Raw genomic sequence first — 60,948 nt, forward strand, 5'->3', positions numbered from 1 at the left:
GGAACAGTATAGGGGGAAGGAAAGGGATAAGCAGGTAGTAGGCGCCTCCCCATGGGAGTAGACCCATACTTAAGGACAGGACAGGTATGGGGGAGGATCAGAGAGAGCAAGAGGGCACGCAGTAAGGATTGTGGAGACTCACCAGCAGCTTTAAAGTTAAAAAGAAGCAATGGACTGTCCTAAGAGATCCAGAGAAGTGCCAGCGAGATTTAAGGGACCGGAGCAGCAGAAGAAGAAAGCAAGGAGGGCTCCAGCAGCAGGAGATCTGAGATCGGCACCAGGAGGGCAGCATCCAGCTGTGGAACGGGCCGGCCGAGAGGAAGAAAGAGGCAGAAGACAGGACTCTAGCAGCGGGCAGCAGCGCCGAAGAGAAGCAGCAGCAGCCGGAACATACACACAGTGGGGTAGGAGCATCCCCAGGGCCGCACTCGCAGCCAGAGCGCAGCCCGTCCCCTCCTTACCCGACTCCCAGCAGCAGCGGGCACCAGCAAGAACATCCAGAAAGCAGCAGAAATATTATAAGTATCTATATTTATTGGCATTTGTATCCCTTCTTACTCTTTTACTTAATTCCATATTCGGCACCCTGCTACCATCTGATGTCACAAACTCCCAATGTCTCTGTAATCTTATGAATTCAATCTTTAATGCAGATAGAATTTTACCACATGTTTTATATTATGCTGGGTAACTTCCCCTAAGGAATAACAGCACCTAATAGAGTTTTACACCTATTACCTAACAGTACAGTTGGGATTCAGTGCTGAAGTTTTTTCAATGCAGACTTCTAGCAGTTTAAGGCCAAAAAATGAGTACTTAGGGATTTATTATTATACTCGCTGCAGCCTTTAGCAAAACAGCAGAGAATTAGGCCCAATGTTCAGGCAAGTTGCAAAGAATGTCCAACCCCCCCCCCCCATCCCCCTAATTAAATTACTGAGGGCTTGTTTACATGGCATAGCATGTAGAGATCATGATAGAGGTATCCTTTCAATACAATCCATTCATCTACTCCTCCCACTAAGCAGAACATACAATGGAGTCAGCAGGCTGCCTAGCAATGATAAACAAATGTATAATTTGTGCAATAACACATTAATATGGTTATTATTATTATAGTATTATTTATAAGGCGCCACAAGTGTTGTGCAGCGCCGTACAAACATGAAATGTATGATTACAGATGAGCGTTTGCAGAGCTGAGTTATTTCAGATCACATGTATAGGGGAATTACATAGTTTTAAGTAACATAATATAACATTGTGCAGCACTGTTATTAGGTTATGGCAAAGCATAAGTTTAGATAGGCAGAATGCAAATATGGGAACACATGGTTTTGTTTTTGAAGTTAATATAATGCAAAATAAGGCAAGAAAATTCATTATGCGGTGCAATTTCCAGTGTGCAAGGCATCATAGGGGTATAATAGACAGTATGATAAAGATGTTTATGATTGGGGGAATGATAAATGGTAACAGGTTACATTAAGCTGAAGTCAGTAATATAATATGGTGTCACATACAAATGAGTAAATTCATTGTTACATGCGTGTATGTACAATAAGAATAGTAGTACAGGAGATCAATAAGTGAATTCATTACGGTTGTGCATAAGCATTTTACTTCATATTAGACTTTTATATCTTTGGCAGATCCAAACTTACTGTTATTTCATGAAAAGCGCTGGGTTAATCGGCTGACGTATACAAAATATGTTGCTGTTAGAATTTTGTTAAGTCAATTCATGTATAAGAAGTAATGAATATAATTAGGGCACAGGGGTGGAACCATAGTTCTCACAGCAACTAAGTTTGTAAGTTAAGTTTTTAAGGGGTACATGCTTGGCCTTAGCAGGGAAGTAATACTGCTGACGCTGGGTGCAAAGTAGATGGGCCCTTTAACAGATTATACATAAAAAAAAAAAAAAAAAAAGGGGTGCACACATAACTGCACAGTACAGGTAACCGCTCAGTGCATGTTAGCTTGCTAATTAGGCGGAATGTGCTGGAAATTCGGAAAAGGAATAAGCAAAGCAGAATAATCACAGTAAAATGAAAGTCATTTTGTGTGACTTGGGTGGTAAACAGCTTAGTGAAATGTCCAATGCCAACGGGGCTTCATGGGATGTTACAAATTTCCAAATTTCTGTCACTTGTATACGGATAGAAGCAGGGTAGGAAAGGGAAAAAGGAGAATGCAGGGAGGTGGCATTATAGGATTATTGCTCAGGTTTGGGAGACTGCATGATGCAACGTATTTACACACAGAACAAACTAACATGCTTTATGTCACCTCGCAGTGCAACCCTTCTTCTTCCACATGCAGATGCCTAATGATCGGAGGAGGCGGGCAGGCTGATGACCCTGACGGACGCTGAGCTACGGCAATGCCGAAAGCGTAGTATGCGAACGGACTCTTTCTTGACAGGAATGAGTTCTAGCGTGGTGGCAAAATGATGGTATAACCAGGTTCCAATGCCCCATACATTGTATGTGCATAAAGTAGCAAGAGCCTTACATTTGCCATAGCGAAGAAAGCAACAGTGCAGCGTCGCTTACCAGTCGTTTCAAGAGGCGCTCAGAATAGTGCGCAGCTGCGGGGTACGGGCCCAATTGGGGAAGATATCGAATCAGCATTTAGGCTCCTCCCCCTTCACCCACATAGTCACGGATTCATGGGACTAAAGTTCAAGGGCAGTTATTATGTGGCTCTAGGCTTACCCATGGATGGCGCCATTTTTGAAAAATTCAGCATGTTCCTGCACTGGTGCGTTGAGGTGGGGACAGGCTGCAGGACATTTGCGCACCATCTGGATGACTTTCTAAAGGCGGCCAGGCGAACACTGACACATGCGAGCGTTTGTTAAAATCCACGTAGGTGCTGTTCCACACTTTTGGGGTTCCCATAGCAACGGAGAAAACAGAGGGGCCTATGAACAAACTGTCGTATCTGGGAATAGAAATAGATACCACCGACAGGTGGTGTAGGTTACCAGAGGACAAGATTGCTGGCATTATGAGGCAGATTGGGGAGCATGCCAGAGCAGACAAGATGACACTAAAACATCTCCAATCATTGCTGGGGTCACTGAATTTCACATGCAGGGTTATCCCAATGAGCAGAATCTTCTGCCGACCAGGGCTGGCAACAGAAATCTTGGGGCCTGGTATACTGATATATCTAGGGGGCCCAATACCCCGCCCCCTTGAGCAGAACATTGTTAGTATTATGCATATTAAACGTGTTTTTTATTGTTACAAAGGAAATAGAATTAATATTCACTAATATCGGAGGGAGGTTCCAGTCAAGTACCCAGGAATCCAGGCAGGTGCCTTTTAAACCATTGCTAGGCACTGCACTGACACAGCCATGCTTATAGCCCCCGAGTCCCTCAAAACCTTGGGGTCCCTCACAAGCTTGGGATCCGGTACATGTGATCCTCTTGACCCCCCCGTCGCCTGCGATTAAGCTGACAACAGAAATCAGAGAAGGCATGTTGATGTGGGAAACATTTCTAAGGGAATTTAATGGTATTCGCATCTCTCCGGCACCGCCCGTGGCGAGCAAGAGGCTGCAGCTGTACACCGATGCAGCAGGGTCTTGTGGTTTTGGGGCATATCTCGTGGGAGAATGGTGCGCATCCCAGTGGCCGCAGAGCTGGGTCGGAGCAGGGCTGACCAGGAACATGCTGCTGCTAGAGCTGTTCCCGATCATAGTAGTGTTGGAGTTGTGGGGTAACAGGTTAGCCAACAAGAAAATAACCTTCTGATGTGACAACATGGGGGTGGTTCAAGCAGTCAACAGGCAGAGTGCCTTCTCCCCACCAGTGATCAACCTGATAAGGCATTTGGTATTGGTTTGCCTGCGGCACAACATTAACTTTCGCGCCAAGCACGTCCCAGGGGTAGATAACATCAGAGCGGATGCCTACTCAAGGGGAAAGTTGGGAGCCTTTAGGGAAGCGGCACCACATGCGCAGCTGCAAGGTTTAACATGTCCACCTAATTTATGTAAGGTTGTCAAGATGGCGTGAACAAGCTGGTGAAAGACTCGTTAGCACCTGCGGCAGGGAGAAGCTGCAGCTCATGGCGGCAGTAAAGGGCGCATGCAAAGAGCTTGTTAAGGCAGCGATGCTCAGAGAGGCATTCGCAACAACCTTCAGGAACAGGGGTCTCCAGCGGTCTGTTTTCTTTACAGGAGGAAAATGGGGACTCCCAAAACAGGGTCCAAGGGTGAGATACGGTTTTGAAGCAGTTCAGTTCAGGAGCAGAGAAGAGCGTGCAAATGGTTACATATAGGTTCTAGATTAATAGGGCGAGGGAAGGTCACGGTGAGGTGGCGGGCTATGGTTCTAGGAACCTAGCGTTGGCGGAAGTACTGCGGGCCAGCCAAAGATTGGCGCCAGGAAACGGAGGCACCCCAGAAGAGGGGGTGCAAGATCCAAGGCCTGGCGTCGAGGGGGGCAATTGGGGGGCCCCGGGCGGGTACAGATTTCAGTTGCGAAAAGGGGCCCCCCTCCCCGGGCGGCTTGATTCAGTTACGTTGGAGGGCTGGTGGACCGCAGTGCTATCTTTGCCACCTGAGCGAGTAAGATTATATTTGTAATCTGATTAATAAATGTGACCTTTAATTCGCCAAAATAAATGACTCAGTTTGATTATTCCAGGTGAAGGGAAAAGGGAGGGGCGGTTTCAAGGGTGGGTTTCTTAGTCTGTTAGGGTTAAAAGAATGGCGGGAGCATCAGACGCTCAGAGGTTTATGTGTGTGAGAGGGGGGGTGGGGGGTTAACACTATAAAAGCCTATGGGCTTCTCTACGCATTACTGCTGTGTAAGGTATCTGACAGGATTGCCTCCCAGCATGTCCTGAGGTTGCAAAGGGGCTCCCAGGTCACAGATCCGCAGGGCCGGATTAACAATGGGCCTGATGGAGCTACAGCTCCAGGCCTACTCTCCAAATAGGCACATTTTGTAGATGAGGACTGCGGCTTTCCAACGAGCCCAGCCCTGCGTCGCTAGCCCCTCGGGAACCAGAGATACAGCTGGGCAAAGCTGGAACTTAAAAGGTGTAAAAGGGGCCAGTCCCTGCATTTTATGTTTTGAAAGGGGTATTATTTCAAATAACTGGGACCTGCAGTGCTCTGAATACAGCCAGGCAGCCCCCCGCTCTCACTGGCTTTCAATGGCTGTCACTTCTGCTCAGCGGCGGCTGTCCCCCAGTTACCTCAAGCATGTATTCCCCTTGGCAATGAGCATGTAATCCCACATGCCAATGAGCATGGAACCCCTGGCAATGAGCACGTAGGTTAGCAGCACTTATGTAGCATAATTTTTAATAGGCATTATGGTGTTTGGCATAATACATAGTGGAAATTATGGTGTGTGGCTTAACATGTAAAGGGCATTATGGTGTAAATTTGGTGCGCAATGTCCCTGTTTCTGAAGCATATTGTGAATTTTGGCTCAATCCGTTTGGTATAGTTAGTATTTTGGCTCCATCTGTGTGCCATAGTGTGAACTTTGGCTCACTCGGTGTGAATTTTGGCTCATTCCATGTGGCATAATGTGTTAGAGGCAAGTACTGTATAAGGGGGTTACTATTGTGTTACATGATTTGAATATAGGGTATATGGTGTGGTAAACTAAGGTGACCACATAAAAGGTACTGAAATGTTGTCTACAAGTTTTGGCTTTCAGTATTTTTTTATGACTGGAGTGCCGCCTCACCCTGCAAGTATCTTAGGACATTGGCGTCCTGCGGGTGTCGTAATTTGTATATACAGTATGCATTAAACTGCACCAGCACTTTTCTTAATAAATTTGGAGCCTTATGTGTGCGCCTTTCCTGCAACCGTATAGAATGGACTCACCCCTAAGGGGGTAACTCAGATTATATATATATTGCACTCTTTGTCTGGAGGGAGTGTGCATATATATAATCCGATGCTCTCAGTGCTGGCGATACATGGAAGGTAAGTATATCTGCAGCTTATATTTTCCCTCTCTTCTGTGCCAGGCCCTTGCATATGCCAACCTCTTTGCCATTTTCCACCCTATACTAAACTCTTTGCATTTTTCCTATGCAAGCTCACTGCCTTTTCCAGCACACACACACCCATACACACACACACACACACTTTATATATAATTAGTTGAAAGTATTTACACAAATAGAGACACACCCATGAGCAGACCACCCAACCAGAACACTGGCCACGCCCCCCACATTATTAGGTGCTGGCCACAACCCCTATTATTGTGAATAATAGGCCCTTGATCATTTTCAGCTCCAGGCCCATTTAGACCTTAATCTGACACTGCAGATCCTAGTTACCCCCTGCGTTGCTAATTTCATATGTGAGTATATATGCAATGAGCATTGTGGCTATGGGTGGCAGGATGTACCACCAGTGCTTAGTACATCCTGTCCCAAGATGGAAAACAGAGAGGAGTAGGGAGAGAGGGATGCTCAGGGAAAGAGAGAGGCCTTTATGGGAAAGGAGGGAATTAAAGGGAGGGTGTCAGAGAGAAAAGGGAAAGAGCAAGTGAGAAAAGGAAGGGTGCGAGCAGGAGAGAGAATATCAAGGAGAGAGAAAGAGGGAAGCAAGAGAGTGAGAGAAAGGAGGAGGGAAATGGGGAGAAAGAGAGTGTGTCAGGGACAGAAAGGGGGAGAGAGGGGTGTCCTGGAACGAGAGAGAGATAGTATGTCAGGTAGAGAGAGGAAGTAGAGGTATCAGGGAGAGGTTGTCAGGGAGAGGAAGAGACTATCAAAGAGAGGGAGATACTGTCAGAGAGAGCGAGAAAAGAAAGAGGGGAGAAAAGAAAGAGGGGAAGCGTGGGGAAAGAGGTGAGAGTGAAAAAGAGGGGTGTGGGGCGAGACAGGGAAGGCAAGGCAAGGGGGTTCACTTTGGTATTCTCACCCCCCCTCCCCACCCAGTACTAGCAGTAGGGTCTTCTGTGTCCTAGCGCTGGCTTCCGCAGCAGTGGGGATGTGTGAGAGCAAAAGAGGGATGCGGCAAGAGAGGATAGAGAGATAACAGAGAGAGGGAGGGAGTGAGAGGCAGGTGGATAGAGAGAAAGGGGTTGTGGGGGCAGAGGGGGTGAGGGGAGGAGGGCAAATGGGGAAGTGAGGCAAGGCAAGGAGGAGAGAGAGCATTAGAAAAGGGTTGACTTAGTTAGTCCCCCCCCCCCACCACCACCTCTCAGCATGTGGCTGATCTCCAGCATGTCATCCCTATCCTTCTCACCTGCATAGTCAGTCTCTGCCCTGGCGCCGGCTCCCGCATGTAGCTGGCCTCCGCTGTGGCAGTGCTGGTCCCTGATCCCCGCGCCTACCAGCTGCTGGTCTCCTCTGCACCCAGCACTGGTCCTGCAGCAGCCCTGTCTCTCCCAGCAGCCAGGGGTCTCCTCTGCGTCGGCTCCCCCAGCGGCTGGTCCCTCATCCCTGGCTCTCTCAGCAGCTGATCTCAATTGCCCCAGCGCTGGCTCCCAGATCTCCTATGTGCTGCCGTCTTGTCATCCGTGTTGGTAAGGGGGAGGGGAGCGGGGCGCGCCACTGTTACCCGAGCAAAAAACTGGCAAAAACTAAAAAGTGTGCAGGGCATTGCTTTTGGGGCCCCCCCAAGCCCCATAGCAGCTGCATCCCCTGCACCTTCTATAGTTACGCCACTGAGTTGAGTCAACCTTCTGTAACTAAAACCCGGCCGCCCGACAGCATGGCTGTGGCTGGCTCTTCTCCCTACTTGCCACGTACGGGACAGTCACAGTGTAATGACGTCGGGCAGCGTCATTCAGCCGCGGGACGGTGTGAGTTGAACGGCGGGCAGCGGGCATCTAGGAGTGACGTGGCTGCTGCCCAAATAAATGTCCTTCATGCCCAGTGCCTGGTGCTGCCCTGCTGCCAGCACCGCTGCCTGTCAAATACTTTGACAGGCGCAGGCAGCGGCAGCTGGCAGCTACAGTATGGGAGGAGGAGAGGTAGCGCCTTCAGGGGCCGGGCCTACCTGCTTTGCAGGTTGTGCTGAGCGGGTAGCGCCGGCCCTGACTGCCCCCCAGGGATTAAATTTAGCAGAAATGGGGTGGAACTGCATTCCGTTTGTTCACTTTGCCCCGCTGTCTGTCCCTGCCTACATCGCTAAAGGAGACAGCCGGACACAGCGCTGGGAAAACCGGCTATCTCAGAGCAGGTCCATCCGTCTGTGGCATGGCTATTTCAATTGATGTGCGGGCTCGTGAGCCATCCGTCTGTGGCGTGGCTATTTCAATTGATGTGCCGGCTCGTGAGCCAATTGGAGCTTGGGGCCCGGCAGCCAATAAAGAGCTATCAATGCCTGATTGGATGCCGGGCCACAAGTTCCAATTGGCTTGCGAGCTGGTGCATCATTGAAATAGCCACACAATGGATGCATAGTCCTGCTCTGAGACAGCCGGGTTTCCCACCACTCTGTCCTGCTGTCTCCTTTACTGCACAGTGCAGGGCACACAGTAGCTTACCCCTGGCACTGTGCATGTTACCCATGGCAAGGAGCATGTTACCCCTGGCACAGAGCCTGTACAGTGTGACATATTGTGTAATGGGCATTACGGTATGTGGTATAATGTGTAATGGGCATTACGGTGTGTGGCATATTGTGTAATGGGCATTACAGTATGTGGTATAATGTGTAGTGGGCATTATGGTGTGCATAGTCCCCTGTCCAACAAAGCCATGCCTTAAATTTTTCACAGGCCAACAATGTATATGTTACCACCGCCACTGCCAGCAATCAAGTTTACTTGATTGCTGGGCTCCGAATATAAGCAGCCCAGCATTTCATTCTGAATCAGGCACTAAGAACAGGAATGCACTGAATACAATGGCCCCTGCTCCAACCCTTGTAATTCAAACCCCGCCCATTATGTAAATCGCCTTTTATATGAAAGATTTTCAGCAAAGTCTTTCGCCTCCTGAAAATCTCTTGCTCTTTGAGGAAAATAGCTCAGTGTGTACGCACTACTTTGGTGAAAGATATATCTATCATAAATTTTGGCAAAGTCTTTTGAAATGAAAGTCTACTAGTGTGTATGGGCCTTTATTATACACACAGCAACTGGTAAGAGATTGTCATTAACAGATTATTATGGACACTGTGGTAAAAAGACACCAGAAATAACTGTATACAATGCACAGAGTAACTGAGTGTAATGTGGCAGCAGCAGAGTAAGCAGTGTTCCCTGCATCCGTGTGAGGAGCAGCAGCTCCCTGTGATAATGTGATTATTAGCCTGAGCATCGACGGTGTCTCAGTAGCATCGGAACTTCCTCAGTCTGCGGCAGCCCTGTAGTTTCTGTGCAAATCATTAATTTGCCTTTTCTACTATTGGTGTTGCATTGTGGCAACCACGGAACATCCACTATATGCCTGATACCGCAGATATCTTTGTGTGACTTGGCGTGTTGCGTTATGTACATATGTGCAGTATACACATAATCGCTCATTGCGACACAAAATGCAACTGATGCTGAATGAGGACCAATATACATAAATATGACAATGGATACTGCACCACCTACTGGGACCTGTGGGATCAGCAAGGGTTCTATGCCTATATAAGCACATGTAATGATTACTGCATATAAGGCGGAGACAGAGGCAGAACTCTGGGAGGCAATGGAGTCATCTGCCGCCGAGCTCCTGCTCCCAAGGGGGCACCTCTCCTCCCCTGTGAGTTTGAATAAGTTAATTGAAAGCCGTTGATATCGCTTCTGTGGCTGACTCCCCCTCCTAGCAGGACCATAAATGTCACACTCTCTTTATTCTAAACATAATATCCATAACATACATACTGTACATGCATACATATATTTATATAAGATGGTGTGTGTGTGTTTTGGGGGGCATCAATTTTTATCTTGACTCCGGGCAACTGGGACGAACTTACGCCACTGGGCTGAGCAATGGAGCACAACGATGCTGAGCAATGGAGCACAATGGAATCTGCTGGCACTGCCAGAATAAATGTTAATAATAATTAATAAGAAGCCGGTAAATAAATTGTTGGGAAGGGGTGAGGCTGGGAGTGGGACGCACCAGGAGAGGAGAGAGAACCAGGTGAGTAATGTGATTAAGGGGAGGGGGCACTAGGATCCCTCGCTATGCCCCTGCTGATGGAGACTGGGCGGCTGCTATGGGGCCCACATCTGGGGGGCGCTGTCATCCTCGTCTGTCCCATGATTCTATTTGTTTTGTTTTCTGCAGTCAGGTGGTACAATGGTGCATACCTCCCAACTGTCCCGATTATTGTAGGACCGTCCTGTTTGTTTGAGACGGTCCTGCGTTCCACCTGGGGCTGGCAGTACCCCCCTGCCTGGCACTGCAGGCACTTGTGGGGGCATGGTCTCCCATGAGGCCATGCCCACCCAGCGGGAAAATGGGGGCGTGGCCTCATGGGGGATTGGATATGTAGGCTGCATCCTCTGACCAATAGGCCATGCCCCCTGCAGTATTGAAGAAGTTTAGAGGTAAGTATTGGGTGGGGCCCTTACTTATGTCATTTAGGGCCTTATTCTGATCGGTGCGGCCAGATCCGAATATGCGGCCAGGACCGTGCGTGCGAAACCCCGCCTTCCATACGGATCGCCAACTCCGTCCGTACGCGGTATGAAGCTGGCCGAACGGACCGCACGTGTATTTTTCATGGAATACGCCTCCTCCATCTCTGGGAACCTCCCCCATCATTCGATGGTCGCAGACCATCGAATGCAGGACCGAGTGGTCCACCAGCTCCCGCAACCTCAGACCACACGGACATTTTTCCGTGCAAAAGCAGGGATCTGGGCGGGCAGCTGACATCCGGCGATGTCATATGTCCGCCCCCTACACGTGCGTCACGACTGCATTACCATACGTACGCCCAGCGTTTGCATGGGAACGCCCATGAAACGCGGGGCATATGCATATGGTAATGAGCCCAAATAGCCCTTCACGCCCCTCTCCACCCCCTGTTCAGAGTGTTCACATTTCATGTGGGATTTGGCCGTACGCTCCGCTCGCACATGCGCAGAGACGCCTCTGCACATGCGCAGACACAAAACATCGGCGGCACGAACGCACGCGGATATTACCGCACCAACCAGAATAAGGGCCTTAGTGTGTACCCAGCTTAAAGCATGGACAGCAAATAAAGGACCAGTCCTGAGCATACGAGTCTTAAGGTGCTTACACTCTGGGGCGATTATTGCCCCTCCCAGCGATGGGAGTGTGCACCGGCAATAAATCGCCGGGTGCGCGCTCCCATTTTTTGGCCGTAGTCATCGCTGGTCGCAGGAGCTTGCTCCTGCAACCAGCTGATTCCCACTGCTGGGCTCCCCCAGCAGTTTCTTTTTCATCAGCGACCATCTCTGGTCGCTGATGCAAACGGAACACCGAGCGATATATCGCTCAGCGTGAGCGATATATCGCTCTGCGATATATCAGCCAGTGTGTACCTTTAAGCTGTGTACACACGGGGAGATATATTGCTCAGCAATATATAGCTGTGTACACACAGGGGGGAGATATATTGCTCAGTGTCTCCTTTTCATCAGCGACCAGAGATGGTAACTGATGAAAGGGAACCTCTGCCGGGGAGCCGCAGAGGGAATCAGCTTCATAAGGGGGCTAAAAATGGGAGCGTGCACCCAGCGATTTATCGCCATGCACACTCTAATTGCCAGCGATTTTAGCCCATGTGTACGCACCTTTAGGGGTTAATTTACTAAGATGGGAGTTCTATTTCACATGGGAGGGGAGGGGGGGGGGGTGAAATTTAATATGGTGAGAGATTCAGAAAGTGAGAGATTTGGTAAGAAATCTCCAGTTTTTTTAAAGCAGCAATCATTTACACTGCAAAACCAGTTTGATTTTGCAGTGTAAATGATTGCCACTTTAAAAAAACTGGAGATTTCTTACCAAATCTCTCACTTTCTGAATCCCTCATCCTAGGGTTACCACCTAGTCCCTTTAATTCCGGACACATATTAATTACACAGGTTCTGTGGCTGGCTGACTTCAAGACTCCACTTCACCTGATTTTAAACTGCCGCAGAACCTGTGTAATTAACATGTGTCCGGAATTAAAGGGACTAGGTGGTAACCCTACCTCATCCTATTAAAATTGCACCAGGGATGTTGCTATGGGCAACCAATCAGAATCTAGTTCTTATTTATTCAGCACCATCTAGGAGATAATATATAGTATCTGATTGGTTGCTCATAGCAACATCCATACTTGCCTACTTTGAGGCTGCTGCAAGCAGGGGGCAGGGCTGTGTTGTGAAAGAAGGTGGGGCTTATTATTAGCATATTGTATTGGGGCGTGGTCAGTATGATTATGTAATCATGCCCCCCCACTGTACAGTGCCGGTATTACAGACGTTCTGCTATTTATCTAAGGTTACACCAGTGGGATGTTTTTAGTATTTTTTGCATTAAATTGCCCCCAAAACATTTTCTATTCCTTTTGTGATTGGGCTATATGCACAAATAGTCATTTTAAGATTTGGGAAACAAATGACTTAGTTACAAATTAACAGAGGGTGTAAATTGAAGAGGATACCAAATGGCATCCACCAATTCACTTACCTGGCGCTCCAAATAAAAAATAAAAAGTAGAAATATATATGTGTACACTGATGATTATAAGGGTGCTAGATAATCTGCACCTATTAAACAATTACCCAGCTGCTGCACGTGTTGGATGAGCTAGCCAAGCTCATAAGGTAGACAGAATATTTGGGGGGGTTTCAACACAATTGCGCTGCTGGGTACATATGAAATAATAAGAACTCCAAGTCTAGTTAGGGTATGGCCAGAAAGAAATTATACTGGACACGCTTGTAAATAATATTATTTTATAAATGTAAAAAAGATATAAGCACATATACATACATAATAACACTAAGACATGAATATAAAAACATATGGGATTAAATCCTGAGTAGTAAAGGGTGTCTCCAAGGAAAAATATGGAAGGATCCCAGTAATTGGGTTTTGCTCAGTTCAGAGAATGAATTTAACGGGGTATCCTGCAGTCATGAATTAATATTGCCAATTTAGCATGTAGGCAAACATGCACTAGATGGTAAGGCAGTTCATATGGTTAAAGTAGGGTAAATTAAGGATTTCTCTCACCCAGATGAATTGACGGTAGCGGGGAGCCAAATAGATGTATGTTTAGCTCGACCCTCACGTAGGTGTCCCTCCAAGAGGCAGGGACAGATAGCCGAATAAAACTGTAGAAATGACAGCAGTGATGTGGGCGCTCAACAGCGCTAGCAGCCGGCGTCCCCAATATGTTGATCCGGGGGACTAGTCGGGTGGCAGCGTGCGCTCGTCAGAGCTGGTAATGCGACAGCTGAAGCGGGAGTTAGCCGGTGGCCGCGTGGAAAACCAATGTCGGGTTTGCGGCAGACAATGAAGGTTAGCTGTGCGGCTGGAGACTGAGGCTGAAGGCGGGACCTTGGAGACACGTCTGGAGGTGTAGGTATTGCGTCAACGCGTTTCGTACCCTCTAAGGACGGGAACTTTTTCAAGACAAGTACTGAACCTCTATGAGGGTGCTTTATTTAAAGGGCTAACTTAATAAGGAATAATCAATATATTTAACGTATAACTTAAAAAACAAGCGCGTCCAGTATATTATAATCCAATGGTGTATAAATACATTTACACTTCACAGTACAATCTATTAAAAAATATAATGATCATATGATGATTTAATCCCATATGTTTTTATATTCATGTCTTAGTGTTATTATGTATGTATATGTGCTTATATCTTTTTTACATTTATAAAATAATATTATTTACAAGCGTGTCCAGTATCATTTCTTTCTGGCCATACCCTAACTAGACTTGGAGTTCTTATTATATCATATGTACCCAGCAGCGCAATTGTGTTGAAACCCCCCCAAATATTAGTTACAAATTACATTTGCTCCCATCCAGTACCAGGTTTTTATTCCATCCAACCAACTAGTTGGATGGTTGGAGGAAAGTTGGTCTGATGTGTGTGGCCTGCATTAGGAATGGGATGAGGCACTGCTGTCCTAGATCACTGAGAGCTGGCTGAATGAATTTATTAGGGTGTGGATTAACAGATCGGCAGTCGATAGGTCGACAGCAACCAGGTCAAAAGATCACATGTTAAAATTCAATGCAGGCTTTTTGGGTGTGTTTGATTTTTTATCCATTATAGTATGACCCAAGTTAGTAGAAACGTGGCTCGAGTTGCTCGCCACACATCGGGCAAAGTTACTAAAGGTTAATAGATGGTGACATATATAGTAAAGCAAGCAAAAGATAAAGAAACAGAAAAAAAAGTGTAGACTACAAGTGTGTTGACCATTTTTATGTTGACCTTTTGACCTTTCTGTACATGTATCTTTTGTCATATACCAAATTAAAGCTGTTGGTCTGTAGATTTGCAGAATTTTAATGGTGTTCTAATCAGTAGCATTGTTTTCAGAGTTATGTGGCAAAATGTCTGCATGCCAATTACATTGCATCACCATTGTGCTCTGGAAAATAGGAGAGTTGGGGAACTCTCCTTTCACCTGCCAGGTGACCTGGAACATGTGACCTGCTGGGTGGCTTGGAAACTGTGACGGTTATTTGCAGGGGGTTTTCACTCTTAAATCAGTAAAAAGTTTTAAAACGTTCTGTCCAACAAACCTCTACCACATCAGCTAATATGTAATAATGGTTTAAACCAGGGATGGGGGACTTTTCACCCCCCCCAGCTGTTGGTGAACTACACATCCCAGCATGTCCTGCTACAGTTTTGCTATCTGGCCATGCTAAAACTGTTGCAGGGCATGCTGGGATGTGTAGTTCAACAACAGCTGGAGGGCCAAAGGTCCCCCATACCTGGTTTAAACACATATACAAACTGCATACACTGAAGCATGCTTATGATTTATTTGCCTAATCTGTGTTATTTTGTCCCCCAGGTAGCAGCTCAGACTGACCATGACTATCCTACAGTCCTACATCAACACCACAAACTTTAGTCTCCCCAACGCATTAGAGCAGAAGCCCAATGAGACGAACATCATTCACATCGATGTGCCGAAAGGGGTCTTCCTCTTCCTGTGCCTGCTCAGCTTGTTGGAGAACATCCTTGTAGTGGTGGCCATTGCCAAGAACCACAACCTGCACTCGCCCATGTACTACTTCATCTGCTGCCTGGCTGCCTCAGACATGCTGGTGAGTATCAGCAACCTGATCGAGACCGTAATCCTGATCATGTTGAGCCACGCCGTCATACAGTACTATGAGCCAATGGTGAAGATGATGGACAACATTGTGGATACAATGATCCTCTGCTCACTGGTGACCTCCCTATCGTTCCTTGGAGCTATCGCGGTGGACCGTTATGTCACCATCTTCTATGCCCTGAGATACCACAACATCATAACTCAACGCAGGGTGGTCAGCGCCATCATTGGAATCTGGTTGGCCAGCACAGCCTGTAGCATCACCTTCATCATATTCTCCAACAGCCATGTGGTGATCTTGTGTCTCATCGGCTTCTTCATCTTCATGTTGGTCCTCATGTTGGGCCTCTACATCCACATGTTCATACTGGCCAGGCGTCATTCCCAGAGGATCTCGGCCCAGCAAAAAGGTTTGAGGAGAAGACTTTCCCCTCATCAAGCAGCAGCCAAGCTTAGGGGAGCTATCACCCTCACCATGCTACTTGGCATCTTCTTCCTTTGTTGGGGACCCTTCTTTCTTCATCTTGCCCTAATTGTGTCCTGTCCCAAGCACCCTTTCTGCCTTGAATATTTCAAGTATTTCAATATCAGCTATGTCCTCATCATATTTAACTCTATCATTGACCCTATAATCTATGCCTTTCGAAGCCAAGAGCTGAGAAAAACTCTCCGGGACATTGTGTTGTGCTCCCAGTGACGGTACAAGGGGGTTGGGGTGGACAGAAGCTACATGGACAATTGAACTTCTGGTCAAAATCCCCCCCTTCCCCCGGAAACATTCACATTTCTTGAAAGAGGTAAAAATTACTTGTGAGTAAATAACCAGGTACAACGCTGACCCATAGCTGGCCAGTGCTCCAAGCGTTGACAAGTCCGAGCCCTCAGATTACAGAGGAAGCAGCACTTATGGACGACAACGTGCATTGTTCTGTCACCGCTCACTGACTACCAGATAACTGTAAAATAACTCAAACTGCTGACGTATGACGGAGAAGAGTCCGCTATCAATAAAATGGGTGTGGCTTATTGAAATACTGCGCAGTGCATGGATCGTAGTGTGTATGCGCGAGGAGTCTCTGCGATGAAAGCCAGTGTCTTTTTTTTGCGCTGGACTACGCAGGTTATTGGCATTGATATGATAGAGCATTGATATGCGGCCGGTGCGTGGGGGTGGCACGGACGTTTAATAGGAGTTTCAGGAAAAAGGCAGGTCTGGACAGCGTCAGAAGTCCGCCCCAATCAGCCTGTTTCATCGCAGCCGCCGAGTAAGTCCTGGCCTACTCAGTCATTGCACATACTGGTGAATGATTCCATGGTGAGTGTGCTGTGAATGGATTTCTACATTTTCACAGGGCTGAGTTATAATCGCAGTTCATTCACAGGCTTGCACAGGGGCGCATTTTTCAATCTGGCGGGCGGTGGATATGTGTTCCCAGGCCAGGAATTGGGTCTAAATCAGGGCCGTTGTCTGTGAGCCGTCCGGATACCCAATAAAAGTGCGCTCAGTATGGTTCAATGTGACTATATATGGGCTGGTGGTGATCTGAATGTGAAGGGGATACTCAGACAATTCCCCATCAATAATGGTAACGTAATAGAGTCTTAGCACAATGTAATGCTGTAAATAAACACTTCACAAATAAAAATGCAAGAGTTCTTGAAATAAATGAAACCATCCGATTGTCCCTATTGCCAGGGTGATCTGTAATATACAATACCTAATATACCTGGAATAATCACTGTGATAAGGGTGCATTTTAACAGAGCTTTCAATACTCAAAGTTTCTTCAATTACTTTTATGGCAGAGACAAATGTACTGCAGGCACCACGAGCTGACAGCAAGAGCTGCGGGGCCAGTAAGGAGTGGGACGCAGAGTGACACACCTAGGGGTGGAGCTTCTGGCACTAGGGGTCAGAGCACTTCCCAGAGCACTTTCAGGACACTGCACAGGCTGGCCTGGAAAGGAGCTAAAGCGGATCCTGAATCAGGCCTAATCTCAGACTCATGAAATATATTCTAATAATAATAATAATAATAATAATATATATATATATATATATATCTATATATATATATATCTAGATATATATAGATATATATATTGATATATATATAGTAACATAGTAATTAAGGTTGAAAAAATAAGTTAGTCCATCCAGGGCTGGTTCTAAGGGGTTCGGCGCCCTCCTACAAACTATACATTTGCACCCACCCAAGCTTTACAAAGGGACAGTGCACACCAAAAGAAAAACATATTGGGCCAAATGTAATAGGGTGAGAGATTCAGAAAGTGAGAGATTTTGGGAGAGTTTTCCCATGTTTTTTAAAGCAGCAATCAAATACACTGCAAAACCAGGTTTAAAAAACATGGGAAAACTCTCTCAAAATCTCTCACTTTCTGAAACTCTCACCCTATTACATTTGGCCCGTGATCTCACAAGGAAGAGGAATGGCCACACAATAGTACTCCCATTACAAATTACACCACACAGTGTACAAAGCACAATAGTATTCACCTTACACAGCTGTAACTAGCCATTTTGGTGCCATGAGTTAAAAAACAGGGAAAGTTCGCGCTGTAGGAGCACACAAAAATTTAGGAGTGTGGCTTCATGGGGAAGGGGTGTGGTCACATAAAAATACCAATTACACCGTAATCCCCATAACACATTATGCTTCACACCTCAATGCCCATTACACATTATACCACACACAGTAATGCAAATTATACATTATCGAGATGGGAAGCGGTCATCTATTAGAATGAACTTAGGTCTACAGTCATTAGGTCGACCCCACTAGGTCGGCTGGCAGGAAGGTCGACCTGACTTAAGGTCGACATGGGCCAAGGTCGACATGACTTAAGGTCGAATTTGCATAAAGGTCGACATGAGGAAGGTCGACTGGTCATAAGGTCGACATGGGGTTTTTCACTGTTTTTTGAGCCGACATGTGCCGACAGGCGGTATTTCATGCCCTACCATCCACTAGGGCGTGGTGGGAGAATAAAATAGTGTGCCGAGCGCAGCGAGGCACCGTGCCCGAAGCATCGCGAGCGAAGCGAGCGATGCGAGGGTCCGATTCTCATTGCCAACTGTGTCCATGTCGACTGTGTCGACATTCGGCTAAAAAAACCCAGTGAAAAACCCATGTCGACCTTATGACCAGTCGACCTTCCTCATGTCGACCTTTATGCAAATTCGACCTTAAGTCATGTCGACCTTGGCCCATTCCCAATGTGTGAGTTCAAAAAGAAAACACGTTTATTACGTAACACACTCTGCAATGGTTACAAATAAGAAATCTCAGTGGAAATGTCTGCAAACACATTGTGAAGTGAAAAGGTGATAAAATGTGAAAACAAAACAATTGCTTTATATAAATTGCAATAAAAATATACACAAATGAATGAATATCTATCACAATATACATTATTGCCTGTGGGTTCTCACTTAGGGGCCCATTTATCAAACTATATTTGTGGCTAAATCCCCGAAAACGCACGTTTTCGGGGTTTAGCCGCAAATACTAAGTATCTCCTAAATGTATCATAGGGGGACCGCAGCAGGGATCCCCCGGGAGCACCGCCGGCCGCATCCCCCATAGGTTTCTATAGGGGATGCGAAGCTGCCCGCTGTATCAACATCGGGCAGCCCGGCATCGCACCCCTGGGCTATAGCCATTCTGGGATGGCGATAGCCCCTTTAGGGCAGTGCGGTAAGAGGGGTCGGCGGGGGTCAGCGCATAACCGCGCATGCGCTGACCCCCCGGCTTCCGGCTTAGCACTTCGCAGGGACAGGATCCTTTCGGAGCCCTGTCCCTGCAGTGCCAGGGATGATACATCCCAGTGATCTGATCGCATTTTACAATCCGATACTGGGCGGTAATATTCCGCCCAGATCGCATTGTAAATGCGATCATGATAAATGTGCCCCTGAGTGAGTAGGCAGTGTGGTAGTTGCCGCACAGGGGCTGGTGGGGTAGTGGCACATTAGGGGAAGGGGAAAGTCTGATCTGCTGGTAACACAGGCTGGTGGTGCGGGGGGCTGGCTTCCCATCCCGCCCACAGTGCACCTCTAACACCTGTGTAATGTGGTCTGTCCGTTCCCTCCTTCGGTCCCATGCTGTTGTCTATCTCGCCGCGGCTATGGTTGGCGCCTGGACCGCACAACCTGCCGGACTCCACAGAGCATGCAATGGACGAGACTTCCGGGAGTCGATATCGCGGACGGGAGGAGACTAGATGGCTGTGTTAGTAGGGGCTAGACCACATTACACAGGTTAGAAGTGCACCATGGGCGGGACAGGACGCCAGCCCCCGCACCACCAGCCTGTGTTACCAGCAGATTAGACTTTCCCCTACTGTGCCACTACCCCACCAGCCCCTGTGTGGCAACTACCACACTGCCTACTCACTCAGTGAGAACCCACAGGCAACAGTGTATATTGCGATACATATTGATTCATTTGTGTATATTTTCATTGCAATTTATATACAGCAATTGTTTTGTTTTCGCATTTTATCACCTTTTCACTTCACAATGTGCTAGCAGACATTTCCACTGAGATTTGATATTTGTAACCATTGCAGAGTGCATTATGTAATAAATGTGGAAGTTTGTATTCCTAAGAGAAAGGGGACAACCCAATCTCCTAAGAGCCCCGGCGCTAATTAATAAAAAAGTATACAATTAATATGAAAAACTCTTTATAAGTAAATTTATAAAAATGGTGTTCTGATTGGCTGCTGCAGAAGTGAGAAGTCTGCCAGACTTCAAGGGATGGAAGAAAAACCAGTTTTTCTTCACACAACAATTGTATGTAGGAGGATACACACTGCGCTGTCAATCAGAACTGTGGTTGAGAAGTAATTTTTAATAATATGGTATGATAAAATGAAAATATAAGGCACACCAAGCACAATGAGGACACGCTGTGAGTGAATATAAAAACTTTTTTTATATATATAGACAAAGATTAATATAAGAATGAGGTGGGTAATAAACTAAAATTGGAGTATAGTTAACATTTATACACATACATATGGAAACACAAATAATATACTAAGATTAGAGGTGGGTAATCAACTAAAATTGGAGTATAATGGGCACAATTACATATGTTAATACACAATAAAATGCTTATATCTGGACCAGTATATTGAGGATAAAAATAGCAGACTTGGTCAATTTCATATACCACAGTAAGGCATCCCAGCGGGAATAGTGAAGTAATGTTGAATAATAAAATTGGAAATGTCCCCTCAGAGGATTGCCGTTTTTGGAGTATACACAATAGAAAGCCTTTAGCAGCAAAAGGGTTATAAAGCCAAGTTGACCTGAATTAGCGTGTAAGCTAACACGCACAAGAGTTCATGCAGGTGCTGGCAGGCAGGACAAAAAGCAGGCGTCTGTGTGTTAGTATAGCGTAGCAGGCACAGTTAGTGGTAAACCCAAACAGCAGGAGTTGCAAGTTGCGCTTTAGATTGCGGGTATAAGAACACTCACTGCGTCTTGAGGATAGAGGTAGTGCATCAGCGGGCTGCTTGTAGATAGCGTGCCGAAGAGATGCACACTAGTAGCCGATTCCTGTGTAGGATTGTGCGCCAGGCTACGTGTTTGAAGATAACAGCGAAGCGTCCAGCCGGGTGTAGTCGCGGCAAGGGATCCTGGGACTGAGGATGAGGGCGGAAGTCCGTCACAAGTCTGCTGTGTAAACTGGCGGAAGTGGGGCAACGCGTTTCGTCTCCCAAACAACTGGAGACTTTATGTAATAAACGTGTTTTCTTTTTGAACTCACACATTGGGATATCTCATTTTTCTCATACACACATTGAGCACAGGCCTCATAACCCCCCTATCTCGATTTTACTACTTAGAGGGTGGCCCCCTCTTTTGAGGACCAACAGCTTGTGTTGTTACCATCATTACCATTGGGATTAGCGCCACCCCCCTTTTTTTCAAATTATACATTATGCCACACATCATGATGCCCCTTACACAATATGCAGCACACCATAATGCCCATTACAAATTATGCCATACACCGTAATTCCCCTTACAAAATATGCCATGCACCATAATGCCCAAATTACATTGACACACATTATGCTACACATAATGCCCCGAGTACTCCTGTATATGCCCACATTTGAAGGGCTGCTTATTCATAACACCCACACTAGTTGCCAAAAGTAGTTGCTCTCCTTATACGTAGTGCTCACACCAGTTGCCGACATTAGTAGCACTGTGTAACCATATGCCCACACCAGTTGCCGACATTAGTAGCACTGTGTAACCATATGCCCACACCAGTTGCCGACATTAGTAGCACTGTGTAACCATATGCTTACACCTGTTGCTGACATTAGTAGCACTGTGTAACCATATGCCCACACTAGTTGCTGACATTAGTAGCACTGTGTAACCATATGCCCACACCAGTTGCCAACAGCAGTAACACTGCCTATACATGTGCCCACACCAGCTGCAGACAGCAGTAGCGATGCCTATAGACATACTCACACCAGTTGCCGACATTAGTAGCACTGCCTATACACATGCCCACATCAGTTGCCGACAGTAATAGTGCTGCCTATACACGTGCCCACACCAGTTGGTGACATTAGTAGCTCTGCCTATACATGTGCCCACACCAGTTACCGACATTAGTAGCGCTGCCTATACATAATGCCCACACCAGTTGCCGACAGTAGTAGCGCTGCCTATACATAACGCCCACACCAGTTGCCGACATTAGTAGTGCTGCCTATACATATGCCCACACAAGTTGCTGACATTAGTAGAGCTGCCTATACACGTGCCCACACTAGTTGCTGACAGTAGTAGCACTGCCTATACATGTGCCCACACCAGTTGCAGACATTAGCAGCGCTGCCTATACATGTGCCCACACCAGTTGCCGACATTAGTAGCGCTGCTTATACATAATGCCCACACCAGTTGCCAACAGTAGTAGCACTGGTTATACACGTGCGCACACCAGTTGCCAATAGTAGTATTGCTGCCTATACACGTGCCCACACCAGTTGCCGACATTAGTAGCGCTGTCTACACACATGCTCACACCAGTTACCGACATTAGTAGCGCTGACTATACACGTGCCCACACCAGTTGCTGACATTAGTAGCGCTGCCTATACACGTGCCCACATCAGTTGCCGACATTAGTAGCACTACCTATACACATGCCCACCTCAGTTGCCAACATTAGTAGTGCTGCCTATACATGTGCCCACACCAGTTGCCGATATTAGTAGCACTGCCTATACACGTGCCCACACTAGTTGCCGACATTAGTAGCGCTGCCTATACATAATGCCCACACCAGTTGCCGACATTAGAGCGCTGCCTATACATAACGCCTACACCAGTTGCCGACAGTAGTAGCGTTGCCTACACATAATGCCCACACTAATTGCTGACAGTAGTAGCACTGCCTATACATAATGCCCACACCAGTTGTGAACAGCAGTAGCGCTGCCTATACATAACGCCCACACCAGTTGCCGAAAGTATTATCGCTGCCTATACATGTGCCCACACCAGTTGCAGACATTAGTAGCGCTGTCTACACACATGCTCACACTAGTTGCCGACATTAGTAGTGCTGCTAATACATGTGCCCACACCAGTTGATGACATTAGTAGTGTTGCCTATACACATGCTCACACCAGTTGCCGACAGTATTATAGCTGTCTATACAACTGCTCATACCAGTTGCCGACATTAGTAGTGCTGCCTATACACGTGGCCACACAAGTTGCCGACATTATTAGCGCTGCCTATACACATGCCCACATCAGTTGCCGACATAGTACACTCACACTTTAGTCTCCTGGCAGCTCATCCTCTCCTGTGTCTTCAGTCTTGCTCCCTCATAGACCCGCCTCCTCTGCATGTGTAGCCCCACCCCATCCACCCATGTAGCCCCACCCCTTTTCATCCGTACTGCTGACCTGATGTTTAGGAGCCTGGAGGGAGCTCTGTGCCTCTGGCTCTGCTGCATGTCATGCAGTGTGACAGGCACAGCAGCAGCCGGCAGCCACAGAGACAGCAGGGGATGCAGAGCAGGGACAGCGCCTCTCCTGCCTGGCGCCTACCTGTTTTGTATCCTCTGCTGAGCGGGTAGCGCCGGCTCTGAGTCCATCGAGTTCAACCTATCTGACTTGTAACTACTAACTTGAGTAAGTCATATCTATAGGATACCCTTAGTGCAGTGGTTCCCAAACTGTGTGCCTAGGCACCCTGGAGTGCCTTGGGTTGGTGGACCAGGATCAATTCATATTATTTATTGGCAATATACCAGGCAAAACTAGTGCTTGTGGCTGCCAATCATAATATATGTGGACAAACAGAAGCAAATCCTCTCACCAGATAACTGTGACATATAAACACAATGCACTTAAATTAATATTATTTTTTTCAGAATTTCTCAATAAGAAGCATTTAGCCTAGGGGTGCCTTTAAAATATTTTGATGCTCTAGGATGCCGTGATTCAAAAAAGTTTGGGAACCCCTGCCTTAGTGGCCAAAAATGTATCCAGTTTTTATTTAAATTCATTAACAGTAGTTGCTATAACCACCCCCACCGGCAATGAGTTCCAGAATTTTACTGCTCTAATGGTGAAGAATCCTCTTCTTAATTCAGTATGGAATCGCTTTTCCTCGTGCCCCAGTACATGCCCGCGTGTCCTAAGTATAGGCCTGTTAGTGAACAAATCATCTCCCAGTTCCATATGATTCCCAATCCTGTATTGGAATCATTTCACCTCTCAACCTCCGTTTCTCCAGTGAAAACATGTTCAGTCTGGTTAACCTATCACTTGTATTCTAGTGATTGGAGACCTTTTACTAGCTTACTTGCCCTTCTCTGTACCTGTTCCAATTAATTTATGTCTGTCTTAAGGTGTGGTGCCCAGAACTGATCACAGTGGGGGACATTTAATAGAATACGTTTTTTTTCCACACTTTCAAAATCACCCATTATCGCACTTTTTAATATAGCATATTTGCCGCAAATTCGCATATTTAATGAGGTGCGTATTCCGGGAAGAAAAGTGCGATTAAGTGCTATAATGTGCGAATTTTAGGCATGAAAATGTGCGAATTTTAGGCATGAAAATGTGGGGTCCCCCCTCCTGAGCATAACCAGCCCCAGGCTCATTGAACCAGAACTGGTTCCCAAAATACAGGGACAAAAAGCATAGGGGTCCCCCGTATTTCTGAAACCAGCCCCGGACTCTTGGACGGTCCTGGTTCCAAAAATACTGGGGACAAAAAATCTGGGGTCCCCCGTATTTTGAAACCAGCATCGGGCTCCAACAGTCCGCGATGTCATGCCACAGCCCCAATGAAGGGGTCCCCTCCAGGCTTCACCCATCCAGGGCTGAAGTCCGGGGCTGTCATCTGCATCCCTGGCCAGTGGGGTTAAATCTCACATACGTAACATTGCTTTATGCAGGAGAACTACATGTGCCAGCACACCTCCCCCGCATGCTGGGACTTGGAGAACCACAAGTATACCAATAGCGTCTTTGGCTTATGCGTCTCCATGGAGACGCATAGCTCAGCCAATCAGGGCTGAGCTATGCATCTCCATGGAGACGCACGCATAGGCCAATCAAGCTCTCAGCCTCTGCAGCGCTGAGACAGCGCTACAGAGGCTGTTAGCTGTGCCGGAGAAAGCTGTCTCATTCCACTGTCTGTGTGGGGTGAGCTGGCTGTGGAGCAGGGAGCCAGCGCTGGATCCTGGAATGGTAAGTATATTAGTGTAAAAGTGAGGTGTGTGTATGTGTGTGAAATAAAGTTATATTTCTGTGTGTGTGTGTTTTCTTTTAACATTCTTTTTTACAGGTGGACTACAAGTCCCAGCGGACCCATTATTGCCCCGCATGCTGGGACTTGTGGTTCTCCAAGTCCCAGCATGCGGGGGAGGTCTGCTGGCACTTGTAGTTCTCCTGCATAAAGCAATGTTACGTATGTGAAATTTAACCCCATCAGGCCGGCGTCCACTGGCCAGGGACGCCAGTCACAGCCCCGGCTTCAGCCCTGGACGGGTGAAGCCTGGGGGGGGCTTTATTGGGGGGGTCCCCACCCCTCCAGATACACCGTCCAAGGCTGACCAGCCACGGTGCTCATGTTTAGGCCGGGGGACCTTATATAAAAAGTGTCCCCCGGCTGTGGCATGACACCGCGGACTGTTGGAGCCCGGTGCTGGTTTCAAAATACGGGGGACCCCCAGATTTTTTGTCCACCGTTTTCTTGGAACCAGGACCGGTCCAGGAGTCCGGGGCTGGTTTCAGAAATACGGAAGACCCCTATGCTTTTTGTCCCCCCGTATTTTTGGAACCAGGTCCAGCTCGGGGCTGGTTATGCTCAGGAGGGGGGACCCTCAATGGGAAAACACCTGGATGCGAGTTCCAGCGCGACTAAAAACCGCACTTTCAGAAAGTGTGATTTCGCTGCAAAATCGCCATTTTTTCGCATCTCATTAAAAATGTGAATTTGGGAAAAAAGGCGATTTCGGCGATAAAATCGCAAAAATCAAATTTTCGCATCTCATTAAATCATTAAACCAGTATTCCAAGAGTGGTCTCACCAATGCCTTGTAAAGAGGCACTATCACATTGGCATCCCTTGAATCTATTCCCTTTAAATGCATGACAATGTCCTGTTTGCTTTTGCTGCTGCACCTGAGCTATTACTTAATTTTTCATCTATGATGACCCCCAGTCCTTCTCTACAGCAGATTTTCCTATAATAACTCCATTTAGCCTATAAGTAGATTGTTCATCTTTGTTCCCATAATGAATTACTTTACATTTATCAAAGTTAAGCGGCATTTTACACCTTTCCTGTTTAATTAAGTCACTTTGTAGTGTATCCACATCCTCTGCTGAGTTCATTTCCTTACTCAATTTCGTGTCGTCTGCAAATATTACAATTTTACTCACTATGTCACTTCCTATATCATTAATATCATCGCTGGAAGTGACAGGACAATGTATCTATAACTGGGACACAGCAGTAAGCACATTCAGGACATGCACACAGATGATATATATGGTGGTCTCACACACACACGCCATACCTCCCAACTTTCACGGCGCCGGACACGGGACATAGATCATGCGCGCCGCAGGTGCGCCGAAATTTTCGGGGGATGTGGCCTAATTTCGGGGGCGTGGCCTATACTCGCAACTCTCGCGTGAGGCCACGCCCCCATTTTGACACTATGGGGGCATGACCCAGAGGCTCTGTGAGCCTCTAGCCATGCCCCCAGCCCCCAGCCTGCGGAATAGACGCTGTGCGCATGCGCACAGCGTTTATTCCCCGCTGCTTAGCAGCCGACAGGGGGGACTCCCAACAGCCCCCCCACACCGCGGGACACTGCCGTCCGCGGGTGGGACAGCGGGACAGGCCCTAATAATCGGGACCGTCCCGCTAAAATCACAGGATGTGACAGGATAATGTATCTATAACTGTGACACAGCACTAAGCACATTCAGGACATGCACACAGATGATAAATATGGTGGTCACACACACACAGCGCTGCCACACTGACAGTGACAGGACAATGCATCTTGGATGAGCAGCAACAGCAATAAGGGGAATAATTAGGAGGAGTGGTCCTTGGCTTTGTCTGTGTTACACAGCAACATGAGTCATCCTTCTACCTCCCATCCCCCACACCCCTTCCCAAATATGTGATTCATCTGTCCCCACCCCCCATACATCCCATGGGATGTCCCAGAACCTCAGTGTCACAAGCAGGCTCGTGCCTTCTCCTCACATCTCTGTCCCCCCTGCCTCACACCCCTGGGTGCTTTGTCTGCTGCAGGGTGCGGCACATCACAAGGGGAGCGTCATCTAACAGGGACCTTTCATATCCCAATATAACCCCTTTGAAATAAATGAGTTCTATTCAGTAATAATACAGATTAGTAATGATGCTGAGTACACACTATATACTGAGCCCATGTCTGCTGCGTGGTGACTCCTCTGTATGGAGAGGTGACAGATATTTCTCATCATACAGTTATCACGTTAATATACAATGGTCGCAGTAATGGGGTGATGCTCATCTCAGTAGTGTGCTCTCCCTGCCTTTCTATACGAGCCTGATTCAGACCTGTTTGCTAGGTAGCGTATATTCACTCCAAATGCCCAGACACGCCTGCATTTACCCTGACACTCCCAGAAAGCATCCGGTTACCACCTCCAATCACCGGCTTCCTGTCAGTCACCTTGTGTACGGCCAACGATAAAAAAAAAAGTAGCAGTTTTTTACAGTATGGCCGTACACATGCCCAGTCCATCAATAATCACCTGCCGTACAATGAGGTCTAACTAACCCCAAATATCCCAGCAAATTGCTGCTGCTGCATGTAAGACAGAGTGTGTGCGTGCATGTGTGTTCAGTGTATGTTTATATATATATATATATATATATATATATATATATATATACACAATCCAGTAGACCGGCACCCTACTTCGTATGCTGCTGCCGCGGTGCTAGGAAGACAACTAATACAACATCTCCAACGTCCTGCACCCACGGTCTGTTCATGAAATAATCATACCACACAGGCTCTTAGGAATGATATATATATGTGTGTGTGTGTGTAATGTAATATAAATATATATATACACACAATATATACACAATATATATATATATATACATATATATGAAAAAAGAATGGAGGAGGCGCACTTGTAAGCAATACGTAAAACACACTTTACTAAGGTATAAAAGCTCACATACACAGGGGTTTTAAAAGATGATTGATTCAGTCACCAGCGTCCATACGTTAGTATATACGGGAATCCGGTTCAGTGGCTTAGCGGCGTGATAGCAGCACAGCAATGTGTCTCCGTGACTCATGATCAGACCAGCCGGTGCAACGTCACTAGGAACACGCCCTCAACTTCATCCATCGGACGATATATATATATATATATTAGCGAAGCCTGCTCGGAGCAAATCTGTGAAAGCTAGTCTGCTATCTTGTGTTTGCCTCTGTGTTTCTGTATGTGTGAAAGAGACTCTGGGACTCGGTAAGCTGTGATCTTCGCAGCATACTGAGTCAGCTAGAATTAGACCCATAGTATATAAAGCCTGCATTTGTCCCTGCAACAAGGCCCAGCAATCATTTCAGTTGTTGGAGCATGATATATCTTATCTTAGAAGAGACGTCAGACAGCTATTCATCGGCTGCATACAGAGCACCTACAAGGACATATACAGCACATGACGCAGGTGTTATATCCTGTAGCAGCGCACTGCCGGATACAGATATGTGCAGGCCCTGGCACTATAAACAAATGATCTAACATGTGCTCCCTCTGTGCCATCGTATGCCCACCAATGGGCTGGGCGAGAAACTGCTGCAGCGTCTGTCTGCCCAGAGTTATCAGAGCACTGGGCATTAGGCATGCACAGCACTGCTCCATGATAAACACTGGGCAGAGAGTGCCAGGGGAGATTGTGTTGCCTGCCACTGCCAGCCTATAATCCGCAGCTTTCATCTGGAACAGTAACAGAGGAATGACACTGATGGGTTCCGCACATTTCCTGTGCACCAAGTCTAACTCCAATGTTAACCATACATAGGATAAAACAATGGCAGCTGCAGTACCATCTGTCTACCAATCTTTGTATGTGATTGTCATGCGGTTTGTGCTAAGGCAAAAGGAAAGCTATAACAGATTGTGTCTATTAGCGTTAATTTATATAGCGCCAGCACATACCGAAGCACTGTAATTAGGGTTCATGTGGTCCAGTGTGTACTCACTATTGCACACTGCGTGAGTCGTTCATCATGTCTTCAGGTCGGTCGTGCATGAAGCTCACTCTGATAACATCGGCATGGACGCATGGACTGATGGGAGGGTCAGGGAAATAACATAGCCATCATAATAGATCATTAGTAATAATCCTGCTAACAATACTAATTAGCATGCCCCGTTCTGGGCTATTCCCAATGCATTGCTAAGTCTCTTTTACTATTCACTTTTCTTATTTTTTGCTATATATATTATATATATATATATATATATATATATATATATATAAAATATATATATATATACGCATCAGTCGTTGTCAGTAATAGTTATACAATACATGGAAATGTACCGTGAGGAACTGGAAGATACAGCATGGCAATCTCTTGAGGGCTGCATCCTAGGACACCCCCGACCACACACACACACACACACGCACACACACAGAGTTGGCGGTGTCTCTGGGCCGGTCACTGCTGTTGCCATTGTTATCTTACCTGCACCAGAGGGGGCTGGTTATATGTTACAGGGGTAATAACCACATATTGGGCATCATAGGCGTGCGCACATTGAGCATTAGGGGTGCACAGGCACCCCCTAATGCTGTGCCCACCCAACCTTATGAACACCTCCCTGCCGCTAGCACATGGGTCCTCAAACTGCGGCCCTCCAGATGTTATGAAACTACAAATCCCAGCATGCCTTGCCACAGTTTTAATACTCCCTTATAGCAAAACTGTGGCAAGGCATGCTGGGCTTTGTAGTTTCACAACATCTGGAGGGCCGCAGTTTGAGGACCCATGCGCTAGCAATACAAAAGACTTTTGCTTTTTAGAACTGTATTCCATTAAAGGAAGCACCCATCAATCAATTATGTGTTTTACATTGTTACTTGTACTAGATCATTGTCATGTCACTACATTCCTGCATCATCCATATGTTTTTGAGACTTTTTGTATCTACTGTTACACAGCGTAATTAGATTAAAACTGAAATAGGCATGAGATTATGGTTTGGCTGAGAGACTTTTTATATTGTAGAGAGTCCCAATAGATGATGGTAGACACGCTTCATTGGTGGTGTAGACACACCTAATGGGCCCAATAGGTTATACTACACACACCCCTTAGATGGTGCGGATTCGGTATGAAATCCCGGCGGTTAAAATCCCAACAGGGTTGAAATTCCGAATGTTTCATAATACCGACAAGGACAAAATCCCGACAAGGACAAAATCCCGACATTTAAAATCCCGACAGGGTCAAAATACCGACATATAGGGTGACATTCTTTGGGCTGAGAGAAAAGCGCATATATTTTTCGCACTCCACATCGCCGCTCTTCGCACTTTCAGAAATCGCATTTTTTAGTCATAATTCGCATATTTAATGGGATGCGCATTAGAGGCTAAAAAGTGCGATTGAGTGCGATAATGGGCGAATTTTCGGCATGAAAATGTGCGAATTTGACCTTATGTGCGATTTTGGGTTTGTATTAAAAAAAAAAATTGCGTGGGGTCCCCCCTCCTGAGCATAACCAGCCCTGGGCTCATTGAGCCAGACCTGGTTCCAAAAATACGGGGGACAAAAAGTGTAGGGGTCCCCCGTATTTCTGAAACCAGCCCCGGACTCTTATGGGGGGACAAAAAATCTGGGGGTCTCCCATATTTTGAAACCGGCACCGGGCTCCAACAGCCCGCCGTACCATGAGCACCGTGGCTGGTCATCCTTGGACGGGGTACATGGAGGAGTGGGGACCCCCCCAATAAAGGGGTCCCCCCCCCACCAAGGCTTCACCCGTCCAGGGTTGAAGCCCGGGGCTGTCACCGGCGTCCCTGGCCAGTGGACGCCGGCCTGATGGTGTAAAATCTTTCAATCCTAACATTGCTTTATACAGGAGAACTACAAGTCCCAGCAGACCTCCCCCGCAGGCTGGGACTTGGAGAACCACAAGTCCCAGCATGCGGGGCATTAATGGGCCCGCTGGGACTTGTAGTCCACCTGTAAAAAGAATGTTAAAAGAAAACACACACATAGAAAAGTAAAACTTCATTACACACACACACACACACACCTCACTTTTACAACCACATACTCACCGATCCAGGATCCAGCGCTGGTCTCTCTTCTGCTGCAGAGCCGGCTACCCCCGCACTGACAGCGGGGACAACCGGCTGTCTCCGATGCAGCTAACAGCTTCTGTCGCATTGTCCCAGCGTTGTTGTAAAAGTGAGGTGTGTGTGTGTGTGTAATGAAGTTTTACTTTTCTATGTGTGTGTTTTCTTTTAACATTCTTTTTACAGGTGGACTACATTAATGCCCCGCATGCTGGGACTTGTGGATCTCCAAGTCCCAGCCTGCGGGGGAGGTCTGCTGGGACTTGTAGTTCTCCTGTATAATGCAATGTTAGGATTGAAAGATTTTACACCATCAGGCCGGCGTCCACTGGCCAGGGACGCCGATGACAGCCCCGGGCTTCAGCCCTGGACGGGTGAAGCCTTGGGGGGGACCCCTTTATTGTGGGGTCCCCACTCCTCCAGGTACCCCGTCCAAGGCTGACCAGCCACGGTGCTCATGGTACGGCCGGTTGACCTTATGTAAAAAGTGTCCCCCGGCTGTGGCATGACACTGCGGGCTGTTGGAGCCCGGTGCTGGTTTCAAAATACGGGGGACCCCTACACTTTTTGTCCCCCGTATTTTTGGAACCAGGTCCGGCTCAATGAGCCCGGGGCTGGTTATGCTCAGGAGGGGGGACCCCACGCAATTTTTTGCTAAAAAAAAAACTAATTTTTTACCGCAGAACCATGCACAGATCTCAATGATCTGTGCAGGGTTTTGGCCAACTCGCATATCAGAACCTGGTCTGAAAAAATGGTGATTATTAGACACCTTAAAAGTGCGATTTGCGAAATCCCATTCCATTAAATAAGCGAATTGTATACTTTTCTATTGGAAAACATCTGGATGTGATAAAAGTGCGAATTTTTACCGCACTTTCAGTACGCATGACTTATCGCAAAAAATATGCGATTTAGGGACCTTTTCGCATCAGATTAAATATGCGATTTCACGGAAAAATGCGAATTAGACGTTTTTTGGAGTAAAAATCGCCAAAAAACACAACTCTCATTCCATAGAATGTCACCCATAGAATGTACAGGTGAAACAGTCAACATGACTTTCCGTTGACAGGTCGCGAGGTCGACATGGGTGTTTTCAGTTTTTTTGACCCAAATGTCGACACAGTCGACATGGACACAGTTGGAGGTGAACCGCAGCCCCTCGCATAGCTCGCAATGCTTCGGGCACGGTGCCTCACACTAGATATAGTAACTGATATCACTCAGAAGGGTATCCCGCGCATCATTAATGACCCCCTCCCTCATCTGAATATGTAGACGAGGGGGTACTCCGTCCTTAGCGATGGCCATGCCCCCGCTGCAGCATGGCCATCGTTCCCTTCGCCACCAATATTGCCCAGTGTGTACGCACTTGGCAATGCCAGCACCCCACCACCGCCAGGATCGTTTAAAGTGTATGGTATGGGCCGGTTAGTTATATACCCCGGCACAGGGGAGCAGACTACCAGCTGCAGGCACCCACCATAGAGAGTCATCCTGCTGAGTCACCACAAGTTCCAGCATGCCCTGCCAGCCAGCCCCTGCATATTATCATCTACCTCCCCGCCATTCCTCCTCGTGGCCGCTCTGTCTGACACGCCGCTCTGTCCCCCGCCCCGAACTCTCTCTACGCGCGGCCCCGCCGCCCCCTGGCTGGGCATGTCGGGCGCGCGCAGGGCCGGTGCTGATGCTGCTGGTGCAGGGATGCTGCGGCGTGTGTCGCAGGCCGCATGTGATTGGCCGCGGCGGGCTGGTAACGTCACGCCGGCTGGTTTATAAAGGGACAGGCGCCTCCCGTGCCCGCATCATTCCCGAGCCACAGCCGAGCAGTATGAGGGAGATTGTGCACATCCAGGCCGGCCAGTGCGGCAACCAGATCGGGGCCAAGGTAGGAGCCGTGCACAGGGGTGGGGTCAGGTGGGCAGTGCCCACCCATCTGTATTGCAGACACATCTGGCACTGGGGTGGCATAACAGCCCCATCACAGTATAATGCGCAGGATGAGCATGCATGTGTAACTATTTATGCGTGGGTATGATGCCATAGTGTAATGTCCCTGCATCGCCATGTTGTATGTGTATGCCCGCAGGGTTGCCATCATGCCATGTGCCCTCTAAATGCAATATAACCTTGGCCAATGTCACTGGGGGGGGGGGGGGGGGGGGGTGTTATACTGCAAAATGGGCAGATGTGTCTGTGCGATCCTTGTGCCCCCAGATAATGATCAGCTCCCCGGTGGGCGTAGTGGTAGCGTCTCAGTCCTGCAGACCACACCCATCACTGCAGCACCGGCACAAAGGGGAGATGGGAGTGATGCAGAAGCACAGGGGCACAAGGCATGGGAAGTGGGGGTCAGGGGGTGTGTGGAATAAGAGGCTGGCATGTGGGGTGGGGGTCAGGGGGTGTGTGGAATAAGAGGCTGGCATGTGGGGTGGGGGTCAGGAGGTGTGTGGAATAAGAGGCTGGCATGTGGGGTGGGGATCAGTGTGTGTGTGTGGAAAAGAGGCTGGCATGTGGGGTGGGGGTCAGTGGGTGTGTGGAATAAGAGGATGGCATGTGGGGTGGGGTCAGTGGGTGTGTGGAATAAGAGGATGGCATGTGGGGTGGGGGTCAGTGGGTGTGTGTGGAATAAGAGGATGGCATGTGGGTGGAGGTCAGTGGGTGTGTGGAATAAGAGGATGGCATGTGGGGTGGGGGTCAGTGGGTGTGTGGAATAAGAGGCTGGCATGTGGGGTGGGGGCAGGGGGTGTGTGGAATAAGAGGCTGCCATGGGATAGTGGTGCATACTGTACATGTTATACCCACATCACCATCAGTGCATGTAGAATACATAGTGACATAATAATGCACAGCTAATGCATTGTCATACACCTAGAATGCTTTGTACCCTACAGTATATTACTATGTGGGTTCCCTGAGCCAGCGTTTAACCCCTTGCCAGCCAGGCAGAACAGAGCCCTATTGTCTGCTGCTACTTCTGCCAGAGATGACTCAAAGCTGGGGAATTAATTACAGGCCCTGCTGGCAGCCGAGAGGTTAATTGAGCCAGCTGTAAATCCCAGGTGCTTTATTGCATGATGCACCCCAGCACCAATCTCTGGCAGCTAAGAGGTTACAGCGACAGTGCAAATCCTGTTTAATTAAAGGGATCTTCAAGCAGAGCCGGCAAGGGAGGTGTCGTGACTGGCAGGCGGGGTGGGAGGGGATGCTGTCCATGTACTTCTTGTAGATTAGGCTGTGGCTAATGCACAGACACCAGGTATCCTGCAGGGAGACAGCTGCTTCTTGCACTCGCCTAAATCCAGCTTATGCATTGGCAAGAGATCCCATTATTAGATGGTACCCCTCTCACACAGACCCTCTGTCACTGTCCTTATGTAACCCTTGCACTGCCGGACTGCAGATCCTGGTATTGTTCAGCTGCACCATGCCACTCCCTCCCTGCACCAGCCGTCCCATTACTTGTGGTGCAGCTGCGGTGTCCAGTGACATCATCAGGCCTTTATTACATTATACTAGAGGACAAAGAATTTGAGCACCGGTATCACAGGTTCCCACAAGTGACATGACAATACACTAACAATATTTCAGAAACTTCAGCTTTGCAATGAAATGAAAATATATTAAGTAAATTGTTTAAGAAAATGATTGTCGCAGGTAGAGAACGAGATTGTAACTTGCCCAGATGGGAAGAATGTGTTATATAGATAATGTCATGATGTGCTGTGATGTCACCGGGAGCAATATTATACCTTGGGTGTCAGACAGCACTTAGTTTGAGACAGACAGATGCTCCCCGCAGACATCTCTGCAGTCATCTCCTCAGCAGGTCCCCAGGGTCTGAGAAAGGGGCAATTCAGTGGCTGCAGCAGGTGTTTGTGTGATCACAGGGGACATGGGGAAGAGGATGGGACCAGCATTACAATAATTAGATTAATGATATATTGGAGCAGGCTGCAGACACAAAGGCTGTGCACATATGGAGAACACAAGGGAACCAGCGCTGAGAGATGGAACAGTATTAGGGGCGTTCGCTGGTAGGAAAATCTGCCATTTAAAGAAATAACTGAAAATAATAAGCATTTCACAGTGCAATGCCATTGTCCCAGACTCCCATTGTCATGTCTGCAAACTGCGCCACTCAGGACTGTTCAGTGTGCAGAGAAGAGGAAGAATCTCATCATTTACCTTGTTATAATACACCTGACAGTTACTATATAATCACAAGCAGTGGTGTAGCTTGGTTCCACGGTGCCTGGAGCAAGGGCATGTTTCGCGCCCCCCCTTGCGTGGCAAAAAGGGGGACTGTCCTTGCTTGTTGCCAAGGGGAACTGACCTTGCTTGTTGCTAAGAGGACTGACCTTGCTCGTTAATAATAATAATAATAATAACAGGACCCCACAGGCTGCTACCCCTGTATAATCACAACATGACCCCACAGGCTGCTCCCACTGTATAATAATAACGGGACCCCCACAGGCTGCTCCCCCTGTATAATCACAACATGAGCCCAGAGGCTGCTCCCCCTGTATAATAAAAGGACACCACAGGCTGCTCCCCCTGTATAATAAAAGGACACCACAGGCTGCTCCCCCTGTGTAATAAAAGGACACCACAGGCTGCTCCCCCTGTATAATAACATGACTCCACAGATTGCTCCCCCTGTATAATAATAAGGCTGCTCCCCTGTATAATAATAATAATAATAGGACCCCACAGCACTCACCCCTTGACCCCTGGATAGGGTCTCCGGTGCCAGGGATGCAGCGCCATGATGTTGATGCCCGCTGTGCCCGGCATCAGTCAGTGGGGGAAAGGGTAGTTGCTAGAGCCTAGTGGACTAAAGGACCTCTGATGTCACAACCACATGATACATGACTGCAGGTAACTCAGCAAGTTCGATGGGCATCCTTTAGTAACCAGGTTGGGAGCAAAGTGGAGCCAGCCACCGTGTTCAAAGTGTGAAGAGCAAAGCAAGCCTTCAAGGGTACATTTAGGGTTCCGTGTTCCATTCTTGCTCCTCCCGCTGTTGTCGCATATCATGTGGTGGTGATAACAGAGGTCCTTTAGTGTGGTAGAATTTAGACTCAACCGTGGGGAAAGTTAAAACCCGGCGAGCGCTCACATCGCGCATGCGCCGCATCCCTGCCTCTGGCGTCCCAAACCGGCACATGCGCAGTGAGAGTGCTCGCCGGGTTATAACTGTCCCAAGTGCAGACTGATGCCGGGCACAGCGGGCGAGCAGGGCGGGGGAGCCGGCGGCAGAGCTCCGGCGCCAGGTGACATGTCGGCGCCTGGAGCTGGTGCTCCGCCATAGCTACGCCTCTGATCACAAGGCCTTATATAGTGTCATGAGGAAGTCTGGCTATAGGAAGCACATCTGTCCCTATGGTGTCAGTACTGGTGTTCTACAAGAGATCCTACAGAAATAATCACTTGTGTATGATGAGTTGAAGAAAAAATGAATAATGACCTTCGACTCCATATTTCTTATAAATTATGTGATGTGATTCATTCAGACAGACAGGCAGCGAGGCAATGGATCTGAGTTTCTATGCTTCCAGGCATCATTCAAGGTGGTATAATAGCTCTTCCCATCTCAGCTTGACCCAGTTCAGCCTAGCTCTCAGACCAGCTCTGGTCACATGGTACAATATATACCTTATAACCTCTAGCTATGGCATAAATATAGTATGGGGGTGGGTCCATGTATGGGAATATTCTAACTAACTTATTTAAAGCATTTACATATATGGTGGAACATGTATTCAGCAGTTCTGGCAGCTTGCTGACATAATAGGTTTCACTTCTCAGATGCAATGTATACTGGTTTATCTATAGCTTGTTGTTCGTTAGTCTTTGAGCAGGTGATGAGGTTCGCAATAGTTTCTCAATGCTGCATATAATGTCTACTAATTTAAATCTTCATCTTGTGCAGAAAGATAAATACATTTCCTCTCAACATGTACATAAATAATTCCCTGTGCAAAATACACAGGTGTTTTACACCTGTGAATTTGCATGTTTTATGATAGATGGATAAAACATAGAGCAATCTAACTGACATGGGTACAGTATCTCTATAGCTAGGCCTTGTTGCATATCACTGACCCTACAGTACAAGTATAACCATGCCATGTATACAATATGTCCCCTGGTTACTATATCATATAAGTTCTTTGCTAGGTGCCGCAGTGGCTGATATTATTGGGAATTCCCCACAAGCCCTACACTGTATAACACAAAGCTACAATGTACTGTACACTATTCATCACTATCATTTCACTTCCTGTTCCAGTCTTCACCCCTCCTCCTTCTTATTACACCACCCATCCTCCCTCACCCGCTGTGTGTTACCGGCAATACATCTCTTTCCCTGCAGTAAGTGAGTGTGGAGAATACAGGGTAAGAATGGCAGAAGATGTGCTATCATGTAATACAGGACACAAGTTATAAAGTGTCACTGGCGCTCAGGAATAATTACTTAATGGTTATCCAAACACTTACACTGTCAGTGTAGGATATCAACATGAGACCTTTTCAGTCCAGATACCAGTCTCTTATGGTTGTCCAAAAGAACGTTCAATAGATTATACTGTCAGTGTAAGATATCAACATAAGTCCTTTTCAGTCCAAATGCAAGTCTCTTATGGTTGCCAAAAGAACGCTCAAGAGATTATCTAGAACGAGAAATAGCCAGTAGTGCAAAACCTTTCAGCATCGGGAAAAGATTTTATTATACATTGCACTCACATGACAGGCATATTGTCACAAATTGTGATTAAAACAATGCTTTTCACGATCGCACTCTGGATCTCACCACCCGCCTCGCCTCCTGGATCTGTGCCTCCCTGAAGTTTTCCTTAAAGTTCTGTGTGCGTGGTGACCATACAAAATGATTTTCCTCCTGCCGGGGACATTTATGCTTAATGCATTTTGGAACTAGCGTTCCTTCATCAGAAGCATAATGCATGTCCCGGGTGTAAAACAGGATCAGTATTAAGGACAGCTCCATATACAATGACTGGATATACAGGTGATATACAGTAGGACTGTGCTATCATGTAATACCGGGATCAGTACTACAGACAGCTCCATAAACATTTACTGCATATACAGGTGATATAGGACTGTGCTATCATATACCACAGAGATCAGTACTATGGACAGCTCCATATACATCCCCTTTCTGTACATACAGGTGATATAGGACTGTGCTATCATGTAATACCAGGATCAGTACTACGGACAGCTCCATATACATCCCCTTACTGTATATACAGGTGATATAGGACTGTGCTATCATGTAATACCAGGATCAGTACTACGGACAGCTCCATATACAATTATTGTATATACTGGTGATATAGGACTGTGCAATCATGTAATACCAGGATCAGTACTATGGACAGCTCCAAATACAATTACTGTATATACAGGGAATATAGGACTGTACTATCATGTAATACCAGGATCAGTTATACGGACAGCTCCATATACATCCCCTTACTATATATACAGGTATACAGGTGATATAGGACTGTGCTATCATGTAATACCAGGATCAGTACTACGGACAGCTCCATATACATCCCCTTTCTGTACATACAGGTGATATATGACTGGGCTATTATGTAATACCAGGATCAGTGCTACGGACAGCTCCATATACAATTACTGTATATACTGGTGATATAGGACTGTGCTATCATGTAATACCAGGATCAGTACTATGGACAGCTCCATATACATCCCGTTACTGTATATTCAGGATATATAGGATTGTGCTATCATGTACTACAGGGATCAGTCCTATGGACAGCTCCAAATACATATCCTTACTGTATATACAAATGGAGCCATCCTCATCTAGCCCTTTAATAGGATTAAGTGAGTAATGTGATTACTCTGCTAATCCCCTACTGTATTGTTCTATGTATTGTATTGCAGTTGAGAACAATAGGCCTTGGATAGCCATGGGTCACCATGGCTATCCAGAGATGGCTAGATAAGGATGGCTCCATCTGTATTATACAGGTGATATAGGACTGTGATATCATATACTACAGGGATCATCACTACGGACAGCTCCATATTCGGTTACTGTAGATACAGGTGATATAGGACAGTGCTATCATCTAATACCAGGAACAGTCCTATGGACAGCTCCATATACCATTACTGTATATACAGGGAATATAGGACTGTACTATCATGTAATTCCAGGATCAGTTATACGGACAGCTCCATATGCATCCCCTTACTATATATACAGGTGATATAGGACTGGGCTATCATGTAATACAGGATCAGTACTACGGACAGCTCTATATACAAGGACTGAATATACAGGTGATATCGGAATGTGCTATCATGTAATACCATGATCAGTGCTACGGACAGCTCCAAATACAATTACTGTATATACAGGTGATATAGGACTGGGTTATTATGTAATACCAGGATCAGTACTATGGACAGTTCCATATACAATTACTGTATATACAGGTGATATAGTACTGTGCCATCATGTAATACCAGGATCAGTACTACATACAGCTCCATATACATCCCATTATGGTATATACAGGTGATATAGGACTGTGCTATCATGTAATACCAGCATCAGTACTACGGACAGCTCCATATACAATTACTGTATGTACAGGTGATATAGGTGTATATAGGACTGTGCTATTATGTACTACAAGGATCAGTGCTACGGACAGCTCCATTTACAATTACTGTATATATATATATATACTGTATTATACAGGTGATATACAGTAGGGCGTGCTTTGTTTAGCACAGAACAGAAATAGGCAACTTGTGCAAGTGGCATGGGACTACAAATCCCAGCATGTCCTGGTGGCACAGATGCTAGCCATGTGGGTAGTACTGGTGTCACATCATGTGACGCTTCAGATACCAATGGGAAGTCCTGTATCAGCAGTGTGGAGGCTGCTATGGCAAATGTAGACTATAAATAAAACTAGTGTTTGGGAAAATGGGAATAACACATACATGGGAAGATTTACTATGCCTTGGAGAGTGATAAAGAGGTAAGAGATAAAGGTGATATTTCAATCAAATGTGAAGGAGGCCAATTAGCCATAGCCGAAGTGTTTAAATGGCAGCCTGATTCGCCATCCTCACCTGGCCGAATGACCGATTAACCTAAGTGCGCACTACCTATGGCTGCCTATAGAAGTGAGATCCCCACTGCTGTAAAGTATAGCAATGTTTGGTGAATTTACCGGCCGAATCCTCCGGCCAGCCAACCAGCTCCTAACTGCCATGTTACAGTTTGTTGTGTTGTTAAAATGGCAGTTAGGAGGGTGGTACTTTATCTCTCACCACTGTATCAAAGACTTAGTACATCTGCACCACAGATTGCATAGACCTATTGGGTGGAGAAGTACCTTTGGGGGGGTGAGAGTTTTCTGGGAGCGACCCAGAAAATGCAGGTGCATCTGGACTGCTCTGGAGTACAGTAACAGCAGCTGAGTGACATCACATGCAGTCTCTGAAACCCTAAACATAGCCAACCTGTGCAGCCAGGAGACTGCCGGGCATGTGCGAGCGTTCACTTTAGCAATGTGTCCGCTAATTTTTGGAGGCACATCATGGGGAGGGACAGGAGAGTGGGGCGGCTTCCCCCTTACCAGCATAAATTTAGCAAAAAGTACAACTGACTCTGAATCAAGCCCTATGGATGGAAACAGTAACCGCACCTGAGGTGTTGCAGGGGCAAAGCCATACACTAACTGGGGCCACATTTGGTTTAAAACGTCATCTAAAAAAACAAATACACATCCATTAACCAAAGACCAGTGGTCTCAGTCACATTTTTGTCCCCCTCTCACCATACACCCCTATCCCCCCCCCCAAATGCCAGGGTGTTCTGTCCTCTGCGACTCACATTTCTGTCTGTTTCCTCCACAGTTTTGGGAAGTGATCAGCGATGAACATGGAATCGACCCAACAGGGAATTATGTTGGTGACTCTGACTTGCAGCTGGAGAGGATCAGTGTATATTACAATGAGGCTTCCTGTAAGTTCCCCAGGCACAGCCATGATTAATCTACATCTCCATGACTTTGGGCAAATGCTTCGAGGCTTCTGGGTTAGGTTGATGTTCCCTACTGAGTACAGATATGACACTTGTGTACCTACCCACAAGAATATGGCATCCTATTGCAGGATGAGGTTATTAGAATGAGATAAAGGGTTGGAGCTGACGGGCATCATCCACTGAGGGAGGGTGATCAGATTTTCCAGTTCCTAAAATAAATCCTGATTTATCCCAAAATGAAGGCACCAGAGATCGGGCATCATCTTATCATTGTGTAGGGTGCAGGTTGCTCCTTCAGGCTGAATTCTTGCAATAAAGAACATTTAACCAATATGAATATTGTATATATAAACCCACAAGTGACAGCGGCAATAGATGTCCCCGCACCCATCATCAGTTTATCCATTAAGCCAAAACCATGACCTCAGTGCTGCAAGACAGCAATGCTTACCACTACACCATCCGTGCTGCCCCAAAGCAGGTGCACATATGGATATGAAGCGGTTTGGGCAGCATTCATGGTGGTTTGTCACTGAATATACAGCCGGAGACCCCACTGAGACACTTTGTGATTGTTGTGTGCGTGTTGTTACATCCTGTGTCGCTCACCACTGTCCTCTCCATTTCCAGCACACAAGTACGTACCGCGTGCCATCTTAGTGGATCTGGAGCCGGGGACAATGGACAGTGTCCGCTCAGGAGCCTTTGGACATCTCTTCAGACCTGATAACTTCATTTTTGGTAAAAAGCTTATATTTATTGCAGGCAAATTGCAGCCAAGATATTATGAATTGTATTGTATTTCAGTAAAGCAGTAATTGTGTGTCTGTAACACACAATTCTGCCATACAAGGGGATCAAATAGATTTGTACTGTTTCTGTGCAGGGTAAATACTGGCATGCACGTAGCCCACAGATACAGTTATATAGCTTTATTCTTGTACTGACATTTACACTTTTCTTTGCACACACAGCACCCAAAATCTAAAACTCTCTGCACATGTTACATATGCCCTCCTGCAGCGCAGCATGGTTTTGCCCATTCAAGTGCTTTTTTGCTTTGCCAATAAAGCTGAATCAGGCCCTATAGCTACCTACTGGAAGTTGCTAATAGCAAAACTGACATGCATGAAAATACTTGGGAAATCTGATTGGCCAGATTTGAGGTGACGCAGTTTGCCTGGTGGCGCAGTTCACCTGTTGTCGCAGCGGGACATTACTCTGGTATCTACTTATAATATTATAGGTGCAAAACTATCATGCATAGGGATATATATATATATACATATATATATATATATATATATATATATATATATATATATATATGATGTACCGAAGACGAGCATATGCTCGAAACGGCATAGACAACAAAAATAGCACTTTACACTTATTACTGTAGCCCCGGAGTGATGCTGATTGAGGTCCCTATTGTTTAAGGTTGGAGGTTCCGTCCAGTGCGAGCACCCGGGCAAGGAACGCCTGTAGCTATTTCAGTGACAAATACTCTCTCTCTCTCTATATCTATATATATAGGTAACGGCAATAGAGTGGCACTCTGGATACTTTCTTGCAAATAAACGGCAGACACTGTAGTCAGTTTAGAGTTAGAAACTGACTACAGTGTCTGCCGTTTATTTGCAAGAAAGTATCCAGAGTGCCACTCTATTGCCGTTACCTACCTATCCTTGCTTGGAAGTGGGGGCACCGGATCAAGTATCCTCCATCTTACACAGTGCCGGGTCATCCATCTACTCTATCTATATATATATATATATATATATATATATATATATATATATAAATCCAGCAGAGGGATGTCACTCGAATATAATGATGACAACAGGAGGCAAACGGTTTGGTCAACGTTTCAGGGGGCTTCCCCTTTTATCAAGACCTGAACAAAGAATGCAAAACATACATATATATAGAGAGAAAAGACTTACAATTGTGCACCCGACACCCTGGCCACGTAGCCCGTCTGGGGTCCGGTGACGTCACTCATGCGCGTCCGCGCTGACCGCCGGTCACCCCCGGGGGCGTGGCTACACCACGATGCTAAAGCAACTCCATGGCAACCATGGATTGTACGTAACTCTGTAGCCGCCTACCCGCTGGAGATTGTCCATAGGGCTGTCAGTGCTTTGTGCTGGCGGCCGGACTCCATCAGGGGACCAAGTGTACAAAGGAGCTGAGTTGCATCTGTGAAGCAAACAAACAATGTGTAAATATAAAAGGAACATATAACCTGTGGACGTAGGCATATATAATGCCAACTAATGAGCATGGTGCGCTGAGAAAAAAGACTAGCATGCACACAAGATAAGCACAAAACTGAAACTGGATACACACTATGCAATGCATTGATTCAATGGTGGGCAATCGAAACAGTATGGGGCGTCTCCATGTAACAGATACACACTGTGCAATCTGACTATAAACCGATATAGACAATCCATGAATGCAAAAAACGGGACAGTGATCTACAATGAATGGAAAGGGATAGAGAAGGGAGAAAAGATCATCATAAAAATGCAGTGAATGAGAGCATCTCATTGAGTCCCTTAGGGTGCACTGTTTGCAAAGTGTGAATCCACAAGGCTTCCCTCTGCAACAAAGTGCGACCTCTATCACCCCCTCTTCTGTCTGGAGGCACCCAGTCAATCATTTTGAATCTAATATTAGACAGGCTGTGTTTGAATTCTTTGTAGTGTCTCGCTACAGGTTGATCTGCAGCCCTGCCTTCAATAGCTGCCCGAATGTGTGACCGATGAAGGGCGATTCTTTCCTTAATCTGACGGGTGGTCTTACCTATATACAGTAAGCCACAAGGACATTTTATTTGGTAGACCACGAAGCGGCTTGTACATGATAAAGGAAATCTGATTTTATACTGTTTCCCAGTATGGGGATGATGGAACGTATCCCCAATCTCCATGGTACTACAAGTCGTGCAACCCGTGCACCTATAATTGCCGGGTTTACGTGTAAGGAAATGACTTGGTCTGTTGAGTCCCATATCCGTAACATCATTGTGCACAACGACGTTTTTAATATTTTTACTGCGGCGGTAAGATGGTAAAATACTGGTCTCTTTGAGGGAAGGTAATGAGGGATCTTGTGCCACAATGGGCCATATCGCTTTGGCTCTGCGCATCAATTTGGTACTTGAGGTAGTAAACTCCTGAGTCCATACTATGGAATCTTTGGGTGCTTGTATTTGTTTACCCAAAAGCGCTTCCTCTCTGGATATTGCTAGGGCTTTGGACTTGGCTTCCAACAGCGATTTGTAATTGTATCCTCTTTTAAGAAATTTTACCAGCATGCCCTCCATTTGCAAATTAGTGTCCTTTGGGTCACTACAGATCCGTCTTACCCGCAGGAATTGTGAATATGGTAGGGACCTCTTAAGGGACTCCGGATGGTGGCTGGACCCTTGTAACAGTGTATTCCTGTCAGTAATCTTATAGAACATGGAACTGGAGAGATTTCCTCTGTGGTCTTGGGTGACTCTTACATCGAGTTAGTGTACTGTGTCGTAACTGCACTCATGGGTCAATTTAATTGGACAATCCAACTTATTGATATTTTCAATAAGTGTTTCAAACGCCACTTGTGTCCCCTTCCATAGTAGAAAAATATCGTCTATATATCTCGTGTATCCCCCGATTTGGGAGGATATAGACGAATCGGTAAAGAAGAATTCATTCTCCACTTCGAACATATATATGTTCGCGAAGCTAGGAGCGACGCATGATCCCATCGCACACCCCGCGTTTTGAATATAGATCTCACCGTTGAAAAGAAAGTAGTTTCTAGTGAGTGTCAACTCTAAGAGTTGCATAAACACTGACATGTCTGGACCATTATAGTTGATGTTATTCGAGAGAAAGCGTCTAATGGCTTGTATCCCTGCAGCTTGCGGGATGCTTGTATACAAGCTGGACACGTCTATCGTACAAAGCAGGACCCTTTCTTGTGCACCGGACCACGATTGTAATTTGAGAAGGAATGCTGTGGTGTCCTTCAGAAATCTGGGATGCACCTGGATCAAGGGCTGCAGAAAGTGATCCAAATATTTTGAAATGTCATAATATAAGGAATCTCTGGCCGCTATGATCGGCCTTCCAGGGGGTCTCACAGGGTCCTTGTGCATTTTAGGGATCGTGTATAGTGCTGGGATTTTAGGATATTCCTTTTGTAGAGCATCCCGAACTGTACTAGTCATCAGCTGGTTATTGACTGCTTCTCCCAGAATCGCATCCAATTCCCTTTTAAAGGTGTCAGTAGGGTCTTTGGGTAACTTTCTGTAGACTGTGTCGTCTGATAGCTGTCGATTAATTTCTGCTATGTACGTTCCCAAGTCCTGCACAACAATTCCCCCGCCCTTATCAGAAGGGCGTATAATGATGTCCTTATATGTTCCCAAACTTTTTCGGGATGCTCTACAAAAGGAATATCCTAAAATCCCAGCACTATACACGATCCCTAAAATGCACAAGGACCCTGTGAGACCCCCTGGAAGGCCGATCATAGCGGCCAGAGATTCCTTATATTATGACATTTCAAAATATTTGGATCACTTTCTGCAGCCCTTGATCCAGGTGCATCCCAGATTTCTGAAGGACACCACAGCATTCCTTCTCAAATTACAATCGTGGTCCGGTGCACAAGAAAGGGTCCTGCTTTGTACGATAGACGTGTCCAGCTTGTATACAAGCATCCCGCAAGCTGCAGGGATACAAGCCATTAGACGCTTTCTCTCGAATAACATCAACTATAATGGTCCAGACATGTCAGTGTTTATGCAACTCTTAGAGTTGACACTCACTAGAAACTACTTTCTTTTCAACGGTGAGATCTATATTCAAAACGCGGGGTGTGCGATGGGATCATGCGTCGCTCCTAGCTTCGCGAACATATATATGTTCGAAGTGGAGAATGAATTCTTCTTTACCGATTCGTCTATATCCTCCCAAATCGGGGGATACACGAGATATATAGACGATATTTTTCTACTATGGAAGGGGACACAAGTGGCGTTTGAAACACTTATTGAAAATATCAATAAGTTGGATTGTCCAATTAAATTGACCCATGAGTGCAGTTACGACACAGTACACTAACTCGATGTAAGAGTCACCCAAGACCACAGAGGAAATCTCTCCAGTTCCATGTTCTATAAGATTACTGACAGGAATACACTGTTACAAGGGTCCAGCCACCATCCGGAGTCCCTTAAGAGGTCCCTACCATATTCACAATTCCTGCGGGTAAGACGGATCTGTAGTGACCCAAAGGACACTAATTTGCAAATGGAGGGCATGCTGGTAAAATTTCTTAAAAGAGGATACAATTACAAATCGCTGTTGGAAGCCAAGTCCAAAGCCCTAGCAATATCCAGAGAGGAAGCGCTTTTGGGTAAACAAATACAAGCACCCAAAGATTCCATAGTATGGACTCAGGAGTTTACTACCTCAAGTACCAAATTGATGCGCAGAGCCAAAGCGATATGGCCCATTGTGGCACAAGATCCCTCATTACCTTCCCTCAAAGAGACCAGTATTTTACCATCTTACCGCCGCAGTAAAAATATTAAAAACGTCGTTGTGCACAATGATGTTACGGATATGGGACTCAACAGACCAAGTCATTTCCTTACACGTAAACCCGGCAATTATAGGTGCACGGGTTGCACGACTTGTAGTACCATGGAGATTGGGGATACGTTCCATCATCCCCATACTGGGAAACAGTATAAAATCAGATTTCCTTTATCATGTACAAGCCGCTTCGTGGTCTACCAAATAAAATGTCCTTGTGGCTTACTGTATATAGGTAAGACCACCCGTCAGATTAAGGAAAGAATCGCCCTTCATCGGTCACACATTCGGGCAGCTATTGAAGGCAGGGCTGCAGATCAACCTGTAGCGAGACACTACAAAGAATTCAAACACAGCCTGTCTAATATTAGATTCAAAATGATTGACTGGGTGCCTCCAGACAGAAGAGGGGGTGATAGAGGTCGCACTTTGTTGCAGAGGGAAGCCTTGTGGATTCACACTTTGCAAACAGTGCACCCTAAGGGACTCAATGAGATGCTCTCATTCACTGCATTTTTATGATGATCTTTTCTCCCTTCTCTATCCCTTTCCATTCATTGTAGATCACTGTCCCGTTTTTTGCATTCATGGATTGTCTATATCGGTTTATAGTCAGATTGCACAGTGTGTATCTGTTACATGGAGACGCCCCATACTGTTTCGATTGCCCACCATTGAATCAATGCATTGCATAGTGTGTATCCAGTTTCAGTTTTGTGCTTATCTTGTGTGCATGCTAGTCTTTTTTCTCAGCGCACCATGCTCATTAGTTGGCATTATATATGCCTACGTCCACAGGTTATATGTTCCTTTTATATTTACACATTGTTTGTTTGCTTCACAGATGCAACTCAGCTCCTTTGTACACTTGGTCCCCTGATGGAGTCCGGCCGCCAGCACAAAGCACTGACAGCCCTATGGACAATCTCCAGCGGGTAGGCGGCTACAGAGTTACGTACAATCCATGGTTGCCATGGAGTTGCTTTAGCATCGTGGTGTAGCCACGCCCCCGGGGGTGACCGGCGGTCAGCGCGGACGCGCATGAGTGACGTCACCGGACCCCAGACGGGCTACGTGGCCAGGGTGTCGGGTGCACAATTGTAAGTCTTTTCTCTCTATATATATGTATGTTTTGCATTCTTTGTTCAGGTCTTGATAAAAGGGGAAGCCCCCTGAAACGTTGACCAAACCGTTTGCCTCCTGTTGTCATCATTATATTCGAGTGACATCCCTCTGCTGGATTTATATGTATTTTCTTTGGATGTGCACCGAAGCAAGTTGTGTCTTATAATAGAGTGCCGGACACCTTTGGACAGATATATATATATATATATATATATATATATATATATATATATATATATATATATATATATATATATATATATATGGACAGCAATAATATCTGAAATTTATCATATAGACAGTGTTGAAATGTTGACATGTCAGAATGTCCACATATCAACCCCAGTAGCCCTAGCGCAGCTTTCAGGTCCGGTCGATCATGTGACGCTGTGGTGACTCCAATCACCGTGAATCACATCATTTCTCACCAGCTGAGCTTACTCCACCTGGCTACAGAAGACTCGAGGCTGAGTACTCACTAAAGGTGCCCATACACGGTGCGTTTTGCGGGTGCGTTGCAATGTGCTGCACATACTTTTTGAGCTAGCTTCGGATCGCATCACATGTAAATTGCATGCAAATAGCATGCGATAGTCCAATAATTGTATATACAATAGTGTATTTATATGGCAGCCGCAGGACACATAGACATTGGGGCTGCTTGACCTGTTAAGGGACATACACATTGGGCGATGAAAATCCTATGTTGGAGCGATCTGACTAGATGGAGCATGGATCGCTCTGTGTGTATGCCCCCCAGCGATGGCGATGCCCGCTCCCACGCGCCACCATCGCCTACAGGGAAAGACAAGGCATGCACTGTCTATCCTGCTTAGATAAGCATAGGCAAAACCCCACTCTGCCCAGATGTCTCAGCACACATCGCACCTGAAAGAGGTCGACGGGGTTGTAAGGTTGACAATGGCGAGGTCAAAAGCCAAAAGGTCAACATGAGTTTTCCACGTTTTTTTGTCCCAAATGTCGACCTAGTCGGCATAGACACCGTCAGAGTGTACCACGTCCCCTCGCCATCCTTGCAATCAACTCCGTATTGCCCCATGATTGTCTGGACCAGGCCTAGCTAACATGTTGCTCTCCAGCTGTTGTGAAACTGCAAGTCCCATCATGCCCTGCCAGTTTTGCTTTTAGGGAACTCTAAAACTGTGGAAGAGCATGCTGGGATATGTAGTTTCAAACCAGCTGGTTGGCCATTCAGCTGATGAGGTACATATGGTATAAAATGTGATAAAAACCATTACTGTGGCTTTGTAATTCTCATCTAGACCCTTGTCATCTGTATATCCCTCCGCAGGACAAAGTGGTGCCGGTAACAACTGGGCGAAGGGTCATTACACTGAGGGGGCTGAGCTGGTGGATTCCGTGCTGGATGTGGTGAGGAAGGAATGTGAGAACTGCGACTGTCTACAAGGCTTCCAGCTCACCCACTCTCTTGGCGGGGGTACAGGCTCTGGCATGGGCACCCTACTCATCAGTAAGGTTAGGGAGGAGTACCCTGACCGTATCATGAACACTTTCAGCGTAGTCCCCTCCCCGAAGGTATCCGACACAGTGGTTGAACCGTACAATGCGACGTTGTCCATCCATCAGTTGGTGGAGAACACAGATGAGACCTACTGCATTGACAATGAGGCTTTATATGACATCTGCTTCCGCACCCTCAAACTGGCCACTCCCACATATGGTGACCTCAACCATCTAGTCAGTGCCACAATGAGTGGGGTAACCACTTCTCTTAGGTTCCCCGGACAACTCAATGCTGACCTGCGCAAACTGGCGGTCAACATGGTGCCCTTCCCTCGCCTTCATTTCTTCATGCCGGGCTTTGCTCCCTTGACTGCCCGTGGCAGCCAGCAGTACCGGGCACTGACTGTACCAGAACTCACTCAGCAGATGTTCGACGCCAAGAACATGATGGCAGCCTGCGATCCCCGCCACGGGCGCTACCTGACAGTGGCTACCGTCTTCCGCGGGCGCATGTCAATGAAGGAGGTGGACGAGCAGATGCTGGCCATCCAGAGCAAGAACAGCAGCTACTTTGTGGAATGGATCCCCAACAACGTGAAGGTTGCTGTCTGTGACATCCCACCCCGTGGCCTGAAAATGTCTTCCACCTTCATAGGCAACAGCACGGCCATCCAGGAGCTATTCAAACGCATCTCCGAGCAGTTCACCGCCATGTTCCGACGCAAGGCTTTCTTGCACTGGTACACGGGGGAGGGCATGGACGAAATGGAATTCACAGAGGCCGAAAGCAACATGAACGACCTGGTATCGGAGTACCAGCAGTATCAGGATGCCACGGCCGAGGAGGAGGGCGAGATGTACGAAGATGACGAAGAGGAGTCAGAAGCTCAGGGCAAGTAAGGAAGCCAATCCCAGGACCAGAATGTCTGATAGGGCCCCCCCAAGGTTTAGGAATCCCATTCATACTGCATCATTTGTTGCTTCTGATTTAGGATTATAGTTCCATTCAGGATATGAACCTGGACCCTCCATCTCCCATATTTACTTAGCTCTCCGCTGCCAAAGGAACCTGCAGAATTTGATGCGCATCATTGCTGGAAGAATGGCTGCAAAGCATCGTGCATTGTGAACCGCACATACTGTAGTAGGGAATAGGGTTATAATAATATTGGGCAGGGGGGTAAGGGCGTAGAGCAGGAAAGGGGAATGGGTTTTCGCTGAAAAAATAATCAAATGTTTTAGATACAGCCTGGCAGCGGAACAGGAAAAGCTATAGGGACGTGTACGTGCTCTGGTGAACTACAACTACCGTAAAATGGATTTGCCAGGGGGGACAGTCATCAAAGTCCGGCCCCCCAATAAGGTGCGATTGTAAATTCTAGCAGCAGAGACCCGGGTTATTCTCTGTGTCTTATCATCATCGTTCCCTCGTCTCGTCTGATTTATTTTTGTTTGTTTTTTATGTGCACTTATTTTTTTATGTTGGTTTTATTGGACTATTTATTTATAAATAACAAATAAACTTCCTGCTGTCCAACATGTGAGAGTGAGGAGCGTTCTTTATCATTGCCAAACAAGCGGCTCTGTGTTCTCCACACATGGAGTCAGATATCATATGATCGCCGTGCAGAGTTATGTACAGTATGTAGTCCGGGATCGGAGGCTGCAGGGCGGCAGGAATTAGAGTCGGAAGAGTCGCAGAATGTCCCCCTGCAGTTTTCCTGTAATAAGTGCACATCTATGTTTATGTGTGTGTGTTTGCGTGTGTGTGTGTATATATATTAAGCCAGATCTGTCACTCATCCCATGTGTGTATAACGCTGGGCGGGGTTACAAGAGTGATTGACAGCGTTATACACACAGAGTTTCTGCCTTAGGATACCCCACCCCCTGCCCAGCGTTATACACAAACCTGCCCCCCTAGGGATAGACCAGCGTTATACACATCCCCACCCCCTTGGAAAACACCTCCCCCCGCCCACAGCCAGGGCTACAGCACCATCCACCATGTCGTCATCCCCCCCCACCCGAGATCGACTGGTCTGCCCGCAATATATACGGCCGCTAATACGAATTCGTACAGGCAGTCTGCACGGATAAGTCAGATCCGTGGGGGCTGCAGAGTGTAAAAAATGGTTAAGTAAATAAATGAAAAAAACGGTGTGGGGTCCCCCCCCCCACAGCCATAACCAGCACTAGGCTGAAAGAGCCAAGGCTGGTATTAAAAATTCAGGAAACCAACCACGCCGTTTATTTTACCATTTTTTATACACTGAAGCCTGCACGGATCTGACTGATCCGTGCAGGCTAAAGCCAAATCCGACAGGAAAATAAAATGTATTTTCCTGCCGTATTTGGCACGCCATTCGCGTGCCAAATTAAAATTCGTATCCTCCCCCCAAAAAATGTATTTTCGTATGAAAATACGATTTTTTTTCACAAATTTATCTTATTCAATTTCCCCAGCACTGTTACCAACACACCTCCTCATTCCCCCAACAGGTGCCTCAGCCCCCATTCATCCCCCAGCAGCTCTCCCAACCACCACACCAGACTTCCCCCCGTCCCCCCCTTCGGTCTCCCCGCTGTGTCACCAGAGCACCTCCTCATTTCCCCGCCAGGTTCCCCAGCCCCAGCCTCCCCACAATACCCCAGCAGCATCCCAAACCGCATCGCCACCCCCCCTCCATTCTCCCAACAGTGGGGGTTATTCTGGTTGATTCGCAAGGCTGCGATTTCGCAGCCTTGCGAGTCCACCAAACCCCGCCCAGCGAATGGACGCCCACCTGCCGCCCCCTCGAAGTACGGGTTCACCCACACAGGCTGTGAATGGATGTTTTGCATAAACATCCATTCGCATGCCTCAGGTAACCGCCCAGATCTTTCGATGGTCTCCGACCAACTTTTAAGTTACTTACATATGTGTGCACGCTGGCGCGGATATAGCCGACCAGCTGACATCCGGATATGTCAGCTACCAACTCCCCGCACCAGCGTCTCTGCCTCATTACCATGAGAACGCCCATCATTGAGAACCCCTCACCTCACAAACTCACACCACCCAAACGAAATACAACACATGTTTAACTACAACCACCCAGTATCCCCACATCTGCAACTACCCAACCCACTCCACCCCCAAACACCCTCCCCCACCCACGTCACCCTCGCACGTCGTACATATGAGGGTGTAAGACATGCGTACCATAAAATGTATCAGTGGTGGACTAAAAACCACTTGGTATAAAACAATTCCACACTAGCGGTGCACTCACGGATCCACCCGGCACCATAGGCGTGCGCAGCACATTTTATTAGGAGGTGCACTGTCAAAGCGGTGTGCCTATTGGGCATGCCTTACAGTGCCATTGGGTCTGTTTAACACCGCAAATCAGGCGTGCACTCACCACAATATAAAATGTCTCTCAGCCACACCATAATCTCCTGCCTATTTCAGTTTTAATCTTCTAATTACTCTGTGTAACTGTACATGCAAATAAAGTCAAAATCATATCTGGATGACACAGATATGTAGTGATATGACAATGGTGTAATACAATTAATAATGCAAAACACACATTGATTGATGGGCTCTTATTTTAATGGAATACAGGTTTAAAAAGCAAACGTCTTTGGTAAAAGGTATTGCTGGTATTACTAGCAGCAATAAGTGTGGGGGTGGGGGCACAGCATTAGGGGGTGCCTGTGCACCCTTAACACTCAATGTGCGCACGCCTATGCCCGGCACATTGAACGCGCTTGTGCAGCGTTTCCCAGCTCCGTCCGTGCCACAGCTCCTGCTCCTGAATGCGTCAGTTAGGCCACGCCCCTACGGGTTTCCCCACTGATGAAGTCCATGACGAAACACGTAGGGGCGTGGCCTAATGAACCACGTAGGGGCGTGGCCTAACTGACACATGCAGTAGCTGTGGCACGGTCGGAGCCGGGAAACGATGCACAAGCGTGTTCAATGTGTCGGGGTGGCTCCGTGAGTGCTGTATACAGTCAACCCTCATTGTTCGTGCACTGCCAGTGTGAATTTTATGGTACGCATGTCGTGTACGCATTGCACCACTGAGCGCCCCTTGTCTTATGGGAGAGAGGTAAAGTTCCAATCAGCTTCTGACATATTTTAACAAGAGGCTGCTTAGTACTTTATCGGTCTCCACTTTCCCCATGGGAGAGAGATAAAGTACCATCCAATCAGCTCCTGACATATTTTAACATACCAATTAGAAGCTGTATAGTACTTTATCAGTCTCCACTTATACCATGGTTATATAAATATCCCTGTGTCTTCTTGCTTTTATTGGTTGCACAAGCTGCAGAGGCTTTCCTGTACACTTGAAGCTGACCCTTTCCTTTTTTGTTATATATTTTATTCAAGCTGACCCTTTCCTGTATACTTGAGGCTGACCCTTTCCTGTGCACTTGCAGCTGACCCTTTCCTGTGCGCTTGCCACTAACCCTTTCCTGTACACTTGCAGCTGACCCTTTCCTTTGCACTTGCCAATAGCCCTTTCCTGTACACTTGCAGCTGACCCTTTCCTGTGTGCTTGACGCTAACCCTTATCCTGTACACTTGCAGCTGACCGTTTCCTGTACACTTGTAGCTAACCCTTTCCTGTACACTTGCAGCTGACCCTTTCCTGTGCGCTTGCCACTAACCCTTTCCTGTACACTTGCAGCTGACCCTTTCCTGTGCACTTGCCAATAGCCCTTTCCTGTACACTTGCAGCTGACCCTTTCCTGTGTGCTTGCCGCTAACCCTTATCCTGTACACTTGCAGCTGACCGTTTCCTGTACACTTGTAGCTAACCCTTTCCTGTACACTTGCAGCTGACCCTTTCCTGTACACTTGCATCTGACCCTTTATTGTGCGCTTGCCACTGACCATTTCATGTACACTTGCATCTGACCCTTTCCTGTGCGCTTGGTGCTGACCCTTTCCTGTGCGCTTGCAGCTGATCCTTTCCGGGGCGCTTATGTACATTAGCTTTACAATCAATGACGGATGGTTTCCCTACATAGATGGTACAGCATACCTGAATACTTTTAAAAAAAATCTCCCAAAGGTGTCAAAATCCCGAATGGGTCATAATACTGACAAGTACAAAATCCCGACAAGGACAAAATCCAGACATTTAAAATCCTGACAAGGACAAAATCCCGACATTTAAAATCCTGACAAGGTCAAAATACTGACATATAAAATGTACAGGTAAAACTGTCAACATGACTTTGGGTCGCGAGGTCGACATGGGTTTTTTCACTGGTTTTTGACATGTGCCGACATGCGGGATTTCATGCCCTACCATCCACAAGGGCGTGGTGGGAGAATAAAATAGTGTGCCGAGCGCAGCGATGCACCGCGCCCGAAGCTTTGCGAACGAAGCGAGCGATGCGAGGGGCTGCGGTTCACCCCCAACTGTGTCCGTGTCGACTGTGTCGACATTCGGGTTAAAAAAAACAGTGAAAAAACCCATGTTGACCTTGCGACCTGTCGACCCAAAATCATGTTGACAGTTTCACCTGCACATCCTATATGTCGGTATTTTGACCATGTCGGGATTTTAAATGTCGGGATTTTGACCTTGTCGGGATTTTGTCCTTGTCTGTATTATGACCCATTCGGGATTTTGACCCTGTCGGGATTTTGACCGTCGGGATTTCATACCAACTTTGGGTACCATTGCACTAGAGGAGGGCTGACCAAACCAGTCCTCGAGATCTACCAACAGTTCACATTTCCCAGACCACCTAGCTGATGCACAGGTGTAGTCATTACTGACTGTCACATTTCCCAGACCCCCCCAGCTGGCTGCACAGGTGTAGTCATTACTAACGGTCACATTTCCCAGAGCACCTAGCTGGTGCACAGGTGCAGTCATTAAACTGTCAGATTTCCCAGACCACCCAGCTGGTGCAGAGGTGCAGGCAATACTGACTGTCACTTAACCAGACCCCCTAGCTGGTGCATAGATGTAGTCATTACTAATAGTCACATATCCCAGACCACCAGCTGGTGCACAGGTGCAGTCATTACTACAGTATATGTCACATTTCTCAGACCCTCTAGCTAGTGCACAGGTGTAGTCATTACTAACTCCCATTTCCCAGACCCCCTAGCTGGTGCACTGGTGTTATCATTACTAACTGTCATGTTTCCCAGACCCCCTAGCTGGTGCACAGGTGTAGTCAATACTTACTGTCACATTTCCCAGACCCCATAGCTGGTGCACAGGTGCAGTCATTACTAACTGTCATGTTTCCCAGACCCCCAAGCTGGTGAACAGGTGTAGTCATTACTAACACATTTCCCAGACCCCCTAGCTTGTGCACAGGTGCAGTCATTACTACCTGTCACATTTCCCAGACCTCCTGGTGCACAGGAGCAGTCATTACTAACTGACGTTTTCCAGACCCCCTGGCTGGTGCACAGGTGTAATCATTACTTACTCATGTTTCCCAGACCCCCTAGCTGGTGCACAGGTGTAGTCATTACTAATTGTCACGTTTCCCAGACCCCCTAGCTGGTGCACAGATGCAGTCATTACTAACTGTCACATTTCCCAGACCCCCTAGCTGGTGCACAGGTGCAGTCATTACTAACTCATATCTCCCAGACCCCTAGCCAGTGCACAAGTGCAGTCATTACTAACACACATTTGGAAACATGCTGCATTCATTCCTACAAATCCATAGCTGACCTGGAAAACATGAAGGGGAGAAATTACTAAAGGAAATTTGTAAAAAAATAGGTGTATTTGTATCCAGAAATACACTCATTTTTTATATTTATTATCCCGAAAATACTGCAATTCGTATTCGTATTGATGTGCTATCAATACGAATACGAATTGCCGTATTTTCGGGATAGTAAATGTGAAAAATGAGTGTATTTCTGGATACAAATACATCTATTTTTTACAAATTTCCTTTAGTAAATTTCCCCCGAACTGTCAGCTCTCAAGGCCACCCCTGCTCTAGTGTGAGGTATAACCCTTCTCCATATGGAAGACAGATGGTTACATTTGAGTCTGATGGAAGACAGGAGAATACACATGGCCTACTTTCACATTTGGTGGAGGAGGAACAGTATTGACCCTGAGCTGGTTTTCGTGAATCTTTAGGGCCTTATTCTAGTTCACTCTTTCTGACAAAATCCTTCTAAAGCCCTGTACACACGCTCAAGCCCTGTACACACGCTTAGATTTGCTTTAGATTTGATGTTAGATTCGATTTTCTATTAGATCTGGCATTAGATCATCCCATTCGATTTGGCATTAGATCTGTACTTTTGCATTCAATTCGATTTTGATTTCACAATGTAGGCACAATGTACTCATTTAATTTACTGCATACTTGCCTACTTTTGAAAACTATTTCCAGGGAGATTTTAGCTGATAGTAGAATGCGCCCACTCTGCTGAGAGGTGTGTCACCCAAAGGGCATGTCTAACTCCACCTATGGGCGTACCTATCACCACTAAGGGGCTTGTCCTGCAGTGGCAGATAAAAAACGTGGACCTGATTCAAAGGTTGATGTTGTTGCATTTACTCTAACACCTGTTGCTGGAATCACAGGAATGCTAATATACAAATGCTAGTTCCAGCCTTCCCGTCCCCTACTAGCATTCGCCACAATGTGCAATCCCCGAGATGCCGACTTTCTTTGCCCCTAAATGCTTTAACCCTGCATGTGAGAGCCAGATAGAGTGTGTGAAAGAAGAGACATTGGGGCAGATGTACTAAGCTTTAAAAGAGTGATAAAATGGAGAGTGATAAACAGCCAGCCAATCAGCTCCTACCTACCATGTCACAGACTATGTTTGAAAAATGTCAGGCAGGAGCTGATTGGCTGGCTGTTTATCACTCTCCATTTTATCACTTTTGAAGCTTAGTGCATTTGGCCCATTGGGTGAGATTTAATAGGATGAGAGAATCAGAAAGTGAGAGATTTGGTAAGAAATCTCCAGGTTTTTTTTAAAGCGGCAATCATTTACCCTGCAAAATCAAACTGGTTCTGCAGGGTAAATGATTGCCGCTTTAAAAATACTGGAGATTTCTTACCAAATCTCTCACTTTCTGATTCTCTCATCCTATTAAATCTCACCCAATGGGCCAGATGCACTAAGCTTCAAAAGTGATAAAATGGAGAGGGAAATTTACTAAGATATGAGTTGTAGTTCACATGGGATGTTGTGATGGGCAACCAATCAGATACTATCTATCATCTTCTAGAAGGTGCTAAAAAAAGTGAGGAGTAGTTTCTGATTGGTTGCCCATAACATCCCATGTGAAAAAGAGAGAGAGAGAGAGAGAGAGAGAGAGAGAGAGAGAGAGAAAGAAAGTGAGTTGGGTAGAGAAAGAGGGAGGGGGAACAAGCAGGTGATATACTACTTGATTACAGAATGGGGGTGGGGGGGTAGACAGACACGGAAGGACATGGAGGGATGGGGACAAAGGCCGACAGCACCATGTGGGGGTATTGATGTGCAGATAAACAAACATTACACAGAAAAAAAGGATTAAAACTTCTACAGCTTTTTACCTGTGCACCTGATATTCACGCACAGACAGGTTCAATCTCCTGTTAAAAGAGCTACAAATCCTACATAAACAGTTATGTGAAATTATTCAGCGCTGAGACAAATGTAACAGTTATCATTTGCAACATCCAACTCTGGATACAATATATTCAATTGGTATTCCACTTCAAAAGGTCAAATCTTCCAGCTTCCAAATAGTAGAATAATATGGAAATACTATTTGCATGCCTTCAGAGATGACGTTAAAATATAAAAAGTTGATCTACCCTTTACCAGCAAATCACACACACTAATATGAACATTACTGTACATAACATACATTTATTTAAACTTAAAAAAAAAATGCTATACACACACCAGCAATATTAGCAAACATATTTATGTTAAAAGAAAAAAAACTGTCATTTTTAAACGGTTTTCTTACATTAACAATCTACCAGTTTCCCTCTTCCCTCAATTATAATCCTGCCCTAAACAGGAACATTAACCTACTAGCAAAGATCATGTCCCAGATCTTCCACAGCCCTCACATCACAATGACAATAATGGCCGTGCAGGACGCTAACCAAACTCTAAGGATTTTTAAAGGTATAGTTTTGCCTTTGGCTGGCATGCTACAGGGCTACTGGACTTGCCCCACAATTCATCTGGCCCCATGTCTAATAACCAGATTCCCTGGGATACATAAGGAAAACGGGTGGTCAGAATGCTGGTGGTCAGAACACAGACACAGGCATCCTGACGGAGGGAACCCCGACAGGTATAGTTAAACTTTCTCTCCCCTACCCCTGATAACCCTCCTTTCCTGCAACCTAACCCCCCCCCCCCCCCCAGCCAGTCATCCTAACCTTACCCTTCCCCCACCTGCAGCCTAACCCTAACCCTCCATGCATGCTCGCCAATTGGGATGCTGGCAGTAATCCAGCATTGGCATCCTGACTGCTGGAATATATCACACCCCTCACACCCATCCCTTATATACATATATGCCTATCCCGCCTCCCCCACATCCATTAGACATCCATACATTCCTGCCTACCTATTACCACCATCAATTATACATACATATAAGCCCCCTATATATTATACATACCTGACTATAACCCCTCCACATCTATTATACATACATATCACCCCCCCAAATCCCTTATAATTACATTACTTTTACCCCACACACATCCATTATACATACATGACTGCCTATAACCCCCACATCCATTATACATATATATATATATATACATACCTCTCACTAACCCACTCTCACTACACCTCTTTAGAAACCTTTAGCAGTGCATTCTGGGATCAATAGCGAGGGTGGCAGGATAGTCTGACCTTCTCTATGCAGGTATGCCCATTGTCCATCAACCGAAAGGTTGGCAAGTTACCCACATTTACCTCTGACCTCCAGAATGCCTGCATCCTGTGTCATTTTAGCCCCGCCCCCTACCCCGAACTGCCGCAAATCACGATATTTGGCTGCAATGGGGATGGGGGCTTAATGCGTACTTCCCAACATGACCCTCTCCAGGAGGAACACAATGCTCTGCTCCTGGACTTCCTTCTTAATGTATAATTTCGCCACAAGTGATGGTAATCCTACATTAAGAGGGAAGTCCAGGAACAGAGCATTGTGTCCCTCCTGGAGAGGGTCATGTTGGGAGATATACTTAAGGATAACGGCATCCACTCCCCCTCCCCCCCCATATGCAGAGCAGTGTCTCCTCCCCGTGTTTCTCCCTGCCCCCCTAACCAACTCAGCCTAAACCTAACCCCAGGGCCGAATTTGTGCCTAGGCCCGTGAGGCATCGGCCTCAGGGCGGCACCATTTAAGGGCGGCAGGCAGGCTGACATTCTGTTAAATAGCAACATGGCACAGCGGGTGGGCAGCGGCGATTGACAAGCGCCGCCACAGACATGAATTATCATATGTTGGCGGCGGCGCCGCTCGTCACCCGCCACTGCCCACCCACTCTGCCATGCACATTACATCACCGCTTAGTGGCTGGGTCCGACAGTCCCCCTGTGTATCCGGAAATGGCTCAGGCTCACTGCTGCCGGCGCCCGCCCATTGGCTACTCTACACACACACAGTCTATTGGCTGCGTATTCAGCAGCTGAGCGGCGCGCAGATCCTCCCTGCACTCAGTCAGTCACAGTGTGAGAGAGACTGACAGAGACACTGCTAATCACTGTACTAATAAGTGCTTCCCTCCAGGTCATCTGTACAGTGAGCAGCCCAGAGTGCTTAAAAAAATATTAAGGTGGGCTAGAGTTAAATTTTAATGAAATATATAAATAACAATGTATAAACATATATGATTACATTAAAATAGGGGGGGGGGGGACACAAAAATGTTGTGCCTAGGGGTGTCCTGACCCCTAAATTCGCCCCTGCCTAACCCTCTGCTCCAGCTCACAGACTAATCCTAACCCTTCTAAGTGCCTAATTCTACCCCTCCCCCTCTGTCCTATCCGAACCCCCCCCCCCCCCCCCTTATCACCCCCATCCCCGGCGTAATGCCAATCCGCTCCAGTTACTCTCCAATCAGCATCCCAGAAGTTGGGATTCCAGCATCACAATCTCTGTCAGGTTTCCGGAACCGGTCTTCTGGTGGCAGTTGGATGCCAGTGTCGGGATAGTGAACGCTGGCAACCTGATCATGAGGATGTTGAATTCATTGCTAACTTGTATGACCCAATCAAAGGGCGGTTTTCAATTCTTGTCACCTATCCTGGCACCTGTTTGCACCTGCTGGCGGTATTCAATTGTTTCTGTGAAGGATGTGCAAACATTACATCAACTTGCTAACCCCGGGGGTAGCGAGCTTAAATGCGTTAAAAGCCACCTGTTTGGGTTAGCAAATAGGACTTTTTGCCTTGGGCCCATTTGTTTGGTTGGGTTTACCAATATGCGTACCTAAACCCGACCTTAA

The 60,948-nt window shown here is 46.7% G+C and overlaps 2 protein-coding genes across 3 annotated transcripts in view; both read left to right on the forward strand.

Moving 5' to 3' along the window:
- The window catches only part of MC1R (melanocortin 1 receptor), a 31,497-nt gene extending 14,681 nt beyond the window's left edge, over positions 1-16,816 (forward strand). For both annotated transcript variants that reach the window (XM_083164930.1, XM_083164931.1), the window contains exon 2: positions 14,969-16,816. In XM_083164930.1, the coding sequence (XP_083021056.1) occupies positions 14,988-15,932 (945 nt within the window). In that variant the 5' untranslated portion in view covers positions 14,969-14,987 and the 3' untranslated portion in view covers positions 15,933-16,816. The remainder of the gene's footprint in view (positions 1-14,968) is intronic.
- Positions 16,817-32,902: 16,086 nt separating this feature from the next.
- Positions 32,903-51,000, forward strand: TUBB3 (tubulin beta 3 class III). The gene is made up of 4 exons (XM_083164929.1): positions 32,903-33,061; positions 41,119-41,227; positions 41,879-41,989; positions 49,289-51,000. The coding sequence occupies exons 1-4, from the start codon at positions 33,005-33,007 to the stop codon at positions 50,359-50,361; spliced, it is 1,350 nt and encodes a 449-aa protein (XP_083021055.1). The 5' UTR covers positions 32,903-33,004; the 3' UTR covers positions 50,362-51,000.
- The last annotated feature ends 9,948 nt before the right edge of the window (positions 51,001-60,948 follow it).

The sequence above is a fragment of the Crinia signifera genome, chromosome 11, assembly GCF_055691185.1.
Source record: "Crinia signifera chromosome 11, ASM5569118v1, whole genome shotgun sequence".
NCBI lineage: Eukaryota > Metazoa > Chordata > Amphibia > Anura > Myobatrachidae > Crinia > Crinia signifera.

Excerpts from the sequence above, each read along its gene's own strand:
- TUBB3 (XM_083164929.1), top strand. The coding sequence starts at position 33,005 with ATGAGGGAGATTGTGCACATCCAGGCCGGCCAGTGCGGCAACCAGATC. Across the intron at positions 41,228-41,878 it reads ATATTACAATGAGGCTTCCT|CACACAAGTACGTACCGCGT; the intron begins GTAAGTTCCCCA and ends CTCCATTTCCAG. Across the intron at positions 41,990-49,288 it reads ACCTGATAACTTCATTTTTG|GACAAAGTGGTGCCGGTAAC; the intron begins GTAAAAAGCTTA and ends ATCCCTCCGCAG.